General features: G+C 54.4%; 2 protein-coding genes, 1 long non-coding RNA gene and 1 pseudogene across 4 annotated transcripts; 2 read left to right on the top strand and 2 right to left on the bottom strand.

The window, feature by feature from the left end:
• Positions 1 to 10,967: 10,967 nt before the first annotated feature.
• LOC149852942 (DLA class II histocompatibility antigen, DR-1 beta chain-like) lies at positions 10,968 to 17,858 on the bottom strand. Its single transcript, XM_090028487.1, is given in 8 exon segments — positions 10,968 to 11,666; positions 12,045 to 12,068; positions 13,550 to 13,660; positions 13,834 to 14,115; positions 16,933 to 16,987; positions 17,019 to 17,075; positions 17,077 to 17,231; positions 17,612 to 17,858. Coding segments are annotated over 8 exon segments (804 nt in total). The 5' UTR covers positions 17,718 to 17,858; the 3' UTR covers positions 10,968 to 11,652.
• A 23,707-nt stretch (positions 17,859 to 41,565) lies between these two features.
• On the bottom strand, positions 41,566 to 44,813 carry LOC149852941 (HLA class II histocompatibility antigen, DR alpha chain-like). Of its 2 annotated transcripts, XM_090029456.1 has the most exons (5): positions 44,668 to 44,812; positions 43,742 to 43,996; positions 42,938 to 43,219; positions 42,539 to 42,689; positions 41,566 to 42,248 (listed from the first exon to the last, which is right to left on the bottom strand). In XM_090029456.1, exons 1-5 carry the CDS (start codon positions 44,747 to 44,749, stop codon positions 42,245 to 42,247), a joined length of 774 nt encoding a protein of 257 aa, XP_089885582.1. In that variant the 5' UTR covers positions 44,750 to 44,812; the 3' UTR covers positions 41,566 to 42,244. The 2 variants fall into 2 exon arrangements, with proteins under 2 accessions (XP_089885582.1, XP_089885583.1); XM_090029457.1 differs by having other exon boundaries at positions 41,566 to 42,689; positions 44,668 to 44,813.
• Positions 44,814 to 53,323: 8,510 nt separating this feature from the next.
• On the top strand, positions 53,324 to 56,248 carry LOC149852940 (DLA class II histocompatibility antigen, DR-1 beta chain-like; annotated as a pseudogene).
• A 6,316-nt stretch (positions 56,249 to 62,564) lies between these two features.
• On the top strand, positions 62,565 to 67,877 carry LOC149852939 (uncharacterized). The gene is made up of 3 exons (XR_016439335.1): positions 62,565 to 62,670; positions 63,956 to 64,922; positions 66,392 to 67,877. It is a non-coding gene; the product is annotated as an uncharacterized LOC149852939 (long non-coding RNA).
• The last annotated feature ends 2,302 nt before the right edge of the window (positions 67,878 to 70,179 follow it).

Genomic DNA, 70,179 nt, shown 5'->3' with positions numbered 1-70,179 from the left:
ACTATGGGCACAGAGGTGAGATCCTTCCCCCACATCCCCCGCCCCCCATCCTCACAGTCCTGGCTCCCCATTTCATCCATTGAACACTTCATTAAAACTAGCGCTCCTAGTGCTCCCAGGACCTTCCCTGAGTCATTCGAAGCAGCAAGAATTGCCACCCAGAAGGAGCCACCCATTGCTGTACCCCCTGCAACTCCAACATCACCAGCTCAGCCCTGTTTCAAGGTGGCCATAATTATACCAAGGGCATTCCTCACTCATGCATCAGTCTTGTGAAGCAGCTTCCCACTTGGTGGGTATGTAGCATAACAGACCCTGGAGCATCCCCTGAGCCAACAGACCAGAAGTTCAGCATTGTCAGATACTCAGGAACATCCCACACAATCCACGTGATGACTGACATGCCGAAGAGATACAGAATGAGATTGCAGGGCGCTGGATTATGGGACCACATCTGACATCAGGTGGGGAGTAGTCAAGGGAAGGACCTGTCTCCCAAAAAGATCCCTCCGCACCACAGTCAGCCCCTGGACTCAGCAGAAAAGCATTCTGGGTGTGGAGATGCCCCTGGAGATGAGGTGGGACTGCCTGCCACTGTCCCCACTCACAAGGTTTTATCAACTGAAAAGGTAATTTTGCAGTCACAGGGTGCATCTACATATGAGACTTTGCTGTGCACTAGACTAATCTAATGCAGGGGAGGCAATGGTTTTTGGCTGAGTGCCAACCCCCCCACAACATCTACCTTGGAAGTTGTCAGAGTGCCAGCACGCCAGAAAAACACAAGGGGGAGGGCACATGACAGGATGCACTGCATATTAGTAGAGTTAATAATTATAAATGTTGCCTTTGTCATTGTGTATTCCTTTTTTGTTGTGCATGCTGCAATTAGAGAGAGAAAAAAGACAAATGAGACAATAAGCAGAGACCGAAAGAAAAAGGAGAGCAGAGAGAGAACGAGACCCATGCACATAGAGAACCATGTGCACAAACACACAGACCCAGAACACACCCACAACAGACACATACACACACACATCCTGAACCAGACACGTGTGTGCACACAGACACACAGAACCAGATGCATGGGTGCATGGAGCTGCGCTCCTGGGCTGCTGGACAAAGTCCGACCTAACAATGCCCTAGTCCCGCCAGAGCCCATTAGCCCAACCACCCCGCACAGCTAAGCCCACAAAAGGTGCGGTGCTCCTGGCAACGGGCAGCACCAGCCTCATCCTGGCATGGGGCTGGGCCGGGGCTGGGCTCAGAGTGGGTGGGAGTCAGGTGGGCTCAGCTGCAAGCCCTGCTGCAAGCAGCCTGGGCTCCGTGGTTGGCAGCAGCTCCCAGAGCCTGGGCCGGCTGCAGTTGGGAGGCTGAAACAGCTGCTCCGGGCCCCGGCATCAGCTTCATACCGGCGGGTGCATGCGCACCTCGGAGCAGATGGTGGGGATAGGGCCTGAGGCAGCACAGCCCTCCTGCTGCCCGCTCTGAGGTGCACGTGCAGTCACTGCCCGCATGGAGCTGATGCCAGGGCTGTGGAGCCCGCTGCAGTTGCCCAGAGCCCAGGCTGGCTACTAACAGCTGCGCCGGGCTCCAGAGCCCAGTCATCAGATCTGTGCCGGCAGTGGGGCTGCTCCAAGTGTCCCCTGCCAGCCCGGGTCTGGCACCCAGGGGAGTCTGGAGCTCCCCCAGCTGCTTCTGGGGAGGGGAGGGGGGAGGCCAGGCAGGAGCAGCCCTGAACTGAACAGCTGTAGATGCACATTGGGACGTGTGCCTGGGCGCAATTTAAACACACCTCAATTTCCTGTGCAGAAAATTCAAGCACATGAATTGTACATGTTGATGTACCCACAGGGAAGTTTTCTCTGTATCCTAGGGGCATCAGCAGATGCAACAACTATATCCATGTCAAATACCAGGGAAACAAGTGGTTGTGATGTAACTGTTGTAACCTGGGCATGATCCCATGGAGCTAAGAGTGTAGTGAAGCAATGGCAGGGTTAACCCCCATTTCATGCAAGGTTCAAGTTCTCCACTTTGGCTACACTGCATTAGCCCAGGATTGTGTGTTACCTCATCACAGCCAATGCAATTACCAGAGCAGTCACTCCTGTTCCCTTTCTAGATATCCCTCTCCCTCATCGTCTAAGCTAGGGGTCAGATCCAGAACCAAGTCAGTCTTCTGTGCAGTGAAGGTACTTAGATACCAGCTGGGAAGTGTCAGGAGCAGGGAAGCAGGAGCTACATCTGCTGGGAAGTGAGGACCAGCTGTTTTCCTGGGATCTCTTGAGCAGATTTCTAACAATATTTGCAGCACGAGGGTGCTGGGCACTGTGGTTCCCCTGCTTGCCATGGGGAGGAGGAGGGCAGGGGCAGGTCTGACATCTTGTGTTGTGTCAAGGCTGACTGTCATTTTGTCTAAAGCTTGGACAATGGATTTGTCTGAGATGGTTTGGATAGGGTTGATCCTGTCTCAGGCAGGGGGCTGGACTAGATGGCCTCTGCAGGTCCCTTCCAGCCTGACTTCTCTCTGAGTCCATGACGAGAGAGTCTTTATGAGGACTCAAGAACCTGGCTTAGTTAAACATACCGATGAGGACTTGAGAGACCAATGCCAGTCACCCAGGCTTAAATCCAATACATTACCAACCCAGACAGAGCGGTCTATTGTGGGGGATGAAGCTGAACTGGACTGACTCTACATCTTAGTGGAAAGACCCTACATCTCAGTGGATACATATTTATAACCTCTTCCTTACAGCCTATGAATATATAATTACAGAGCTGCTGGCCTTCATCTCTGAAAACTCATGATAATTGCAAGAGGTCCCAGATAATTGGAAAAGGGCAAAGACAATGCCCATATTTAAGAAAAAGAAAAAAGGAGGATCCAGAGAAATACAGACCGGTCAGCCTCGCCTCAGCTCCTGGAAAAACCAGGGAGCAGATCCTCAAGGAAGGCACAAGGAGAAGAGTTGGAAGTCCTTCCACAGTCATGGCTCTAGGATGTGACTAGCAAATTGCCTGTCAAGAATGATGGGGGCTGGGGGAAGGGACAGAGGCCCATGTCCACACCCCCACCCCGCCACTTCAGGTCCGGGTCCACCTCCCCACCCTCCATGACTTCGGTCTGGGTCAGGCTCCACACCCCCACCCACTGCTTTGGGTCGGGTCCAGCTTGCTGCCCTGTCCCCACTCTCCCCACCCCACCACCACTTTGGGTCTAGGTCTGGCTTCCCCCCTCCCCCCAACCCCTACTTCCCCCTGCCTCTTTGGGTCCAGGCCCACTCCCCCTCCCCTGTTCCCCCTGCACTGGATCCAGGCCCACTCCTCCCCACTCTTCCACTACTTCAGGTCTGGTCTCCCTCCCCCCACCACTGCCACCTCTTTGGATCTGATGCCTCTCCCCTCCCACCCCGCCCTCCAGGTCTGCCTGGCCCCTGTCCACCTGCCTCCCCTCCCCACCCCCCTCCCTCCCTGTGCACCACCTCTCCCAAGGCTCGGTGCGACGTGGCACTCCTGCCAGGCCTGGCCCCAGCCTGCTCCCCCCAGCCCCACCCCTCCCTCCATCCCTGCCCACTGCCTCCCCCTCCCTGCCACCTATTCTGAGGGGTGGTAGGGCTGGGCAGCAGTGGGGGCTGCTACCATCATCCCCCCCTGCACCCTCAGGCAGGGAGACGGGAGGGGGAAGCCCAGATGCTTGGACGGCCACGGCTAGTTCGCCCACGCAGCCCGGGCTGCCCAGCCAGGCAGCACCCATCCTCTCGGCAGCGCATGTGCAGTTGGCCTGGAGCAATATCAACAGGCAGACAGACAGACAGACTGACTAAGCCTTTTATTATATTAGAATTGGAATAACAGAGGCTTGGTTGGAGCTCGCATGACTGGAGCACTGTCATGCATGGGTAGAAACGGTTCAGGGAGGGCGGGAGGGCGGGGGGGAGAAGAGGAGGAGGAGTTGCACTGTATGTAAAAGAGCCTGATCATTGCTGAGAGCTCCAGTACAAAGCTGAAGATATGTCTGCTGAGGGTCTCTGGGTTAGGGCGAGAGGGGCGAGCATGAAGACTGATGCTGTGGTGGGGGTCTGCAAGAAGTGGTGGTTGAAGCTTTCTTCAAAGAGCTAGCAGTAGTTTCCCAATCACAGGCCCGGGTTCTCATGGGGGACTTCAATCACCATGACATCTGCTGGGAGGGCAGCAAAGCAGTGCCCAGAAAACCTAGGAAGGTTTTGGAGAGCATTGGAGACAACTTCCTGGTGGAAGTGATAGAGCGGCCAACTAGGAGTGTTGCTCTTGACCTGCTGCTCACGACCAGGGAAGAATTGGTGGAGAATGCAGTAGTGGATGGCAACTTCAGCAGCAGTGACCAGGAGACGATTGAGTTCAGGATCTGGAGGAAAGGAAGGATGGAGAGCAGCAGAGTAAGGACCCTGGACTTCAGAAAAGCAGACTTCAACTCACTCAGGGAACTCATAGGCAGGATCTCCTGGGAAGCCAGACCGAGGAGGAGACGAGTCCAAGAAAGCTGGCTGTACTTGACAGAAACCTCACTGAGATTGCAGGAACAATCCAGCATGATGCACAGGAAGACTGACAAGTACAGCAGAAGAACAGCTTAACTAAATCACAAAAAGGAAGCTTATAAGAAGTGGAAACTTGAAGAAATAACTAGGGAAGAATATCAGAGCATTGTTCGGGCATGCAGGGTGAAGGCAGGAAGGCCAAAGCACAATGGGAGTTGCAGTTAGCAAGGGATGTGAAGGGCAACAAGAAGGGTTTCTACAGGTCTGTTGGTAGCAAGAGGAGGATCAGGGAAAGTGTGGCTCCCTTACTGAGTGGGGGAGGCAATGTTGGCTACCAAGGACCAACTCATAGGATCATCATCAATTCTAGTGTATTGTACAGGATGTGAAGTTACCAGAAAAATCATAAATGTAAACTTTGAGTTCTGAGGGGTACTGGCCACCTTAACACACACTGACACACACATACGCACACTCATACACACAATTGCTGCAATAGTAGTGTAGCACCAATGCTGGTTTATACCTATCCAAGGTGCTCGTGTCTGCTGTTGATGGTCAGCTTCCTCCAAGGTGATGTCTTCTTCAGAAGGGGGTCTCCTGCTTGTCCTTCTGTCTCGGTAGGTCGGGTGCTGGATGAGAGGGAGCCACTGAGGGTCACGCGTCACTGCCTTTTAACCCTTTCTGGCAGAGTCCTGTGATCCCCCAGCATCATCTTGGCTGCGCAGTCCGGAGGCTGCTGTCCCACGTGGGTCTTGCGTAGCACATGACAGCTGTCGGTCACAGTCACTGGGGGCTACACCCGATGGTGCAGTTTTGGGAGTCCACCCTTGACTTGATTGACTTGCAGGTTTCAAGTGGGTTGATTATCTTAAAATGGCTTGTAGAGTAGAGTTTTGTAACGGTAAGTTCCTCTGGCTAGGCTATTGTCAGTTAACAGCCAGAGGCTCTTGCTTTGTCATTCAATTATCTACCGACTCATTTATACTCCATTCACTTAGGGGACCACCCCAATACAGCAATCCAATCCCAGTAATTACAATTCCAATGTATTCTTATAATAATCATTTTAGTAATACATCGTATGACTTCCTCTAAGGAATACATTCATTAAAAATTAAAAGATATAAAACATAAAATATCAGGCCACAGATAAGACAGATGACAAATAAAAACGCACTGTGAGAAATATATAAAAATGCCATAAGAGGTAGTGAGGATCAAAGTCCACTGGGGACAGTGAGTGAATTAGGTCAGATGCAGTCAGGTAGACTGATCTAGCATCAACCTTTAGACAGACATGGGAAGTTTGCTTTGGGAAATGGGTCTTAATCAAAGAGTGAACACGTTCACCAGGGTATATTTACAGTAATGTGTTCAATGCACCTTGACTTTTCTTGTCCCTTATACACTTCCTGTTTCAGTGGATATTTCAGCTCTTTTGTTTTCCTTAGTGACACTGAGCTCAGTTGAGATGCAGATGTAGTTTGTAGGGTTCTCCTACTGAAAGCCACTTCAGTTTTTGGCTTGCTTCAAGCCTTACCACCCCCATGCATGAGTGTGCTAGGTCTCTGCCAATACTTAGAAAGAAAAAGAAATGCACAAGAGGTGCATGCAAGAAGGGGCTTCTATTCTATCAGTGCCCAGAAGGGGAGTGTACAAAGGGGGCTCCCTATTACAGGAAGTTTTCAGCAGAAGATGCAGAAAAGGCTGAAGTGCTCAATGCCATTTTTGCCTTAGTCTTCACAGGCAAGGTCAGCTCCCAGACTACTGCATTGGGCAGCACAGTTTGGAGAGGAGGTCAGCAGCCGTTGGTGGTGAAAGAAGAGGATAGGGACAGCAACAGACAGAGGGAGACTCTGCACTTGCAGGGGTTAAGACAAGGCAGCCTTACAAATGCATCAGGGGCTGGTGGTTTAGGGAGTGAGAAGTGGGTGGTGGTGGTCTCAGCAGGCCCAGGAGCAGGGCAGAGATGCAGCCAGAGAAGTGTCATGGCCAGAGGAAGGGCAGAGACAGGAGCCAGAGAAGGCTCAAGGCTTGCATCAGAGTATATTGAGTGGTAATGGCTGCGAGGGATGGGCACTAGTGGTGTACAAAACAGGCTGTATTCGTTTCAGATTTGGATTTGGCTCAAATTGGGGACAGTGATTTGATCTGGATCACTGCCTCAATTCAATTCGGCCAACTCCGAATCTGCCGATTTCATGCTGATTCAGAGAATCAGCGATTCAGCCATAGACACACCTTTAAATGTTTTTTCTATGTACGGGGAGGTACCAGGCATGGCTCGTGAATGCCGAGATGCCGGGGTGGAGGGAGTGTCCTATGAGAAGGTGGGGAGCCCCCAGTGAGCTCAGCAGCAGACCCGGAAGTCGCCCAGACGCGCTGCTGGTCCATTCCCGGGTCCGCTGGGGAGTGCGCTGGGCTGCGCCCCACACACTGGGTGCCCCCCAGAGCCAGGAGGCACCTCAGTGACAAGAGGTTATCCATTTCTACTAAGTTGGGGACATATCAAGAAATGGATTAACAACCAGGGAAAGCACATGGTTTTTGAGGAATCGTCCCCCAAAGATTAAGGGAAGCACTAAGGTAAAACAAGAGGAAATCAGGAGGAAACATCTATCACATATGGAGACTGACTCTTCCTGCACATAAACCTTAATTCTTTGCAAAAGAAATATTTACCATACTAATTAATCAAGGACAGACGTTTTATACAGCTACATACCAGACAACAGGAGCCTGCTTAAAATGATCCTGACTACAGTAAGATAAGCTGGAAGGGACACCTCATGATTTGCTGTCAGATGGCCTAGCCACAAACTCACATCTTCTTGCACTGTGCAATTGCCATCAGTAGTTTGTATTTTAACTTTGTGAGTAGGCCCAGCTTAGCTTGAGTGTCACAGTCAGCCGTCACTGGGGCCAGGCTGGAACTGGCTCTTAAAAGACAGGAAAGGACGAGTGTGCCCCTTCCCCACCCTGCATGTCCACACGGGGAGGGCACTAGCATGCAGTCTCAGGGGGTGCCAGGGGCAGGGCAGCTGGGGTGGGTGCCAGTGTACAGGGTCAGAGATGCATTGAAGGAGGAAGCTGATCGTCTCCTCTCTGGCAGCTGGACGAGGGTCTTTCCCAACTCAAGCTTCTGCCTTGCTCTTGCCTGGGAAGGCAGCAGGAGAGTGCACAGTGTAAGTCCTTAGCACCATCACCCTGTAACCAGTGACACAGGTGCCCCAGGCCCCATGATTAGTGAGGGGCTGGATGGGGACCCCTCCACATGGGACATTTTTGCAACTCTCTGTGTCCTGGGGTCCCCACCGCGGGCATGGGAGATCCACTAGCTCCAGCAGCGTGTGGTGGAGTGATGCCAGCACCTTGCAGCTGCAAGACAGGATGTGGCACATGGTCCAGTGACATGAGGGGCAGTGAGGGAGGGGCTATCCTCAGCTTGGGGGCTCATTGCCTGGCCCACAGGGAGGTGCTGCCCTGGGTCACAACTCCCAGGCCAAGCCTTGGGCTCTAGTTGATATCTTATGTGAAGGGCTCCCCTGGATCATAGCAGCCCCAGCACTACCCCTGTTGTCTCCTTAGGCTCGGAGATGCCCACGCTCCCATATTACCATCCTTTGTGACACTCTCTGGGGAGCCCTCACCCCTTCAGAGGAGTCCTTCAGCCCCAAGCCCCTCTCCGCTGTCTCCTGTCTGAGCGCTGAGAACAAGCTGGGCTCCGTCACAGGTGCCACATGCCTCAGTTCCCCTGGACTCATTCAGGCCTTGCCAGCTCGTAGCAGAGGAAACATTGCCAGGTCTGGGAGTCACTCCTTTCATTACGTTCATGCTATAGTTCCCCTTCTCCGCAGAAGAGGCAGCCGGGATTTCCCCAGTGCTTTGGTCTCACAGCAGGTCCAGACGGCCCCTCCTGAGCTGTGGGCTGAGCCTCATGGGGAAGACTCAGAAGTTGCTTGCATGAATGGTGCGTGCCCCCCACGGCTGGGGGGGTACAGCTGTGCTGGCGGCAGTGGGAGCGTGGTGGCGGTAAGCTGGGAGCTCCTGCAGACACCACGGGGGATGCACTGCCACGTTCAGGGGTGCATGTGCACCCGTCTGCATCCCCTATGCATCCCCTTGTGTGCATCATGGCAGAAATTGGTGGCCCTCCACTCCCAGGTCAGCCCCTGCCAGCACTTCAGTCACAGTGGATTTGTGATTGCCAGTGTTTCCCCCTCCACCACCTAGCACTGACAAAAGGGATATGGTTCCCAGCGGGGCCGGGGCGGGGCAGGGAACGGAGGCCCCCACACCTGTCCTGCAGGCGCCCGCCTTAGGGCCCTAGAGGTGCAGGTGAGGGAGCTCCAGGAGGAGGTTAGCAGGCTGAGGGGCATCAGAGAAGTGGAGGACAAAATTGATGGGTATTTCCTTTCCCTGCAGGGCCAAGCACCAAAGGGAGAAGCACCCCGGGAGATGCCCTCCACAGCAGAATGGCAGAAGTTTCCCTCCGGAGCCAGGGCTGCTCGCAACGGTGCACGACCAGCTCCCCCAGTCCAGCTGGAGAACAGGGATGAGGCCCGGGTGACACTGGAGAGGAGGAGGAAGGAGAGGAGGAAACCTCTGGAGAGGAGGCCACTCCACGCACTGAACAGACTGAAGGAGGCAAGTTGACCCGGAAGAAGAGACGCCGAGTGCTCGTCATAGGCGACTCCATCCTGAGAGGTACAGAGGGTCCCACCTGTCACCAGGATCCCTTGACACACGAGGTCTCCTGTCTGCCCGGAGCGAGGATTCAGGATGTGACGGAGATGATCCCAGCCATTATCCAGCCCACTGATTTACTACCCCATGGTACTAATTCATGTGGGCACTAATGATGCAGCCAGGAGAAGCCCAGATCATCTGATGGACTACCATGCGCTGGGGGGCAAGCTGAAGGGGACGGGGCACAGGTGGTCTTCTCATCTGTCCTTCCAGTGAGCAGACATGGACGACGCCATGAGACCTGCATCAGAGAGGTCAACTTGCACCTTTGGGAATGGTGTCTCGAGACGAGCTTCAGCTTCTTGGACTTCAAGATGAGAGACATGCTTGGGTGGGATGGGCTTCACCTCTCCCCCAAAGGTAAGCATGTGTCCTCTTTCAGGTTGGCTGATCTCCTCCAGTGGGCATTAAACCAGGCTCGTTGGGGGAACAGGAGGATGAGGTCGGAGGAAGCCTTGGACCACTAAACCAAGTGTCGCCCACAAGAACAGCCCAGCCAAGACTGACAGTGAGCAGAAGAAATACCCAGGGAAGAGACCCAGATAGTCCTGGATTAGGAGGGTGGTGCATACACCTTCAGAAGGCCTTAAATGCCTATACAGTAACGCTCGTAGTATGGGGAACAGGCCGGAGGAATTTGCCCTCCTGCTAGCTAACACCAACCCAGACATAGTGGGGCTCACTGAAACGTGGTGGGACACGCACATCAAGGGCTATAGGCTGTACAGGAGAGACAGGACAGGGAGGAAAGACGGGGGTGTGGTGCCCTACGTCAAAGAGCAATTCACGTCCTCAACAAGCAGCGCTGGGTCAGAGGAGGGGCGGACTGGAGCGCTCTGGGGCAGAACACAAGGGGGTCGGGGGGAAAGGGACTTGACGGTGGGGGTCTACTACAGACCACCCAACCAGGGAGACGAGCTAGACTGGGAATTGTCAGGTCAGCTCGCGGAGGTAGTCAGGTCAAAGGACGTGGTCATCACGGGTGACCTAAACTATCCGGACATTTGCTGGGAAGAGCAGTCAGCCAGGTCTGACCGCTCACGTAGGTTCCTAGCTGAGATACAGGACCTCCATCTAACCCAGGAGGTGCACACCCCACCAGGGGAGACACCTTGTTGGACCTGGTCCTGGCCACAGGCGACGACCTGGTGGGGGGTCTGTGGGTGCTCAGCCACCTGGGCGACAGCGACCATCGCCTGCTGGGATTCACCATCCAGCGCAAGGTGGCGAAGGCCTGCAGCAAGGCAGCAGCCCTGGACTTCAGGAGGGTGGATTTCACTGAGATAAGGAGACTAGTCGAGGAGGCACTGAGGTCCCAGAGGGGGGGGGAGTTGGGAGTCCAAGAGGAGTGGTCGTTCCTGAAGGAGACGATCCTCCAAGCCTGTCCAGACATGGGGGGTGAGCCCAGGGGGAAGGCACCAAAGGTGACTTGAAGTGAGGCCTGTGGATCACAGCAGGATTGGTGGCAGCCCCGAGGTCAGCCTCTGTCAGAGCTTCACTCCCATTTGAGTCCTGATTGCAACTCCCACCATCAAAAGGCATGTGGCAGCCACGGGCTGAGGAAACACCAGCTGCAGGTAGGAGCGCGTGGGGGAGCCTGACCTTGCTACACGGGGGTGTGAACCCGCACGGCTTCAGAAACAGCCCCAGGGACATGAAGCTCTGAAAAGAGAGGGCTCAACACATCGCAGGAACCTCTGAGACAATTTATTGGTCAGAAACACCATCGCCCCCCAGCAGGACAGAAAGCTGCTCCTTTCCAGTCCCCGGGAGTGATCCAGAGCAGTAGCAGGAGCAATTAAATAGCACAAGCTCCAGCACATGTTTCAAGGCACCTGATTCAACCCCAACCTGCTTCTGTCCAACAGCCCCATGGGACACCCAGGGACCCCAGGCCAGATCTCAATTGTAACAAGGTGGCTACCAGCTCAGAGACCCCCCCGGGACCACCCTGGCCCAAGGGTAGAGCACGTGTCCCCTGGGTATCACTGGGCTCCTCCATCCTCTCCTTTCCTAACATCATGTTTCCACCGCTCAGGCTGAGGGTGATACTGGTCCTTTCCAGGGCATATTAGTTTAAATTGGGGCCCCGCGGGAGTCTCAATCCAAAGGGCTGTGACAACTGCTGGAAACGGCCTTGTTACAGCTCCCCGTGTCTCAGATCAGAGTCCCCTGAAGGTGCCCCCAAAAGCAGTAGCATTTCTGAGTGCAGATGTGGTGCAGGCTTCGGCAGAGAAAGGGTTAATTCTGAGGAGTCAGCCCCAGGGTCCAGGTGAGGCTGGAGGGAAGGGAGAAGAGCTCCAGATACAGGGACGGGCGCCAGGAGAGCGGGGCTGGAGACTCACGCTGGGCAACGCCGGCCCCGACGCTGCAGGATCTAACTGAGGAGCCCTGCGGGGAGAGAGGGGAGACGTCAGCACGGGGCAGGGACTAGCGGCCCTGGGGAAGGGCCACGGGGGGGTCTGACAGGGGCCAGGGCCTCTCTAGAGGCTGGTCTGGAGCCCCCGGGTGGGGGGATGCTTTTGTAGGGCCCAGGATGCTCTGACCCTGGGAGTAGCTCTAGGTGTGGCCTGAATGGCAGTAATGAGGGCGATGCAGACTCCTCCTCTTCCTCACTGCAAATGCTCCATGCTCCAGCTCCCACCCATGCTGGGCTGGGCAAGTGCTGGGGTGAAAGGGCAGGGGCACCCGCTCCATGGGCCCCCTGTGCAGCCTGTGGTCCCTGAGGGGGCGGGGGGCTTCATAGGGGTGGACTGAGATGGAAATTACCTGTTGGCTGGGGAACGGGGCGGCCTGGAAAACAAGGAGAAACATGGTGAGAGTCTCACCAGAGGCAGCCCCTCGGAGAGACCAGAGATCCTGCCCTAGCCCGGAGGTGCGGGGCAGACCCCATTAGGGACCCCTCATCTCCCATTAAAAACCCAAATCACGGTCTCACCCAGACAGGGCTGGATAGAGGGGTTCCCTGTGTGCACGTGTAGGTATTTCCCTGATCTGGATTCACTACTCTGTGCTTCGGTCTCTATTTCCAGAGAGTATTCAGTGAGGATGAATTCAACCAGGGTCACGCTTGTGTGAGCCACAGTCTCAGCTGGGAAGCTGCGTTTGTATTTTCATCCTGACCGAGGACAGGCAGGGAGACACGGGCAGAATCGAGTGCCAGGAACAGCCCTAGACCAGACCATGGCTGTGCACATTTTGGAGGAGCCCGCGCTGTGTTTTTTTTATGCCAAAAGCAGCAATTGAAAATGTAGGGAAGAAGGAGGTGGCGAGGGGTGTCAGCAATAAGGAAACGGATTCTGATAAGCACGGGTGCAAGAGAAGATATACTATCCTTTCATACCACAGACACTCTTCCTCCAAAAAGAAAAAACCTCCACCTGGTGGAAATCACAGTGAGCATTATATGTGAGAAATACGGCAGTAGCAGCACCCGCTAGTTCCCAGGTAGGTGTGAAAGCTGCCTGGGCCTCGCAGGGAGCAGAGCCGGGGGCAGCGCTTTCTCCTTTCTGCTGCTGCTCCTCATCTCCTGCCTCCAGGAAAGGGCTGTTATTCTCCCCTCTGCCGTTCCCAGTGTGGGGGGACGTTTTCTCCCTGGGTCTGGTGTAGGCGAGACAATCCTGCTCCTGTCCCACACCCCTCCCCGACTGTCTGGGCTAAGGGGGAGACCGGGACCCCTGGCACCTGCAGCCTCTCACACCTGCAGGGCTGAGGATCTGCATTATATTGCACTGAACAAACCCAGTCGGACCCCCCAGCTGCCAAAGTTTCCTTTGCTGGAGCAACACGGTCAGAGCCCAGGGAAGCTGAAATGAAGGTCTGCTGGGACAATACGTTTTGCCAGGGGAAAACCTTGGTCTGCGCCAGCAGACGAGCAACAGGACAGAGGAGGGAGGTTTGGGGCAGAAAGCCCCCGATACCTCAGCCCCATGAAGTCCCACAGTGGGGTACACCCAGGGGCCCCCACCCCCTAGGGACTGGCACCTCCGAGCCCAGGGTCACTGCCTTGAAGCAGAGCAGAGGAAATGCCCAGAGTCAAGGCAGGGGCAGCTCTGCCCACCCATGGCCCCTGCTCGGCCCTGCCCCTCAGAGGCGGGAGGGACAGTGGGATCCAGCCCCAGCCCCAGGAGGGGAGACACTGGCAGGCCCCTAACCAAGTCCAGGGCAGCTCGTGCTGGGGTGTGACAGGGAGCGGAGCCAGCAGACAGACCTACAGGCCGAGCATTTTGCCCCACGATGCCTTGGCTCCAGCATCCCAGCCGGGCCCCACTCACCTTTCTTGTTCCTCAGGTAGACGAGGAGTCCCAGCGCCAGGAAGATCAGCCCCAGCACAAAGCCCCCGACCCCCGTCAGCATCTTGCTCCTGCCCGAGTCTGACTGCGCCTCTGTGGAGACAGGGGCCGGAGGTGAAGGGCTCAGTCCGGGCTCCCACCCCCTGCTCACACCCCTGCCCCTGTGGCAAAGGGGCCTGACCCTGGACAGCCCGTGTGGGGCTGCACAAAGGGAGACCCCTCCCCTCCAAGACCTCAGGGGCTGCCCCGGGCTCCCCGTTCCTCACCCCAGAGCACGGCGACGGGGCCCGGCAGGCTGCTGTGCTCCACCTGGCAGGTGTAGACGTCCCCGCTCCGGGGGGTCATTTCCAGCATCACCAGGATCTGGAAGGTCCAGTCTCCGTTCTGCATCAGCTCCGTGGACACCACTCCGGCCGTCTGCTCCTGCCCGTTCCTCAGCCATTTCACCTCGATCCCGCCGGGGTAAAACCCCGTCACGGAGCAAATCAGTGTGTCCGGGTGGGCCTGGGCCCCTGATTTTGTTGGGGAGACTTTCACCTTGGGCTTCACTGAGAGGGAAAGAGATGGAGAGAATGAGCTGCGAGAAAGAAGGAGTCCTCCATCAGGGAACGTTTTCTCCCCCAACCCCTGCCTGCCTCAGTTTCTCTCACCCCTCAGCCTTGAGTTTATTTAAATCTTTACTTTGGTGCCACTATAAAACTGCTGTGTTTTCTCACATGCAGCACACATGCTTTTCCCCAAGAACAGCTAACTGGGCTTTGCAATTGAATCTTAACTGAGGAATACGGTAAGAGCAGTTTCCGAGCAAATGTGTAAATCAAATGTGCAGGGACTTTCAAGAAGCAGAGCAAGTGGGAGCCTCCCTGCTGCTACTTGCTTACTTATGGTAACGAAATTTTTTTTCCCCCCGATGCATGTTGTTGCTGCTGCCTTCTCTGCTGCATGTTGCATTCAAGGCAGTATGATATTTTTATAATTAAAGCTAAACTTTCATTGCAGTTTCTTTTTTTTTAGTTGCACATGACCTGAATCCAGAAGGGTCTCTCAAAGGCTCTGGATTCCCTTTTTCATTCAAGATCTCAGGGGGAGACCTCTCCATTTTGGAGGCCCAGCTCTATGGCTGCAGCACCAAGTGTCCTGTCCTGGGTTAATGGCTTCCAGCTGTGGACAGCCAGGGGCTTTGCTTGGGAGTGGCAGTGAGTGGCAAAGATATCCCAGGTTTGGGACCTGTCCCTGTCCCCAGGAGACCGCTTCATGCGTTTCATAAGCAGGGGTTTGGGTTTTCCATTTGCTGCAGAAAAATGTGGATGTTGTCCATTAAAGAGAAAAGGCGGTCAGGTAGAGGTGCAGGCTCACATGCGAGTCCTCCGGTCTCCTACTCCTCACCCTGCTGGTGGCACGGCCTTACTCCATGGTGGCACGGCTGGCGGGGAGGTGTTGGTGGCAGCAGCAGCAGTGAGTCTTGCCACCCTGCTCCACCCTCCTGTGCCAGGTGCCACCAGCTGAGCCACAAAGGCAGCTCTTGCCTGGTGGTGGTCCAGCCAAGCTATAGCCTCATGCCCCACTGAGGGCACACAAATGTGGAGGGGCATGCCCCCTGCTTACATGCCACCCCAACTCATCACTCATGCTGTTGCCTATGGTTGGGCACCTACCCTGCCCCATACAACCGCCCTTCCCAATATACAGAGGGGCTGCGGCCTCGGGGAGGGGGAAGTGGATTGAAAGTGGGGCAACAGCAGGAGTGAGGTGCGTGGGGGGTTGCCTGGAATAAGAGGAACTGGCAGGGGTGTGGGGCTGTGGGTCAGGAGTGTGGGGCACCAGTGGGCATGAGGGACTGTGGTTCAAGAGTGAGGGGCACTGGTGAGGATGCAGGGGTGCAGGTCAGGAGTGAGGTATACCAGCATGGCTGGGGGGGCTGTGGCTTGGTAGTGATCGGCACCACCATTTCAGGGCTGCTCAGTAGCACAAAGCAGCACGGGCAGGTGGGGAGGGGGCAGCTGCGCCTGGCCCCACATCCTGGTGATTGAAGTGGGCAGGGGAAGCTCTGATTTTCCAGGATCAATGACCACAATCAAATACCAAAATACAGAGGTATTTGGATTGTATTTTATTGTAATGACTGAGGCACTGGCTGGTTTCCAAATAGGTTTAAAACTAAATATCTCAATAAACCTTGTGTGCAGCTGACAGCTCTATATACAGTGGAGTTCCGTTTTAGTCATGGAAAAATGTGTATTTGGGGCTTTTTAATCACAGAATTTGGGATTTTTAAACACAGGACACCAGGATCCCTGCTCATCAGGATGAGATTCCTGTTACCCCTGAATGCAGTGACTTGCCCCACACCAAGAGCAGGAAGCTTGTCTTCTAGGAGAGGAGCGAGACCCTTCTGGGTTTCTGCCCTGCTGGAAATGGGGCGTTCCCCGGGACCTGGGCAGGCAAAGCTGTCTGGGCCCCAGGAAACCCCCAGCTGTGGTGCCCCCTCCCACAGCAGGGACCTGCCCCCACCCCGGGGAAAGGCTCCACAGGGCTGAGCTCCCTGGGTCCTGCCTGTGGCCAAGTGCCCCTGCCTGGACCCCCCTGAAGGGCCTTGGGCAAAGCTCTCTGCAGTGACTGGTGTCTGATCTCAGTCCCTGGTGGGTGCCGCGCAGCCTGCCCCCGGGCCCCGGGCCCAGCGCCCCTCACCAGCCACAGCAGTGCTGGGGGTGGAGAAGGGCCGAGCCCCCCGAGCCCACAGCTCCCATTGCTGCACCGCAGGCAGTGCCTGGGCTCCTGTCCGTCCTGACCATGGGCGACCCCTGCGCCCCTCCCCTCCCCCAGCCCTGGGGGGCTGATGCTCCTGGGGCACTTCTGCAACCCCGGTGTGACCGAACTGCCCCAGCTGCCCCCTGCCCCAGGAGTGTCCCTGCAGCTGCCCCATGGTCGTGCCCCCGCAGGGTGACAGTGTGACCCCCAAGTACCACTGCACCCCACCTGCCCCCCCGGGATCTGCACTCCCACCTCCTCGTGTGCCCCACCATGTGATTTCTTTCCCCTCCCAGTCACACCTGCCCCTTGCTCTGCCCGCGGCCCTGGCGCAGCGCTGCCCCTGCCCTGTCGGCGTGGGAGGGGCTGTGGGGGGGCAGCTGCAGCTCCTGGCCTGCACCCGGGGAAGGCGCCCGACCCCCGTGACACCGCGCTGCGCCCAGCCCCACGGGCCTGCTCGGGCGGGGGTCAGACCCCGCCGGGCGCGCGGTGATGACGTCCCAGCGCCCGCAGGGGGCGGGGCTGTGGGCGAGCACCCCCGGGCCTGGCCCCGCCCCCCCACTGCCGGCCCCGCCCCCGCCTCTGCCCCCAGCGACGGCCCCAGACCCGGGACTCACCGCTGCGGCCGATCACGTGGCCTTGCTCAAACACCCCGTAGTTGTACCGGCAGAACTTTGTGCGTGTTGATGTCCACTAGTTGTGCGGCCCGTCTCGCCCCGTCCTCCAGCACCGCCTTCTGGCTGTTCCAGTACTTGGCGCTCAGGCTCCCCCAGCTCCGTGTCCGCCACGTACACGCCCACGTCGCTGTCGAAGTGAACGAACTGCTGCTGGTTCCAGATGTACCTGTACAGATACCTCACGCGCTGGGAGCCGTTGGTGTAGAGACAGTCATGCTTGCCCTGGTAGAGGAAGTGCTCTGGGGGGGGGGGACAGCGCGAGGCGGGTCAGGGCCCCCCACCGCAGACCCCGGGGGCAGAGTGCCCGGGCAGTCACTGCTCTGGGACCGCACCCCCCCCCCCCCCGCCATCTGCCCCCCTCCCGCCCGACCCCCCCCGGGCTGCCCGGCTGCCCCCCCACCCTGCCCCCCCCAGTGACCCCCACCTCAGACCACTGCCCGTGCAGCACCCGGTGTCCATCGGGGGTGTCACTGCCCCCAGCACTGCCCCGGCCGTGCACTGCGGGTCCCCCCGCACCCCCCCGACACCCCTGCCCCAGCCCCGGGGATCATTTCCCCGCGCAGAAAAGCCCCGAGCTGCGCGGCTCCAGGCCCTGCCGGCCCCCCCGCGCCCTGCTCACCGGGGGGCTCCGTGCAATGGGCCACGCGGGTCCCCAGCACCGCCAGTGTCGCCAGCACAGCCCCCGCCCAGCGGCCCCCGGCCCCCGGCGTCCCAGCGGTCCCCATCGCGGCGCAGGGCAGAGCTGCCACCCCTCGATGTCCGACAGTGAGACGTGCTCTGCCCCGCTCCGAGCAGCAGCCCCGCGACGCTGCCCCACCCCGGGGACAGCCCCTCGCCACCCCGGGGACCAGTCAGCATCGGGGCGGAGCGGCGTCATCTGTCGCCGGGTGCAGCCGGGCTCAGGGGCCCCGCGCCACACTTGTCCCTGCTGCAGCAGAGTGGGTGCCTGCCCCCGCACCGCCCTGCCCCGGGGCAGCTGGAGGGTGCTGGAGGGAGGGGAGCCCAGGGCCACGTCCACAGAGGGGCACGTTTTGCTCCCGGGGACCCACCCCAGGGGGAAGCCCCGTCTCCAGGGCTCAGCCACCCCCGGGCTCCCTCAGCTCATCTCCCAGACGGTTCCCAAACCCTGACTTCTCCCCTCCCCTCTGCATTTCCCCCCACACCCTGTGCCCCGGGCAGGGCCCTTCCCCCCACGGCACAGGGGGGAGCTGAGCCCCAGAGCCGGGCAGTGCTGCGCAGTGCGGTACACGGGGCATCTGGGGCAAGGTCAGGACCTGCACACCCGAGTCCAGGCAACCTTCAGGACTGTGCCCCCCTCTGCTCCCCCTGCCCCTCTGCCCAGCCTCCTGTGACCACCCAGCCCCGCAGACAGAGGTGCACCTGGGTGCTGAGGGCGGGCAGGATGGGTGCGCGCTGAGGAGTCCCAACCCCCCTGTGCACAGAGGGACTAGAGAGGGGTGCAGGGCTGCAGGGCTTTGGTCCCTGGGACCCGATCCATGGGACTGGTGAAAGGCAGGGCCCCGAGTCCCATCTCCCCCGAGCCCCATGCATGGCACCTGCTGTCTGGGGGAGTTTGTCCATCTCCTCTGGGCTGCTGCTCCCCCTGCCATCGCTTCATCAGCACAAGGATTTTCTCCCATGAGCGGATCCCCCCCAGCCCCCTCCTCTCTGCCCAGGGCAGCGTTGCATGTGCCCCCACCGCCCTGCTCTCGCTGTAGCTGCCTGAGCTTGTGTCCAGGGCAAGTGCCCCCAAGAGAGGAGCTGGCCAGAGAATGGGGCTTCCTCTGGGCCTGGCCCTGTGCACCCAGCCGGCCATGCAGAGCACCTGGGGGGTCAAAGCCACCTGCAGTACAGGGTCTTGGACACCTGGACCAATGGCTGGAGCAGGAGTGGGAGAGGGGAAGTGGAGCCCCTCACTCCACATGCTGAGCCTGTGCTCCCACCAGCAGCTGGTGAGGGGGCTGGCGAGGGGCCTCTTGGGGAGCATGGCACTGCGGGGGGAGGCCGGGGCCCCGACAGCCCAGGGCTTTGGGGAAGGAGATGAGGTTTTTGTACTTCCCAACCTCCGTGGGGTGGAGGCAGACACCCCGCTCCCCCAGCGGGACACTCACTTGCAGGAGACAGGAGGAGCAAGGGCGTCTGCAGGGACGTCCCGGGGCCACATCCAGCTGAGCAGGACCTGGCGTGACCCGGCCCCAGGATTTTCCAGTCCCTGCCCAGGACTCGGCCACCCCTGGGGGCTCAGCTGGGGATATTCCTCCTGGGAGTCACCACGGCACCCTGTGCACCCGCAGGCTTTGGTTTCTATCTCCACTCCTGGGGGGGCATTGGGGTTTTTGCATCCAAACAGGAAAGTAAGTGAACATGGGCTCGTGACTCGGTGCTGAGAAGGGAGGTGCTTCCCTGGGCTATAGCGGGGTGGTGGGGAGGGGGCAGCGTTGGCAGGTTCAGGTCTGGAGGAGGAGCAGGGCAAGGGGGTCCCTGTGCACCCACCACTGGGGGACTGCCCCCCCCGGCAGAGTCTGGCACTTGGGACGCCCTTGACCACAATGGAGGCTAGGGAGCACCTCTGGGGTGTTTGGAGCTGGAGGGACACTGGTGCCCCCGCAGAGCAGCGTCTCCCCCCAGTGCCGGCAGCCCCCGGGCAAGGACACAGCTGCAGAAATCAGACAGAGCCCAGCCTTGGGGTCTCCTGGCAGCAGGTCTGCCTGGTAACGGGTGACAACGCAGCGCTGGTGCATGTGATTGGTGCAGACCCAGAGCAGGCACCGCACCCACTGGAAAGTCCCTGCCCCAGTCTGAGCCCTGGTCCCCCATTTCCTCCCCTATTTCCCCCGTCCCAGGTTCCTGGGAGCACGGACCGGGAACCCAACCCTGGAGAGCCCCTGGCGCCAACCCAGCGGGGGCGGGGAGCAGCTCCCAGAGCCTCGAAGCCACGTATCGGGGAGCAGCCCTCAGCCTGGAGAGGGGCCGGGGTGGTGATAGGGTGGCCATTCGCCCTTTTTTATAGACCACAGTCCTGTTTTCTGCTGCTCTGTCCTCTGTTGATACAAAACTGGAAGCCTCGATGTCCTCTATTTTTCTCTTGAGGCACCCAACCTTTAGATTGGCAATTGAACTTTAGATTGTCTTCATTAATTAATATAGTTGACATTTAATTAATCCCGTGTGTGTATTGGTCCTGGGAATGCCAACACAGCTCCTATTTCCCATGCTTCCTAATGGCGTCCTTACGTCATGGCTGTTGCTTGCCGCTGTTAAACTTTTTTCTTCAAAGTAAGTTTGACATCGCCCTTAATTCAAAATGTCCAAGCGAAAGACGTGGTTCTTAGGAGCTAGCACTGAATTAGTTTAAAAAAAAATGACTATGCAATAAATGCAACTGTCCTCTATTCTTGAGGTACCTCGATGGCCACCACAGCAGTGAAGCCAAAACAGAGCTGCTCAGCAAGCCTTGTCTGGAGTGAGCTGCAGAGGAAGGCTTGGTAGCAGAGCGCTTTCCCTGCCTACATTTCCCTTGTGAGACAGTATCCGCACAGCCAAGAGCGTGCACACTGCCATGGGGGCTCTAAGGGGACCATTTTCTAATGCAGCTGTTGAAGTCACCAGCACGTGAAGAGCAGTTTCAAGTGGGAGGATGTGACTGAAAGCTGGGGTTTGGTCAAAGGCATCTTTCTGGGTACCTCAAAACCACAATGTAACAGAGGTGAGAAAGTGAGCCATAATCTGGCAGGGTTAAATGCAGTGATGAAATAAACCTCTAAGTCTAAGCGCAGAAGTTGCATTGGTCCCCGGATAGGTTGTGCCTGGGTTTGTCCTGGGATAAAAATATCCTGGATTGACGTGTACACACTTCACTCATGTAATCAGGGTTTAGTGAGTGGCTGAAAGCAGTGCTGCTTTTCAGTCATTGAATTATTGATGACACCCCAGGGTAACCGTACAGATGCACTTGGCAATATGCTGGGATAAAATGTTACTACCTCTTATCCAGGAAACTTTGTTAGGATTTATCCTGGGCAGCGGACATGGACATCTGCAGGCTTGTACTTTGTCCCAGGACAAAACGTTTTGTCCCAGTTAGATAATGTAATCTGTTTGCATCCTAAGAGGATGGCGGGGAAGGGAAGTGGCAACAAATCTAAAAGAAAGAGCGCCAAAATGCCAATCTGGGCAGCTGCAGGTATATGATGTCTCTGGGAGAGATGGCTGCTTAAAGCCAGAGCTCTAGGGGGAATCCAACACAATGCAAAGGCCTTGGTTCTTCCTTTTAGACTCAGAAACATTTTCCCCTAAATGATAGAGGGTAGCCGCACATAAAGACGACTGATCTATAAGAAGGTTTCTCCTGCAAAGGAGATCACAGGAAGTATGGTGAAGCAACAGTCTGACTCTGGGCACGTCTACGCGTGCAGTCAACGTACATGAATGAACTACACAACTTATTGCTCTGAAGTGTTCCAGCTGCCGTTTCACAAACACCGAGTAAAGTGGAAGAATCACTTCCATGGTTTGACATGAGCTGTATCGGTTGTCTGCTCTGCTGGCTACAGCATTGCACTGACTCCACAAGTTCGTGCTATGCCCTGTTATTCCCCCTATGTCCATTGGTGAAGTGTGGAGAGTGCATGCAGGTGCACGTGCACCCCCTGAGACTGATGGTGCACCCCCTGGGATTGGCCACCACCGATACTGCTGGTGATGTCTGCAGGCGGTCGCTGCTCACTGCTCGCCTTCCCCCGCCCCCCACCCCCCGCCAACACCGCTGCAGCTGCCTGAGGGCAGTCCCTGCATGGCCCACCCTTACCACCAACATCACTGAGGCTGCCTGTGGGTGCTTCCCACTCACCGCCAGCATGCCCCCGCTGCCACCGACTGCAAGTGGTCGCCATGTCCCCCCAACCTCAGGAGGCACAAAGCGTTCATGCCTAGGTCTCCCTCAATCATAGTGCTAGTCAAATTGGCATCGCTGAGCCTGTAAGCATGTTGGGGGTTGTTTGTCCCCCATGTGCAGCACTTTACACTTCTCAGTGTTGAACTTCATCTGGTTCCGATGCGCTCAGCTTGCCAGCCTGTCTAGGTCCACCTGAATCTGCAGCCTACCTTCAAGCATGACCACGCTCCCCCATAGCTTGGTGTCATCTGCGAACTTAGCCAATGAGCTCTCCACCCCGACTTTCCAATCATTGGTAAAGATGTTGAAAAGCACTGGGCAGAGCACCATCCTCTGCAGGACACCACTGGCCACTTCCCGCCAGGACAACACAGAGCCATTCAGAAGAACTATCCAGGTCCTTCCTCGAAGCCTGCTTCCCACTCACCTGACCAGCAATCAAGTCCACAATTCTCCAGTTTTCCCATGAGAACATGATGGGATACCAGATCAAAGGCCTTTTCAAAGTCTAGGTATATAATGTCAACGATTTCTCTCTTATCCAAGTGGCAAGATACCTGGTCATAGAAGGAGATGTGATTGGTAAAACAAGACCTGCCCATGATGAAGCCATGATGGCTGTCGTTCAGAATCCTACCTTCCACAAGCGTATCGCATGTAGAGTCCTTGATGAATTATTCCAGGATTTTCCCTGGGATTGAAGTTAGGCTAATTGGGCTATAGTTGCCCAGTTGAAGATGGCTACAATATTGGCCCTCTTCCAGCCTTCATGGACGTCCCCCAAGTGCCATGAGTTTTGAAAGAGTTTCGCCAGAGGTCCCGCAATGATCTCAGCCAGTTCTTTCAGCACTCTTGGGTGAAGTTCATCTGGTCCTGATTACTTATAAATGTTTAACTTTTCTAACTGATCACCTACCAGCTCAGCGTCAATAGTAGGAAGGTGGTCAGTCCCACCATAACCGATCTGAACCTTATCTTGCATGATTTTCCCCTTGGTCCAGTGAAATACAGAAGAGAAGTAGTCATTCAGGAGTTCATTTTTTCCTTGAGTGTCAGTAACCAGCTGTCTTCAACAAGGCCTAGCGTGTGGGGTATGGGGACCACTGGCGAATGGGATTGTGCACAGGGCCAAGAGAGGGCCGGAGGCCAGGAGAGCCTTGAGCAGTTGAGGTACCCCGGCTGAGGGAGGAGATGCCTCGGTCTGAGGAGTGAGAGCAGCCTCGACCGGCCTCGGAGAGTTGCGAGGTGCCAGGGAAGGGAATTCCCACGGGAGGGTTTCCCACCGTGTCTGTGGCTGGCTGCTGGAAGGGAAGCACCCCCGATGGGGAAGGGCTTCCAGGTTTGAGGTCAGCCTTTTGGGTGATTCAAGCAGAGTTACGGGGGGGGCACAGGGCCCTGCGGACAGGGAGGGGCACTGGCAGGGCTGGGCTCAGTGGGTTGGGAGTGAGGGGCAGCAGCAGGGCTGGCGGGGCTGTGGCTGTGGCTTGGTAGTCAGGGGCAGCAGAAGGGGCAGGGGCAAGGGCAGGGCCACCCCTCGGGACCGGCCATGTAAATGCTCCTTTGAAATCCCTCATTCATGGCGGGCAGTTGGCTAGTAGACTCAGAAAAGAATTCATCAGAATGTGAAACGACACGCTTAGATAAAATTGCACCAGGTAAAATGAACAGTGTGGCTGTAATTAATGTTCTTTTCCATTGGCACTGGGGACTACAGATCCCTAGCTTAAGAGCCATGCCGTGTAAGATGGAAGAGGTGGTTCAGGAGTATCAATATACTGAGGATTAAAGACCTTAACTAAACTCATTGAACTTGCCAAGTTTAAGCAAAATACAGCCTGTGAGCCAGGTCCCGCCCATGGAGGGACTCTGTCCAGCCTGTAGCAGGTAGCAGTCTTGCTTGGTGCAGGCATCGTCTGCCAAGTGGCACGTGCCACACTCCTGGACATGCACTCCTGAGGTTGAAGCAGCTCTGTGGGTGGACTTCATTTCCCAGCAGTGGCAGCAACTTCTGGCTGCCACCACCAGTGGCACCAGCCCCATGGAAACCAGACAGGACCCACGCGGGCATAGCCCAGCCTAGCCCACCCCATGTTGGGGGTCAGGGTCCCTCCAGCATGCTCTATGGACCCCTGCACGTGCTCTAGACCCATCCACCCCAGCTAGAATGAGCAGTGGTGGCAGCAGGAGGAACAAGAGGGACCTGGAGCCCACTCCAGGCTGCTCCTCCCTACCACCAATGATCCCACCACCAGCATCACCTCTGGACCATGCCAGGCCCCTGCATCCAGCGGGGCAGTGGGGAGGAGCCACTGGGCAGCCCTCACACCCATGCCAGCCCACCAATGCCCATGAAACCTCCCCAACCACCTGTAGCCCTATTCCACATAGGGAAGTTCGTTAAATGGTTGTGTCTGTGGGTGGGGTGCTGACCTGGCCCATGGCCAATTTACCCAAAAATGCCCATGTGTCTCCCAGGCCCAAATAAATGCCCACCCCTATACTAACTGACATGCTGGCCTTGTAAAGAAGCCAGTTGAGCTTTAGTGGCTGAAACTGCTAAGAATCATTATGGCAAGGTGGAAAGGAACAGAAACTTCCCTATGGCTTTGTGGCCATCCCTGACAGTGTTGTTGTAGGAGAACTGTTGTGGAAGACATGTCTATCACAACATGGGTCGGAAAATTGGGTCTATCACAACATGGGTTGGAAAATTGTGACTCCACCTGTCGTAAAGCAATGAGTCCAGGGCCCCTTAACATAGCCATGTACAAGTTTCTTCTGAGTCTGCACCTTCTCTCTGCTAGACCGAGTGGGGGAAGAGGAATCTTTGTTAGTCAAACTTTCATTTTTCCAGAATGTTTTATATTCATACTTAAGCAAAAGTTGAAAGAACTTGAACCATGGTCCTTTTGCCTTCAGGCACAGTTGTTACTTGCATTATATATCCCTCTTTGGTGCTGTCTATGGGAACATATCAGAAAAAATGGGACCTATCAATGCTCTTATAAATGCCCAGCACATGTGCATTCCTTATTGGGGTCTTGTGGGTAGAAGGACACTTTGAACATTCTTTCTTTAATACATTGGTCAACCTAAGATAACAAAAGAGCTTTCTGGCTTGAAGGACATATGGAACATGTTATGGGTCTAGTTGTTGGAAGCAAAGTGGGTAATATGGGTACACGTGCAGTGCAGACACCCTTGGAGTTTGTTCCAAACCAGTTGCTGCGGCCACTTGTGCAGGGCATCCTTTTTACCAAGTACTGGAGCATTTGAATTCTTGGTAATTGTTTCTGGTCTTTCTAGAATTCAAAAATCAATTTGGGAACTGAGTTGTGTCTGTTTGGATTTTTGAGCCCTTCTAAAAGATTGTGCGCCAGACGGGAAACAGTGAGCACAGGGAGATGCAACAACTATCGCAATCAAAAGAAACAGATGAGCTCTTCCAATGGATGTGTTACCTCTGTAGCCATACAAACATTGCAAAATTGCTACAACTTAGAGAGGAGAAGAGACGACTGGGGGGTGCAGGTGTGGGGGGGGAGGGGGCAGAACTGAATAGCAGCCTTGAACTCCCTAAGGGCTGGTTCCAAAGAGGATGGAGCTGGACAGTTCTCCATGGGCACATCTACACATGATGCCATTTGACCACAGCTATATGGTGACATAGCCCGTCACTATGGTGACACAGTGTCGTCAAGCACAGTGGTGCCGATACAACAGCACGGTAGAGACAAGCAACCTTGCTATTGCACATCACTACAGCGACATAGCTGTGTGGAAGAAATCAAACTTCGCGTTGTGGTTGAATCAGAACTGGCAGAGCCAGCTTTTCTTTATTTCGGGCTACCTCGTGATCACAGGGAGAATGCCACACAGCAAGGGGAAGCACCCACTTGTCTGCTTCAAAGGATTTCTCAAACTCTATAAGTTTAGAAGCATATTTATACTTAAGACAGAGAGAGAAAAAAATACGACCTTGGACAGTAAATCACAGACATACAGGCAGTTTACTTGAACAGGAGAGTGAAACATTGTGCTTATAGAAATAGTTATCAGTTTCTGGTTTCTCAGAGAGAAAAATAAACTTACCATCCGTGCACAGGGATCAAGACAAAAACGAGGCATGCAGGATGCCTTCTCTCAGAACGTGTACCTGAAATCAGCAGTATCAGCACATCTGGTCTCTGGCTGTTTTCCCAGTCAAGCAGGCCAGAAGCCCGACCAAATCCACCACCACAGCTGCCAAAAAGAACGATGCACCACTGGGATGTTGCAGTAACAGCTGTTATTGTGCCATCAATTAGTATTTCCTTAAGCGAGTACTGAATAAGGCACGAGTAACAACAGCACCATGGGGGGCACATGTAGATGCACCCAGTAGTGCCAGATGACAGAACAGGAGCAATGGTCTCAAGTTGCAGCAAGTGAAGTTTAGGTTAGATATGCGGAAAATCTCTCAAGAGGAGGACAGTAAGGCACTGTACAGGTCTCCTGGAGAGGTTGTGAACTCCATTTTTAGTGGTTTTTAAACCAACTAGACAAAACCTTGGGTGGGATGATTTAGTTGGGGCTGTTCCTGCTTTGAGCAAGGCTTAAATGACCGCTTGAAGTCCCTTCCAACCCGAATTTTCTATTATTCTAACTTTAGCCTGCTTCATTGAGGGTCAAAGCTGCGTGACTTGGCTGGCTTATATCCACATGCACAGTTGCAGCAAAACAGCTGATCCATGCACTCAACTTGAAGCTCTCCATCTCCGGTTGATGTAGCTAATAGGCACGTTGGTCCAAACCCATTCATTAGTCTCCCAGCAGATGTAGTTCTCCTCCCCCCTTTTCTCCCCACCCCACACTTCATGGTTGGTGTCAGATTAAGCTGGCTGAGTAGAGGACTCACTGAGATTTGCAACTGAGGCTGCAGCCTCAGGATGGATGAAATGCAACAGAAACAGAAAGCTTGGTATGACATCAAGACCATGCCTTGCCATTATAAGAACAGGCTGGCAGAGAAGTTCCCATCAGAGAAAGTGGGAAACCCCCTAGAAGTGACAGGAGCTGGTCTAGAGTCCCGGCACAACGGCATCCACAAAACCACACAGGGGTCTAGCAGGGGTCACAGGCCGGGTGGTCGAGGCAGCTGAGGCCTTCCAGGAGTCACAAGGCTGACGGGCCAGTCTTAGATGTAGGTGCCTGAAAGGCATTTTCTCAGAGCATCCTGCAGGGCAGGGAGGTGAGCTGCAGGGATCAAGGACTCTATATCCCCATCTTCTAAGCCTACAGGATACAGAGAATCAGTCCAATGTGAGAACTAGGCATCCACCCTGGCCCGACCCCTCTGGAAGGACCTGGGCTCTAGGGAAGCCCAGTTCACTATTGCATTTGGGAGGGCTCTTATATGGAAATAGCACACCGCCCCCCCCCGACAGGAAGCAATAATGGGGGATCTCGGGACCTGAATTGTAAGCTTTGTACCAAAGTCCCTAGGGTTACAGTACATGGAAATGGGGTCTGCACAGAATCCATGGGTCTGGGAGACACACACTTGTCTAGGACTGCTTAGACAGGGATGAACAGAGGGTTACGCTAGATTTGACTCTTTCCAGCCAAGTTTTTCCAAGACATGTTACAACTCTCTTGTGATGACACACGTTAATAGGGTGATAAATTATTAATTGCCACACATGCAAGCTATTTATTAGCAAATAATGATATGCAAACCTGGTGATCCAGCCTCAGAGATGTCACTTGTAAAATGTTGAACATTGTTTCATAGTTTCATAGTAGCTAGAGTCGGAAGGGACCTAGGTAGATCATCTAGTCCGACCCCCTGCCTTGGCAGGAAAGAGCACCGGGGTCAGATGACCCCGGCAAGGTGCTCATCTAACTTCCTTTTAAAAATCCCCACGCTAGGAGCCTGCACCACTTCCCCTGGAAGCCGGTTCCAGGCCCTAGCTGCCCTGACTGTGAAGTAGCGCCTCCTAATATCTAATCTAAACCTACCCTCCGCCAGCTTGTGACCGTTATTCCTGGTCACTCCTGGCAGCGCACGGGGGAACAGGGACTCCCCCAATACCTGCTGATCCCCCCTGACCAGTTTGTAGCAGGCCACAAGGTCCCCCCTTAACCTTCTCTTGTGGAGGCTAAACAGGTTCAGGTCCCGTAGCCTCTCCTCATAAGGCCTGCCCTGCTGACCCCTGATCATACGAGTGGCCCTCCTCTGAACTCTTTCCATATCGTCCACGTCCCTCTTGAAGTGTGGCGCCCAGAACTGGACGCAGTACTCCAGCTGCGGCCTGACCAGTGCCCCATAGAGGGGGAGGATCACCTCCCTGGACCTGCTCGAGATGCATCTGTGGATGCATGACAGGGTACGGTTGGCCTTCTTGACTGCCTCCCCACACTGCCGGCCCATGTTCATCGTGGAGTCAATGACGACTCCAAGATCCTTTTCCGTCTCCGTGCTGGCAAGAGGGGAGTTCCCCAACCTGTAAGTGTGGTGCCGGTTCTTCCTCCCCATGTGCAACACCTTGCACTTATCCGTGTTAAACCCCATCCTATTCTCATCCGCCCACCGTTGCAACCTGTCAAGGTCAGCTTGTAGCCTATTGCACCCTTCTAGTGCCCCCACATCCCCCCACATCTTAGTGTCATCAGCAAACTTGAACAGGGTGCTTTCTACCCCCTCATCCAAGTCACTGATGAAGATGTTGAACAGTGCGGGCCCGAGGACCGAGCCCTGCGGCACCCCACTGCCCACGTCCTTCCAGGTCGAGAAGAACCCATCCACTACCACCCTCTGGGTGCGGCCCTCCAACCAGCTGGCGACCCATTTGACTGTGTGGGCATCGACACCACAGTCTCCCAGCTTTTTGATGAGGACAGGGTGAGAGACAGTGTCGAAAGCCTTCCGGAAGTCCAGAAAGACTACATCCACAGCAACCCCTGTGTCTAATGATTTGGTGACCTGATCGTAAAAGGCCACCAGGTTGGTCTGACAAGACCTGCCACTGATGAACCCATGTTGGTTGCCCCTGAGCATGCATTCCCCCGCAAGGCCCTCCTGGATGTGTGCCAGGAGAATTTTTTCAAAGAGCTTACCCGGGATTGAGGTAAGACTAACTGGCCTGTAATTTCCCGGGTCCTCTTTTTTTCCCTTTTTGAAGATAGGGACCACATTGGCCCTCTTCCAGTCCTCCGGCACCTCGCCAGAGCACCACGAGTGCTCGTAGAGCCGCGCCAGGGGTCCCGCAATGACCTCGGCCAGTTCCTGTAGAACCCTAGGGTGAAGATCGTCCGGACCAGCGGAACACGTCCAGCCTCTCCAGAAGTACCCTAACTAACTCCTCGCTAACCCCTGGCCCAGGCGTGTCTCTCCCGGGGCCCGAGGGGGGCCCAGCAGGGAGGTGGCTGAACTGGTCCCTACTTAGGAAGACAGAGGCAAAGAAATCGTTAAATATGTTAGCTTTGTCATCTGGCGTGATGACTAAGTTGCCCATCGTGTCCTGCAGGGGCCCCACATTACCCGGGACCCTCTTTTTACCCCCTATGTATTTGAAGAAGGACTTCTTATTGTCCTTAATCCGGGAAGCTAGTCCTATCTCCATCTCTGCCTTGGCCCTCCTGACTGCCCCCCTACATCCTCGGGCGACTGTAACATAGTCCTTCTTGGTGATGACCCCATCCCTCCATTGGGTGTATGCCTCCCTTTTAGGAAGGAGGCATTCCCAGATGCTCTTAGTGAGCCATGGGGGTTTATGTGCCCTCCTGCTCCCTTTGTTGTAGCATGTCGGTATCCAGCTTGTGTGGAGTGTTATTGGTGTCTGCTGTAACCCTGCCCAGATGGAGTCTGCCAGAGACTGATGATGCTGCTGAGAGCTGCTGGCAGATTGGCCCAGACTGCAGTAACTTGCAGGCAAAGCATTGAAGAGGAAGCAATTATGAGAAAAGTTTCAAATTCCTGGAGCGGGGGGGGGGGGGGGAGTGACACTTGTGTCCAGTGGTGCAGAATTCCCCCCGAGCAGCAGGAGCAGCTCAGCCGCAACAGGGGCTAGGAGTGCAGAGCAGTGGGGGAAGGTCTGAACACCAGGGGAGACTGGAGCACGGGTTCCCTCTCACCCTGACATAGCAAAAAGTTGGGAGCTGGGGTGACAAAGCCAGGCACACATGGGAGTTAGGATTTAGGTTGGGTCCCCTGGCTAGTACTTTCAATGCACTGGTCAATTCAGAAACTTAGGCAGGGGCTCCAGGGGGTTGAAAGATGGGGTTGACACTGGGATCTGGCTTAAGGAGAGAAACAGGGGCTGGAGGCAAGGGTTAGTACCAAGGGTTATGCTTAGAAGCAGGACCCATGGAGCCAAGATTTGGGCTGCTTTCACCTTTATGAGACTCAGGTCTGCGTGCCCCCTCCAGTCAAGGCAGCCCCAGCCCTCACCCAGATGCCAGCTGGGATGGGTGGGGGAGGAATGCCTCTGGAGTCAGTGCTGAGCCCATATCAGGGAGCTTCCTGGACTTCCATGCCAGCTGGGACCAATGGATCATGGATCCATAGGAAAGCCAGGCTGGAAAAGGCATCCTGAGGTTACATCAAGTCCAGCCCCTTGCTCAAGGCAGGCTCATCCCTGAATAAACCATCCCAGCCAAATGTCTGGCCAACCTTCTCTTGAAGACTGGCAAGGATGGAGATCCCACGGTTTCTCTAGACTTCACCACCCTCAGTCAAAACGTTCCTCCTCATCTCCAACTTCAATTTCCCCTGCTGCAGCTTGAGGTCATTGCTCCTGGTTCTGTCCCCTACAGACGGAGAGCACTGGATGGGCTAGTCTATCTGCCAGGTGTCTCCGGTGAAGGACCTTCCCCAGACGACTCCTGCACTGAGCTGTAGTTAGACCAGAGCGTTCCAGTCCCCTGGACACCAGACTGGAGGTGCCCCAGGCAGAGATCTAGGAGATCCCAGGGCCCAATCCTCCTGCAAAGACTGAAACTGGAGGAATTCGTTAGGGAATATGTGATCAGAAGGCCCCAGCATGTGACCATGCCCCAAACTGCATAGGGGCAGACCAACCCCCCAAAACACACACAGTGCACTCCAGGGGCTGGCCAGTCTGAATTGGAGAGGATAATCCTTCCTGGCCCCAAAGCCAATGATCAGTGTCACTCTGAGCATGTGACCAAGACCCTCCTTCCTGTCATCACACAAGCGAATTCTCCGCACCAGCGCAGAGCACTGACCACCTTGTCCCATGTCCAGCCATGACCAGTCTACTGATGTCAAGGGGAAAAGGCTGCCCGTTAATTTGTACACCACCACAAATCTCAGTCCTGCTCCCTGCAGCTGGCTGGTGCCCTGCATCTCAGGAGTAGGTTGTAGTTCTCTCATAGCTGACCTGACAGTGGTACAAGCTGCTGTGATGAGGGTAGTCTGATGCTCCCCCAGGAGTAAAAGGAGGGGGTGAATGAGGAGAGGAGTTAGATGTCACAGATTCCCCAGGCCAAGGGAACTGTAACAACACCCAGCTCCCAAACAGCAGAGTTTCTCCTAGAAACTGGAGGAGAGCAGGCCCTTGAGGTGCACACACAATGTCATGATGATAAAGCTTCCACATCACAATAGAAAAATCAGGAGCACAAGGCAAGAAAGGACCTCCTGAAGTCCTCTCCCATTGACTTCAGGGCATAGGAAATGCATGGTATCTGCTGCGTAAACTCAGGATGAAATTGGAGATGCACAAGTCTAAAAAGACTGCAAGCCACAGTGAGTCCACCCCACCCTGGTAATGCTGTTCCAATTATTAATCACTTGCTGCTAGAAAAGTTGGCCTGATGTCAACACTTACCTTATATGACTGCAATTTCTAGCTGGTGGCTCTAATTCTGACTGTGAACAAGGGCAAAAGTCCTCCCCTTTGCTACTTGTGGGTGGCTGCACCCAGGGATAGAAACCCTTCCCCTCAAGCTAAGGAGACTGAGCTCCTGACACCCCCAGGTTGTGACATTGGTTTTCCATCCTCCTGGTTATTTCTGGGTCCCTCTGGGATGTGTGCATCTTTCTTGAAGCTTAGAATTGGATGCAGTGTCCTAAGCATGGTCCTACCAGTGCTGGGCACAGAGGCGAGATCACAGCCACGTCTCTAGCAGAGGCTCCCCATTTCACCCATCCAGCACTGCATTAAAACCAGCATTTCTGGATGACATCAGACCTTCTTTCAGTCATTTCAAGCAACAAGGAATTGCCACCCAAAAGGATCCACCCATTGCTGTAGCTCCCCCAACCCCAATGTCACAATCTCAGCCCTGTTTCAAGGTGTCCCTAGTTATACCAACTGCATACCCCAAACATGCATCACAATCTTGTGAACCAGTTTCCCAACTGGTGAGGATGATCAGGAACATCTCACAAAATCCATTTGATGACTGACATCCACAATAGCTGCAGAGGGAGATTTCAGGACACTGGATTATGGACCCATGTGGGGCATCAGGTGGGGAGTAGGCAAGGGAAGTAGCCTTCTCTCCCCAAAAAATCCTTTCACACCATGATCAGCCCAAAGGGTCAGAAGCACAGCATGCTGGGTGGGGGAGCTGGCCATGGACATGGGGTAGGACTTCCAGTCACTGTCCCCATTCACATTTGTTTTATGGGTAGGAAGAGTAACTTTACAGTTACAGGGTGCATCTACATGAGATGTTTTGCTGCACATTAACCTAATCTAATGTGCAGTACAGTAAAGCATCACCTTCTACATGTGTGCAGCAATTACTGCACAGTAGATTAATTCCTCATTTTCTAGTATTAGTAGATACAGGTACTAGAAAACAGGGCATTAAACTAATGTGCTGAACCACATGAGTTCATGGGGATGAGTAGGGAGCTGGGAAAATCAGCAGGCAGAGCAGCACAGGAGAAGCTCCGGACTGAATTGCTCCCATCAGGAGCAAATTTGCTTGCAACACAAGCACACATTCAGACACATGCCTTGGGACAGTTTAATGCCCTGACTTTTCTGTGCAGAAAATTCAGGTGCATAATTGCATGTGTAAATGCACCCACAGGGAAGCTTTCTCTGTATCCTAGGGGCATAAACACATGCAACAACTGTATCAGTGTCAAATGTTAGCGAAACAAGCAGTTATGATGTAACTGTTGTTACCTGTGCAGGATTCTGTGGAAGTAAGCATGTAGTAAAATAGTTGCAATGTTAACCCCCATTTTATGCAGGTTTCAAGTTCGGTTTGGCTGTGCTTGCTTCAGCACAGGATCATGTGTTACCTTGTCACAGCAGATACACACTCTAGAGCAGTCACTCCTGTTCTCTGATTAAATATCCCTCTCCCCTATCACCTAAGCTAGAGTCAGAACCAGATCAAAGTCAGCCTTCTGCACAATGAAGGTATTTAGATATCAACTGAGAAGTGTCAGGAAGCAGGGGACCAAAAACTACATCTGCTGGGAACTGATGGCTAGATGCTTCCCTGGGCTTTCTTGAGCATAATATAACAATCTTTGCTGCAGCAGGGTTGTGGCCACCATGGTTCCCCTGCTTTCTCTGGGGCAGGGGCAGATATGACATCTTGTGTCGTGTCAGGGCTGACTGTAGTTTTGCCAAGAGGTTGGACAATGGATTTCTCTGGGATGGCTTGGACAGGGATGATTTTGTCTCAGGCAGGGAGCTGGACTAGATGACCTCTGGAGGTCCTCTCCAGCTCTACTTCTCTATGATTGCACAATGAGGAAGTCTGTATGAAGGATTCAAGAACACAGCTTAGTTAAGCTGGAGCATTGCCAGCAAATCGAGGGAAGTAATTATTCCCCTCTCTTCTGCAGCGCTGAGGCCACATCTGGAGTCCTGTGTCCAGTTTTGGGCCCCCCACTGTGGAAAGGATTTGGGCAAGTTGAAGAGAATCCAGTGGAGGGCAAAAAAAATGGTTCAGGGGTGGAGCACATGACTTCTGAGGAGAGGCTGAGGGAACTGGGCTTATTTAGTCTACAGAAGAGAAGACTGAGAGGGAATTTAATAGCAGTGTTTAACTTCCTGAAGGTGGGGTCCAAAGAGGATGGAGCTGAACTGTTCACAGTGATGACAGAGGACAGAACAAGGGGTGATGGTCTCAAGTTGCAGTAACAGAGGCTTAGGTTGGATATTAGGAAGACAACTTCCTTAGAAGGAGGGTGGTGAAGCACTGGAACAGGTCACCTAGAGAGGTGCTGGACTCTCCATTCTTGGAGGTTTTCAAGGCCTGGCTTGACAAAGCCCTGGCTGGGATGATCTAGTTGTGGCTAGTCCTGTTTGGAGTACCAGGCTGGACTATATGTGACTTCCTGAGATCCCTTCCCACCTTCATTTTCTATGATTTTATACTGATTAGTGCTTGAGAGACCATTGCCAGTGACCCAGACTTAAAAATCAATGCATTACCAACCTAGAGTGGCCTGCTGGGGTAGCTGGATCAGCAACTGGAAAGACCCTACATCTCAGTGGATATACATTATAACCTCTTCCTTACAGCCTCTGAATATACGGAATGAGAATATAAGTGCCATACTGAGTCAGATCGGTTCATCTAGCCCAGTGTCCCATCTCCAACAGTGACAGAAGTGGATGCTACAGAGGGAGAGCATTGAACCAGATCTCTCTGGAGTGATTTATCCCCCTGTTCAATACCTTCCCTGAGATCCACCATTTACTGGGGTAGAGATGTGAAAGGATACATCTCCAACCCCTCTGTCCAATAGCCATGAATAGATTGAACATCCACAAATTTATCCAGTCCCTTGGTGGCCCTGACTCTGCTCTCTGCCTCTCCCACCTCCTGTAGCAATGACTTCCAAAGTTAACAGTGTCTTATGTAAAAGAGTATGCAAGGAAGGACTCTTCCTTCCAGAGGCTTGTACACCATTTTTCTAGCTTATCGAGATAAACATGCTAGAAACTCAGTCAGCATAAAGTCAATTGTTTACTCACCCATCCCTGGTACAGAGTACATGTTTTCTGAACACTGATGGCACCTGCCATATTGTCCTGTTTTTCTGGAACATTTCTACAATTAGCATAAAGGCATGTTCAAATTTTAACCCCAAGTGGGGTAAAGGTGCTGGGATAAGGAACCAATATTATACAGTTTTACCGATAGGTAGGGGATCACATGATGGATGGCAAATGCTTGATGTTATTGTTTATCAACTGTTGCACTGTAGTATGCCATGTGCCCTGTTCACTTCCAGTTTCCAGTTCCTGCTCAAAACTATAAAGCTATCAGCCCTGGTTTCTTAGACTCAAAGCCCCGCTGCAGAAAATGCCAGTTCTGAGCTTTCACTCATTTTTTGACTACAAAAAAAAAATAGAGCAATTCTTCTATTGCAAAGAGCTCAGCAAGACCACAACAGGGAAGGATGTTTATGACCCTCTGGATTCCTATTGGAAATCTCTGGGTTTATCTTGCAAACCATGTCTGCTCACCTAAGAGCACTAAAATTGTGTGGCCCCCTGCAGCACCCTGGTTAAGAATCACTGGGTTATGTGCTCTTTCCTGATGCCATCCTGCCCCCAACCACTGTGGAGGAAACAAGATATAACCAGATGTGCTTCTTGGACCCTTGAGCACATCTCTCCAGAATACACAAGAGTCTCGTCCTAAAGCATCAAGATGGGCCACTTAGTTGTGGGTTATAGGACACTGGAAGTGGGTCACTCCCCCAGGTTGCTTCTCTAGGTCAGTCAGCTCTGCATTCAGGGTTTCCAGCCAGTTTTTATTTGTACTTTATGTGGGACAACCTCATCCCCACAGCAAAGACTAAACAACCAACCTACCCCAAACCTACCATCTTCCAGGCTTTGAGGGGGGCAACCCACACTCTATGTTTCTCCCTTGGTGCTACAGCAGCAGTTCCCAAACTTGGAGTCATGATCATATTTGGGGTCACAATGATAAAAACAGGGCCACAAAGACACTCAACAGTGTTGTTCAATTATACAGGGATCCAGATTTTCCTTTCGTTGCAGAAAAAACATGGCTTTTCTCCTTTAAAGGAGAAAAGAGTGGGAAAGGGTGCAAGAAAGTGTCAGTGTTCCAGCCTGCAAGGGGCTGCTTGTGGCTGGGGGAAGCGGGAGGATGGTGATCGGGTAGGAGGCACCACGTGCACGTGTGCACACACACTTGCGCTTAGCAGCCAGGCAGCATAGACAGCAGCTCCCACAGCTCCCTCCAGGCAAGTCTATGGTGGGGACGGCAGATTGAGGCTCCCACATTGAGGGTGGGAGTGGAGCAGAGCTGGGCTGGGGATGCTGGCCAGCCAGGGCAGTGCATGGCGCCTGGAGCCGGGGTAGGAATGCAAGGCCCAGCTCGGGGAGCAGGACACAACCACAGGTGGTGGCAGGGGGCTGGCTCCTCACGTCTGTGCATACTCCTGAGAAGGGAGGTATGGAGGGCACATACCCCCAGATTTGTGTGCAGGGCAGGGGCAATTGCAGGCTGCCCATTGCCGGCTCAGGACTACCTGCCCTGTTGCCCTCCCCACAGGGTCTCCACAACAGGGTGGGGTGCCAAGGCTCAGTGCCACTGCTGAGAAACCCACGCCACCATGGCGAGGTGCCCCCTGCCCACCCAGCAGCAGCAGGGGGCACAACTCTTCACCATTGCTGCTAGATGGGCAGGGGCACCTCGCCATGGCAGCACAGTTGACTTGGGGCTCCCAGCTGTGGCACCAAGCCTCCCCGACCTTCCATGCCGGGTCCCACCCGCTGGGCTGTGGAGGCCCCCAGGGAGAGGGCAGCAGGGTGGGGAACCCCAAGCCTGCAGCAGGCAGCCTGCATCCTCCCCCCCAACAGGCTCTACTGCAGCCATGCTGCCTGCAGGGCAGGGGGCAGGAGGCCTGTGGCGGGGAGGGGGTGCAGGGGGAGAGCTGGGCTCCATGTTCTGCCCTGGCCAAGCAGCCACCACCCCCTGTGCTTCTGCGGGGCAGGGGGCTGCAGGCCCTGACCCTGGGGCACCTGGGAAGGGTTGGGGACTGTGGGTTGGGAGTGATGGGCTCCAGCAGAGCCAGGGGGCTGCGGGGCAGGAGTGAGGTGCACTGCAGGGCCAGGGGTTGTGGGTTGGGAGTGAGGAGCACCTGGGTGGGGGGGAGGGGGCTGTGGGTGAGAGTGAGGCATCATGCTGAGGAAAAGGTTGGAAACACTGTGCTGCAGCCTCACCTATCCCTTGCCCTTTGGCTCTTGGATCTTTGAACTCTCTTCGTAGCCCCACTCATCTACTAGTCATCAGTTGTAGCCGGCATCCAGCCTTCCAGCCCGGCTGATGGTTAACTGGTAACCACCTGCTGCTGGGTGGCTGAGCACCTCTCTGTGGCCACCCTCCATGCTCGGCGGCAACTCCAAGTTCAAAATTACACCCAGAGTCATGAGGTTTGGTGCAGGATGGATCAGACTGAGAAAACCACCCTTTCGACCGCACACTTCAGTGACTGTGCATGTCCCTGCAGGTCAGAAACAGCTAGCACCTGGGAGTCACTCTGCATAGACTGCAATGCCCTGATCGTGCAGGTCCATGACAGGCAAGAGCCCGAGCTCAGAAACTGAAAGCAGCTCAAAGAGGAACACGGCTCCGGTCCCAACTAGCAGCGTGGAGGGGTGGGGCCCACCAAGCTCCTGGCTGCACCCATAGCGCCTCCTCGGCGCCCGTGCTTCCCAGCCCTGCTCCACCCCAGCCTGCAGAATCTGGCTGCCCCTTGACCCGGGGCACCTCTGGCCCCAGGCCATCTCCCGCCAGGATCCCTGCCACATTGTGTGGCTCTGGACAAGAAGCGTCCTTGAGAAGTGTGATGGGGGAGGGCAGCAGGCACCACAGCTGCGGGGAAGTGGTGGTGGCTGCTTGTGAAAGAGGTGAGCTCAGGAAACCGAACTGACCTAGCTCAAGGAGGTGACTAATTAGGACTTAAGCAACCACAGCCAATGAACAAGACAATTGAGTATCACTCCCTGCTCCCTCCTCCCATAGCCCCTCACTGCCCAAAGGACTTGGCCTGGTGCGCCCCAGCTGTGGGATCAGCTTAAAAAGTCCTTACCAAAAAACCACATAGGTCTTCAAGCTCCAGGTCTCCTTCTCAGGCTGCCCTAAAGACGAAGCAGAGTCCCCCTACAAACCCTCTCTGGGCTGTGTGACCTTCCCAGAGCCTCAAGATACTTAGCCCTTGACCAACACAGTGCCCCTCCAGCCAACCTGAGCCTTTTCTGGCCCTCTATTTTATCTGCAACCCTAACAAGGCTTGCATCCTGATTAGCTGGTTGCTTAGTTAACCGTTTCCTCACCAGTCCCTAGCGAGATCACCGAGTCACAGAGAAGTAGGGCTGGACGAGACCTCCAGAGGTCATCTAGTCCAGCGTTTCTCAACCTGTGGGTCATGAGTCAAAAGTGGGTTGCAAGTATACATGAAGGGGTCATGAAAAAACTGTAAAGATAGATTCTCCTTTAAAGGATAAAAACATGGGAAACAGTGACATTTCCCTGCAGGCTGGCATAGTTCCAGCCTTGAGGGGCTGCTTAGGACCCCTCATGCCCCCCCCATGCACCCCGCCCCACATGCCCACCCTTACCACACACATGGGGCCTGAGGTCTGGGACCAGGGGGCAGCAGGTCAGGAGTGAGGGGCACTGGGTTGGGACTGGCCATTGATGTGTATAAATGAGTCCAGGTACAAAAAAGATTGAGAACCACTGATTTAGTCCAGCCTCCTGCCTGAGGCAGGATCATCCCTATCCAAATCATCCCGTGCAACCATAATCTAGACTCTATACTGACTACCCTCAACCCTGACACCACAGACCTTATTTCAGTTGCCAACCAAACAGGTGGCAGCAGCCATGGAAAGGGACCAGCTCAGTCACGTGTGTTTAATACACTCTGATTTACAATCCCTCCTCCCTTCTTCATGACACCCAGACCAACAAGAGGTTTAAAGATGAGCTTGCCCCAACGCACCCCCCCAAGGGATCCTTTGCTGCATGTAAACACTGCCTGTAGTTGAATGGGGGTCCCTTAGGCAGAGGGAAGGGCCAGGTACCCTGGTGCTAGGGGTTGTGCACTGTAGGGTATCATCTCCAGGGGAAGGATTAAAAACCCGGTGCTGGGAGAATCACCAAGCTGGGAACTTCCCCATTCTTGGTTTCTGGGTCCAAGCAGGATTTGCTGAGCTGGCCCAGCAGCAATGTTTGGCTTCATTTCCCTTGGCGTCTGTGGGATGGGGCCACTTCCCACTTTGCAAATGCAGTGCACTAGGGCTTGCTCCCAGCGCACAGGACTGAGCTGATGTGTGGGTTTCTCCAGGGCTTGGTTCCTCGCACGCACTCCCAGAAACCCGGGGGGTGAGGGGTAGGAGGGGGAAGGGAAACTGGAGCTGAATCGGTTCCAGGGACTTTCCCCAGGTCAGCACTGCACCAATCACAGAGACCAGAGCGGCTGTGTCAACGGTTACCAGGTAAAGCTGCTGCTGGGAAAGCTAAAGCTGGACTCTGTCTGAATTCTTCGTGCTGCATCCCCTGCTCTTGGTCACACACAGAGCTGGAGAACAACCCCCATCCTGCTGGAGAGATACTAGCTTCCCCACGTCCCACCGGAGTGAGCCATCGCTCTCTATCCCCTGGGCATTGCACTCAGGTACCCCCTCAGCCCCTGCCACCCTGACACACACCACGGGAACACTTACGGACTTGTATTATCCCGCAACCCACCTGGACGCCCTTTCAACCCCAGGTTTCACCCCTATCCCAGGAACTCTCTCAGTCCCACTTTCCAGGACCTCCTGAACCCCCAGACCCTGCTCCAGGCGCTTGCTGGATCCCACATCCCAGGTGGTCCTCCTGGATCCCACATCCCAGGTGTCCCCCTGGATCCCACACCTTACCCTGGGTCTCTCTGGACTTCCAGTCTTGTCCCCTTCCTGAGTCACACACTTTCCAGGGACTAGTCAAGGGACCCCTGAGCTCTGGCCATGCCGTGCACAGCAGTGACACCCCCAGTCCTGCTCCTTCTCCAGGACTCCCAGCTCAGACCCCGCAGCATGGCTCCCACACCCTCAGCACCATGCCACCCTGGGAATTCACGTTCATTTGGCTTCCATGCTGCCCTTGAAGCCATGCTTATAACACCTGGTGCTCATGAAGGGGTTCCCCATCCTGCATGACCCATGTTCTGCCTTCCTGCAGAGTGCTTCGGTTGGTGTGACGGATCCAATAACACATATCACCAGGTATAACTGGCTCTTCTCCATCATGAGCTGTTTGAGCTTAAGGCCCATGTTGACCCAAGCATGAAAATGGCCAGAAGCAGCTGCAAGGTGGTTGGTAGAAGCAAGTTTGGACCTATCTGAGCAGTCTCTGAGTTGGAGCAGCGGGGATCAGAGGGCATAAGGGGCCTGTATAACATGAGGTTTAAAAGAGCAGAGGATGGGGTTCACTAGCCCACAAGGCCTCTTCCCATTGCATGTTCTCCGCTGCACATGCAGATGTCACCAGCCAATGCCTCTGCCTTTTCCCAAATTATAGCACATAATAAACAACTCTGGACCCTATGGGACCCCACTATAGACACCCGCAACACAGCAGAGCTGTCACCCGCTCTAGCTATCATCTGGCTTCATAGCCTCATGGGTCCTCCAGTCTTCCCATGGGGCACTGGGACATCTTCCATAAAAACCAGCTGTAGGGAGTTGATTCAAGAATCACAGATGCCCCCAGGGACAGGGTTAGACACTGCAGTCACTGGGTGTGTGTACACACATACTAAGAAGACTTAAAATAAGGCAACTTAACTAAGGTGACTGAGGATAAGCTGGAGCATACACACATACAGCTCCTTGACATGGTGGTAGCCACCTTGTGAGCTAAGTTATCCTAACTAATGTGACTCAAGGTACAGCACCTTGGAGGTGTATTCTCTTACGCCGCGTTTAAGTTGACTCTGCTCAACATAAGCATGTATGCTCTGACACTTAAGTCAACTTTAAAAAGTTAAGACAACTTAACTGTTAGAAAGTTAGTATGTGTGTACACCCCCTGGGATTCCAGAGTGGGGCAGTCTGGGACTGGGCTTGAAGATACCTCACTGGCCTCTGTAATACATTGCGGGCCACAGCATGGGGCAGGGGACTGTTATCTAGGGAAGTGGTGTATGTTTCTTCCTTAAAGCTGCAGTAAACACACTCAAAAATGGAAGTGAAACTCCTGGGCTCAAGCCATTGGATGCCCCTCCCCTCCCAGAGCTGGGATGGAATCCAGGAGCTCCCACAACCTGCTCGACCCTACTTCCTTTGCAGAATTGGGATAGAAACCAAGAGTCCTGGCTTCCCACCTCCCTGCTGTGACCCATTAGACCCCATTCCCATCACACAGCTGGGAGAGAACCAAGGCATCCTTCTCCCCATTCCTTCTAGACCAGCCTGGACAAGACTGGATGGAAACTGGACAGGAACCTAACTGGGGTTATATGACCCCAACGCTCTCTCCTACCCAGGGCAAGAGTTTGGAGTCAATGATCTACTGAGGTCCCTTCCGACCCAAACATCTATGAATCTATGAATCTTTGAACCTGCACCCCAAAAATCCCAACCAAGCTCCTCATCACCAGGATGGAGGCTGTTCTGTTGCAAGAAAACAGCCTAAAGAGGTTTTAATAACACTCAGACACTCAGCAATGTCCCCCAAATCTATTTTATTGCTGTTCAGAAAAGCTGCAGATTGAGATTCCAGCACGCAGGATTCTGGACAAACCCAGGGCACAATTTTGAGGGGTTGCACAGGCAAGGAGACCCCTGTCACACACACACACAAATACATGCAGATGCCGTGACCCTGCCATCTGTACCTGGGCTCCAGAGCAGAGACGGGCAGCTGGGGCTGCTGCCCTGTTCCCTCCCCTTTAACCTTAAATGAGTGGATTTGCCCAAAAGCAACTTCAGTGGATTAATTTAGGCATGACTGACTCACAGAAGGGCTGAGGTGCCAGGCCCAATCCAGCACCCCCCAGGGTCAAGAGACTCTTACCCAGGACTGTATTAGACAGTGGATATAACGCCACAGCCCCACATAGACCAGCTGCCATTGGTCCCAATCAGCCCTTAATTGAGAACCTCCTTTTCCCATTCCCATGGGTCAGCAGCCACCCCCAGCCCCAGTGTGAGGGAGCAGTAGAAGACAGTCCATGATCAACGTGTCACAGTCACGGAGTGAGGGGGGACTCCCACCTGGGTCCAGTGGCTGAAAGTCAATGGTAGCAGAGTGGGGACACTGGGGTGGCAGGTTTGGGAGGACAGTGCAAGCAGTTCTTGCAAAGGCATGTGGGGAGGACTCAGGGGTGCTTAGTTCTTCTTCTTCTTACCTAAAAGGCAAAAGGTTGTCAGTCACCAGGAGCCATGGGCCCAGAATCTGGGCCTGTCAGGGATCATGGCCCTTCCCTGGCAGTAGAAAAGAGTCTCGGGGGCTGCTGGACCCCATTAGGAATACGCCAATGTCGCAGAGTTGCCACCCTTTATTAGCTGGGGGATAGGTCGTGTAGCTAGCGAGGATGGATAGGTTGTGTAGTTAGCAGTACAGGGAGTCTCCCCTGTGGGTGCTGCATCAGCCCAGGATGGCTTGGCACAGACTGGAAAACAAGCAACAGCTACTCACAATGGGCCCCGTGGGTTACGGGCCTCGTTCATCTTCATGCCCTTCATGATAAGGACCGTGCCTGCGATGATGCCGATGATGCCCACGGCCAAGCCCAGGGCACACACCACAGTCTCTGTGGTCTCAGGAATGGGGGTGGGCACTTGGGCTTCTGCAGAGGGAGAGATGAGGGACAAAGTGAGGCCACGAGGCAGGGAGAGACCCCAGGGGTCCGGGTTCCCAGCTCCCCTACTGTACAGCCCGCTTGGAGTCAAGCGAACCCAAGAGCCCTGGCTCCCAGGCCCACCTGCTGTATGTCACTAGGCCCAAGCCTTCTCCCGGTGCCAGGGAGGACCCAGGAGTCCCGGCTTCCCAGCCCTGTGCCCATCCAGGACCCATGGGTGTGCCCCCCAGCCTTACCCCAGTGCTTCAGGAAGGGCTTGGCCAGCCCCCAGTGCTCCACCCGGCAGTCGTAGTAGTCATCGGTGGTGGGAATGAAGGGCAGGTAGGTGAACTTGCGGAAAGCGTTGTCCTCGCGGGGGTAGAAGTCAGTCTCAAAGACGCCATCCGTCATCTCCTTCCCGTTCTTCAGCCAGGTGACGTTAAGCACAGGCGGCGAGAACTTGTCCACGAAGCAGATGAGGATGTTGGGCTCGCCCAGCTCCACAGGGTCCTCAGAAAACACCTTTACTTCTGGGGCCACTGGGAAGGGAGGCCAAGGACAGGCCGTTAGTGCTGTCCAGACTCTACCCGCATGGCTGCCTGCCCTCGGCATGCAAAGTGGCACTGGACCACGTTAGAGGGGCAAGGCCCCTAGTCCCTCCATGCTGGGGTCATCGTAGCCCAGTGTGGGCCAAACTTTCTGGCAGGCATGCCATAAATTAGTCAAACACCCTCCCTACATGCCTCTCATCCCTTTCCCCTGTCCAATCTGCTGCTCTGTTTTGTGCTCCATTCCCTATGTTCCCACCCCTATCTGCTGCTCTGCTTTATGCTTCCTGCCGTGTCTGCTGCTGTGATGCCTGTCACCTCCCAAGTCTTCCAGGTGCCACACACACAGGCTGCCCATGCCACGGGCTGGCCACCCCTGTTGTAGCCAATAACCCCTTGGGAGGAAAGACCCTGTGCCCTCTGCTGCCCAGCTCTGTAGCGTAACCCGGGTCAGAGCTCATCATGAGTAGGGGGCAGAGAACTCCCACCGTGTCCCCCCATCCTGGGGCTTACCGATCTGGGACCGTGTGCGGTTGGACCTCTCAATCATGATCTCCATGTTCTTCTTGAGCACGGCAATGTTGCCCAAGGCACCCTGTGCCTCAAAGCTGGTGAACTTGCCGAAGTCAGGCAGGCGCCAGATTGTTTCCTTTTTTTCCAGGTCCACATGGAAGATCTCATCGTTGTCAAACTCGAACATGAACTCACCGGACTCCGTGGATGGATGTGTCCGCTGGTAATAGGCCACCTGGGACAGCACGTGATCCACTGTGGAGATACAAGGGTGCACACCCACTCATCATATGACAGGATCACCCGCATTGCCCCTACCCAGTTATTCAGGGCTTGTGTCCTTCCCCAGTATCACCCACCCCACGTGCTCCTGTGGGTGTTACAACTGCATTAGGACACAGCGAGGGACCTCCATGAGGCACAGCACCGCCCCACCACCACATAGGTGCAATGGGGTCAGTAGGGCCTCACACAGGGGGGCCACAGGGAAAAGGAGTGGGGGTTGAGGCCAGGGGCTGTTTGTCCCTGCACCAAGGACACTTCCTCCTCAGCTGGGTGTAGCACCGGGGCGCCCTTTTAGGAAATGCTTCCTTTCCATAGCTTGTCTGTGCATGGGGCCCCCCACAAAGCTTCCAGCTCCCCAGTGCTGCCCAGGGAGGGGCTCTGCCTTCCTGCAGAGGAGCTGCTTCACAGCAGACCCACGGCTCCTTCCCCACCACCAGTGCCCCGCAGTCACAGCCCCTTCCCGATCACCCCCGGCTCACTCTGTGCCAGCCCCGGTGCCCCCTCACCTGGTCCCATCAGGGCTCCCTCCTGCCTCTCGAGGGGTGTGCCAGGGGCCATCTGGGGAATTAGGGTGCCTTCCCTTCCTTCCCTTCCCACCATCACCTCCTTCCTATGTGTCTTAGACCCCACTCTGCACCTACCTTTGACTGCCCCAGTGCCCTGCAGAGCCAGCACGGTGATCAGAGCCAGCTGGGCCTGAGGAAAGACCCGTCCTCCAGCCATCTCCTCTCTCGGGGGCACTCACACTGGGCTCGGGGTACAGGAGCAATAGAGAGAATGGGGTGGGGGGGCACATTTAAGAGTCCCAGGAGCAGACAGCAGAGGGCAGGGCAGGGCCCCAGCTAATGGGAGGAATCCCCGGTGCTGACGAGGCTGTTGCTAGGAAGGGCAGCAGCACAGGGCAACACTGAATGGAGATAGATAAATTCCCACCACATACAGGCTACCACAGACAGGGCTTGGGGGAGCCTTCAGGGGGGACGGGATATGGATCCTCTGGTCTGCAGGGGAGAGCAGCTCCCATGTAGCTCTGGGAGGAATAGCCCAGCTGCCTCAGGGAAGGAGAAGTGGGCTTGGGACCTTTCTCCAGGAGCCCCAGCCTCGTCCCAGTGACCAAACCCCTCCTGCACCCCTCTTGGGCCCCTCTGTGCACAGACTGGGGTGTTGCCTCCATTATACCCCGTTCTCCCCACACACAACACAGATGCACCCCCTCCATCTGCAGGGCTGGGGGATGCTCCCCAGGTGGGCTGACAGGTAGAGGGACAAAAGGACGATGGGCTGACTGCCCAGACACTGGCCTGGGACTCTGGTGCCAGGGATCAGGTCCCAGCTGTGCCCCGCAAGCCCTTGGGAGGCTCCTGAATGTCTCTGGGCTTCGACTCCCACCTGAAGCTGAAGAAAACAGGCCTGCCCCAGTGCAGGGGGCGAGAAGGGAAGTGCAGGGGGATAAGGAGGACACAAGGGCTCTGAGACCATCCAAGGCCTTTACCAAGAGCAGTGGGTGATCTTCCAGTGATGGCCCCATAGACGTGGCAATCCCCTCTCGAACACAGTCCCTGAAGAGCAGGGCTGGGGACCCTCCATGGGCCTTGGGGGAGCTCCAAGCTTCGGCCTGTGGGGCCAGCCACAAAGCCCACCCCCCCAGCCCCCAGCACTAGATTCATATGCACAAGAGATCCCCCAACACCTCCACATGACAACCCATCTGCCCCAGCAGGGAGGCATTGGGGTATCAGTCCCAAGGCACGTACCAGGGCATCACACACATCTTGCTGAGTGCCCTGCGCTAGGGGGTGGCTGGGCCCTGGACTGCCCCCCTGTTCAGCACCTTACAACCACCCCAAGAGCTGCAGCTGGGCCAGGGAAGGTGTTGGGGGTGTCCTGCAGCCCAGCCCCAGGCACTGAGTTTTTGGTGCAGGAGGAAGTGTGTGCTGGAGCCCTGCTGAGCCTGGCTCTCCCTGGTGACTGATGAGCTGCCCAGGCCTGATGCAGACTGGTCCCTGTGGCTGAGGCTGCCCAATCCTGGGGCTGGGGCAGCATCAGGGGCTGATAGTCAAAGCTGGGCAGAGAAGATCTCACTTTGGGAGGAAATTGATGGCTTTCATCTCTGTCTCCTGTGCAATGATGTGGACAGGTCAGATCCTGGGGGCCAGGAGCTTCTGGGCTGGGGCTCTGCTGGGGACACTGATGGTGCTGAGAGCCCACGAGGCTCATTGCACAGAGTCCAGAGATGTGCAGAGACCCCAGGTACCCCAGGGAGCCCTGTCCTAGGCAGGTGTTGGAGGTATTGAGGTGACTGATCCCAGCTTCCCCACAGGGGAAGCACCACGGTCACACCAAGGGAAAGTCTTGGGCTGGGTCAGGACACAGAGGGGTGGGAACAAGGTCACACCAGTGGTACGGGGCAGGAACCAGGCAAGTGGGGCAGGCAGCGGGGCTGGTGGAGAGCAGAGGTCACATTGAGAGGAGGCTGCAGGCAGCAGAGTCATCCTGCTTTTGAGGGGGGTGCATTTAGCAGGGTGGCAAGCAGCAAATCCCCCTTGCTATGTGCTGGAGGCAGGTGCAGACAGCAGGGTCACCCCATTGTAAGCCACCCAGAGGCCCTGCACTCCCTGCTCCTGCTGCACCCCTGGCAGGAGTTGTGCTGTGGGGGGGGGGGGGGTCAGGTCCCTGAGTGGTGCCATCTCTGCCCCCCAGACCATTTCATGATACAGCATAAACAAGAGTGCATTACACCAACAACAGGGCCACCCTGATGGGGAGGCAGAGCCAGGTAAGGGGGCTGCAGAGGGCAGGTTGGGAGCATAGCCCCTCAGTGGCAGCAGGGTCACACTGCTGGAAAGCTGCATGGTGGCACGTGGGCAGCAGAGTGAGGGGGCTAGAGGGGAGGAAGCGGCTTCAGGGTCACACTGTGGGGGCCACAAGGTCACCTCAGAGCAGGGCAGGCCCCAGGAGGGGCAGCCAGCACCACCAGGGATTGCAGAACTGGCCCAAAGGCACGCGGGAGTTTGACCAAGGCTCAGTGGACAGGCTCTGCAGACACAGCCGCCAGGCGATCACACCTTGCCCTGTAGCACGAGAGGTGAGTCCCTGGGGCTCGGGGCCCTTTGCTGCCCCACAGCAGTTGGGGGAAGCCAGGGTCAGTAACTGGGGGCTGAGACTCAAGCCGCAGCCCCCTACTCATTCCAGTCCCAGCCACAGCCCAGAGACACCTGCCTGGGCCACAGACTGCAGAGGGGGAGGGAGGGAGAAGGGGGTCAGGGGCAGCAGGGAAGGGACCAGAAAAACGCAGGGGTGTAGAGCCAGGAAGCAGGTGGGGGCAGGATCCATGGACAGGTCTGTAGGGTCACACTGGTGGTGGCAGAAATGGATCAGGGCACTGGGATGGGGAGGGGCAGGGGACACCCCCGCTCGGCGGGGAAGGAGAAGGGAGCTGGGTGAAGCCTGGGACGGGGCGCTGGGATCTATGAGGGGTTCGGACCTCCTCGTTTCCCCAGGGTTGCTCTGGCTGGTGGGTGGCACGTCCCTGCTCCCTGCTCTCCGGCCAGGGAGGGTGGTGTCAGTCCAGGAGATTTCAATCAGCCCCTGAAATCACAGCTCCTGCTCCCCCATGGAAAGCCTCCCTGGAAATCACTGTTTGTCTCCAGCTTTGCCCTTGGCCCTTCAGTAACTTGGTCCAGACGGGGGAATGTGCACGGGGCCCACAGCCATGGACCGGGGTCCTAGCAGCCCCCCAGACCCTCTCCCTGGGTCTAGGAGGGGGCACCCAGCTGAGGCCATTTCCTGGGCCCCTGAGACAGCCTCATATGCCCAGACCCCAGGGAATGTCCCATCTGGAGTTGGCTAGAAAATGGGGAATGGTCTCGTGCTCATCCCCCAGACAATGGGCTTGTTATCTGTGACATGGATCAGGCAGCCATCTTGGGATGGGACAGGAATGAGGCATAAGACAAAATCTCCTGGGGGAAAGGATGACTTTCTCCCAGCACCCAGGATGACTTTTTTTGCCAGTGTCCTGCACCCACTAGCACAGCCCCCAAGTCCCCACAACAACTACCTCCCCCCCACTCTGGTCAGCACGATTGGCCATGGGGGACCACGGAGGCTGCTTCTCCTGGTGCCCCCACTCCCCAGCCAGCACTCTCAGGGGGGCACCAGCGCTCTCACCTGCCCCCCCTGCCCATCACCTAAGTGGGGGATGCTGGCTGTCAGGGGGTGCGTGTGCATCCCCCCTGCACCTCCTACACATCGCCACTGCTGCACAGCATAGGGCCCCTGAAACCCCAGGAGCTCTTCTGCACGGTAGCTGCAGAGGATGGGCATCTCTGACCTCCCATGCTTTCCTGCCGTAAACCTAATAGATGTCTACCATAATAAAGTAGCACACACTGATACCACTCACATTGTGGCCACAAAGCGTGGGCCATTGTGGTACAAAAAGGGCTTTGGACACTTTCTAGCTGGGCCTTTCTACTGCAGTGCAAGATTTTGGGGTGGTCTCTTTCTTTGCCCAGAGCTTGTAATACAGCCCCCTGGCATCAGTGCCTTCAATTCTTTCCTGAAGTCCTTGAGGAGATATTTCTTTCTTTAGTTGCATATTTTGAAGGTACCAAAAGAAATCTGAGCTTGAGCCTTCGTGTGGGGAAACAAAATTGATATCAGTTAAACAATAGTATCAAAATATTGGATTTAAATTTTAAAATAATCACCCCAGGCATAGGTACTGACTTTCATATTTGCTGGGGGGGGGCTAAGATGATGCCTCCCCACGCCTCCCTGAGTGTGGCGCAGCCTGCGCTGAGCTGAGCTGAGCAGAGCTCATGGGGAAAGCAGGGGCAGATGCAGGCTGCCCGCTGAAGGCTCGGGGCTCCCTGCCCTGCTACCCTCTGCCCAGGAGCCCTGCACCAGCCACACTGCCATGGTGAGGCTCTGCCTGCCCACCCAGCAGCAGCAGGGGATATAAATCCAAGCCACTGCCCCTGCTGCTGCTGGGTGGGCAGGGGGCACTTTTCCACGGCGGCATGGCTGGTGCAGGGCTCTCAGGCAAAGGGAACAGAGCCCACAGCAGGCAGCCTGCATCCACCCCTGCCACACACGCAAATCTAGGGGGCACGTGCTCCCCTGTGCTCCCCTCCCCAGGAGCGGGCACAACAGCAGGGAGCTGCCCTCTCACTCCGCCCTCTGGATGAACCTCCCTCACCTCTGTCCCACGCCCCGCCCCGCCCCAGGCCCCATGCACTGCCCCGTCTAGACAGTGCCCCCAGCCCGCGCCCCCAGCCCACTCCCCGCCTTACCATGGGGGCCTCAATCTGCCCTGCCCCACTGCCCTCCCACCGACTTACCTGCAGGCAGTTGGGGAAGCTGCTCTCCACTGCCGCCTGGGGCCGTACTCCTAGTCGGGCTGTGCGAAATTGCACTAGCCGTGACATTATAATGCTGTCCCAGCTCGTTTGGAGCTCGAAACAGTGACATTGGAATTTCATAGATTTCATAGACATTAGGGCTGGAAGGGACCTTGGGAGATCATCGAGTCCAGCCCCTGCCCAAAGGGCAGGAAGTCAGCTGGGGTCATAGGATCCCAGCAAGATAAGCATCCAATTTACTCTTGAAGGTGTTCAATGTAGGTGCTTGAACCACCTCCGCTGGCAGGCTGCTCCAGACCTTGGGGGCTCGGACAGGAAAGAAATTCTTCCTTATGTCCAGCCTGAAACGGTCTTGCAGGAGTTTGTGACCGTTCGACCTCGTCATCCCTTGGGGCGCTCTGGTGAACAAACGTTCCCCCAGATCCTGGTGGTCACCCTTGATAAACTTACAGGTGGCCATCAGATCACCCCTGAGCCTGTGCTTTTCCAGGCTAAAGAGTCCCATGGCTCTCAGCCTGTCATCGTAAGATCTGTTTTCCTGACCTCTGATCATGCGCGTGGCTCTCCTCTGGACTCTCTCAAGCTTCTCCACATCCTTTTTGAATTGTGGAGCCCAAAACTGGACGCAGTACTCCAGCTGCGGCCTCACCAAGGCCGAGTACAAGGGGAGAATGACGTCCCGGGATTTGCTCGAGAAGCATCTATGGATGCACGCCAGCATTTTGGTCACTTTACTAGCCGCAGCATCGCATTGGAGGCTCATGTTCATCTTGTGGTCAATGATGACCCCCAAGTCTCTTTCTTCTGTAGTGCTAACCAACGTAGCACTGCCGAGCCTATAAGGGTGCTGCAGGTTTTTCCTCCCAAGGTGGAGAACCTTGCATTTTTTGGTGTTAAACACCATCAGGTTCTCGTCTGCCCATTTGCTGAGCTTGTCCAGGTCAGCCTGGATCACCCGCCTATCTTCTGGGGTGGATGCTTTGCCCCAAAGTTCGGTGTCATCGGCGAACTTGGCCAGTCCACTCTTGACTCCAATGTCCACATCGTTAATGAAGATGTTGAACAGTATGGGTCCCAGGACAGAGCCTTGAGGGACCCCACTGGTCACAGGGCACCACGATGAGTGACTGCCATCAATCACAACCCTCTGGGTCCGACCACAGAGCCAATTTCCCAGCCAGCAGATCGTGGTGAAGCCAAGGCCACAACCGGCAGTTTGGCGAAGAGATGATCATGGGATACCAGATCCAAAGCTTTTCTGAAGTCAAGATATATGACATCAATCTCTTCTCCCTTGTCCAGGTGATAGGTCACCTGGTCATAGAAGGAAATGAGATTGGTCAAGCAAGACCTACCCGCAACAAACCCGTGCTGGCTATCCCTTAGGATATTAGCCTGGGCCAGTCCATCAAGGATGGCCTCCTTAATAAACTTTTCTAAGATCTTCCCCAGGATAGAAGTCAGGCTAATGGGCCTGTAGTTAGCCGGATCCACTCTCCTCCCTTTCTTGAAGATCGGCACCACACTGGCCTTCTTCCAGTCTTCGGGCACTACACCAGAGCGCCAGGAGTTTTCAAAGACCCGTGCCAGGGGCTGGGCTGTGACGCTCGCCAGCTCCTTGAGTACCCTGGGGTGCAGATTGTCAGGGCCGGCTGACTTGAAGGTATCCAGCTTCTCAAGGTGTTCCTTCACGAGGTCAGCATTTATGGAGGGTAGGGGATCCCCATCCCCTAGATCTCCCTGTCCCACAGCAGGCATGGGCGTCCCATGGGACTGATGAAAGACTGACGCAAAGTACCTATTTAATAGGTTGGCTTTTTCCTGGGCGTCAGTTGTCAGTTGTCCCATCTGGTTTAGCAGGGGTCCAACGTTGCCCTTGCTTTTCCTCCGGCTCCCCACATATCTGAAAAAGGACTTTTTGTTGTCCTTGATGCTTGAAGCTGGTTGGAGTTCAGTTGCAGCCTTGGCTTTCCTGGTTTGCTCCCTGCAGGACCGGACCAGCGCAGAATAATCCTCCTTGGAGGTGAATCCCATCCTCCATCCTTTGTAGGCCTTTCTTTTTAGCCTCAGGAGGTCCGCTAGGTCTCTGGAGAGCCAGGGGGGCTGCTGTGCCTTCTTGCTGCCTTTCCTCCGTGTTGGAATAGATTTAGCTTGTGCACTGAGGATCGCTTCCTTGAGAAGCAACCACTCTTCTTGAACTCCCCTCTCCCTGGGGTCATGGTCCCTGAGGGCCTGACCGACAAGCCTCTTGAGCTTGTCAAAGTCGGCTTTTCTGAAGTCAAGGACTTCTGTGTTGCTGACTGACTTGCCAGCTTTACGGTGGATGGTGAAGGTGATCAGCTCATGGTCGCTGTCACCCAGCTTCCCATTGATCACTAGGTTGCCGATTAGGTCGTCCCCTGTAGCCAGTACCAGGTCGAGTAGCGCTTTGCCTCTCGTTGGCCCACAGACTTCTTGAGTCAGGTAAAGGTCATCCACGCACGAGAGAAAGCTTTGTGACCGCTCAGATTTTGCTGAGTGATCTTGCCACGAGATGTCCGGGTAATTGAAGTCACCCGTGACAACCAAGGTCCTGGAGCAAGCGGCCTCAGTCAGTTCCCGGGCGAACTCCTGGTCAAGCTCGGGACTTTGAGTGGGAGGTCTGTAATAGACTCACACCGTTGTGTCCCCTGTGCCGAATTCCCCACAAATTTTTACCCAGAGGGTCTCTAGCTGTCCATGCCGGTCGTCAACATCAGCTTGCAGGGACATGTAGCTTTCCTTCTCATAGAGAGCTACACCCCCGCCCCTTTTGTCAACACGATCCCTCCTGTACAGGGTATAGCCCTCTATCCCCATGGTCCAGTCATGGGTGGAGTCCCACCAGGTCTCCGTTATCCCAATGACATCATATTTCTTTGCACTGAGCAGGAGGACGAGCTCATCCTGCTTGTTGCCCAGGCTCCTGGCATTAGTGTACAGGCAGGCAAGTGTGCCCTTGGGGGCTCTTGCCTTGCCCACAGATTGTGCCGGGGCTGGGGCAGGGGTGGGCTCCCTTAAGTGCCCCCTTAAGTGCCTTGGTCCGCTGGCTTTGCAAGGGCCGTTCAGCGGGCCAGCAGGGGCAGTCGTCCCCCCATCCCCCAGCGGGCTTAGTTTAAAGCCTGGTGGAGCAGGTCAGCCAGCCTGGCTGAGAAGAGCCTCCTCCCCAGGGGAGAGAGGTGGAGGCCATCTCTTCCCAGCAGCTCGCTGCCTCTCTCGCCAAAGAGTGGGCTGTGGTCGTGGAAGCCAAAGCCTTCCCAATGACACTAGCTCCGCAGTCTTTGGTTCACCGCATGGATCCTCCTCAGCCCATAGCCTGAGACTGGGAGGATCGATGAAAACACCACCTGAGCTCCCAGACCCCTAAGCCCCGCTCCCAAATCCCTGTAGCGCCTCATGACCTGGCTGGGGGTGCGCCGAGCCGTGACATTGGTGCCCACATGAATAAGGAGCATGGGGTAGGGGTCTGTGGGCCGGAGGAGCTGCGGGATCCTCTCCGTAATGTCCCAGATGCGGGCCCCCGGGAAGCAGCAGACTTCCCGGGCTAAGGGGTCGGGGCGGCAGATTGAAACAAAGGGCTTTGAAACAGCCTTGAAATGAAGCCAGGGCAGTAGAAACATTTTGATAGTTTTGAAATATTTTGAATTCCAAAGGTGAAGCTGGGCTTCCCTGCAGAGAAACAGAAAGTAAGGAGAGGGAGAGGGAGAGGGAGAGGAAGGAGGGGAGGACACAGTGAGGAGAGGAAGCTCCTGCGGAGAGGAAAGGAAGGCTCTGTCACGGCTTGGCTGCCTGAGATGCTGCTGGTGGGACTGTGCTAGTGCTCGCTACATTATTATTTGACCCGTTCTTATTTAAAGTGGTGGACCGGGCTGAAGCATTAGGGGAGGAAGAGACCTCATTGGGGCACGCTACCATGTCATGTAGAGGCCCCAGCGCCAATGAGGGCACGCCTTAACACACGTACCAAGTCACATGTCATGAGTTTTGCTTGTCAGCAACTTGAGGGGCAGTTTCCCAGAAACCCCTGCACTTATCTCCTTGAAGCTTGGCAGGTTTCATGCCCTCAGAAAGGGCTACCAACCCTGCCATTTTCATCAAAATCTGCCAAAACATGAGAAAGTTACAGGCAGTTTCATGATTCCCCATTATAGCCTATGGGCCAAATGTCAAAACAGCAAAACGGTTTTGACGAAGCGAAATGGAACAGTGCTTTCAAAATGAAACAAAATTCGAAACAAAACACTGTCCCATTGAAATGGTGAAACAGAAGTCGAAACTCAATGGTGCTGTTTCACACAGCCCTAATTCCTAGCCACGTGCATATGTGTGCATGTACACATGCATGGAGTGTCCCCTGCGTCCTGCTTTCCGCAGCCCCTTGCAGGCTGCAACGCTGCCAGCCTGCAAGGGGAAACCTGCTGTTTCCTGTGTTTTTCTGTGGTAAATGGAAAATCTAGATCCCTGCATGTTACTTGAAATCTGGAACAAATGCTGTCCAAAAGTCACGCAGCTTAGGACAGGGACTTGATGTTCCCATTTTAGGACTGTCCGAACCAGTAGGAATAGGTGATCACCCTACCCGCTTCCCAAGGAGGGGCAGGGACTTCAGGCCCCCACATACTCAGTACCTATGACCCCAAGCCTAAAGCTGACCACACTTCCTGGCCTCTGAGAGCTTGACATTGCCTGTCTCTGGTCCTAGTCATTCCAACAGGGGAAATTTTGGGGGGCAGATCCTGTCCAGGGAAACCCCAAGGTTGGGGTGAAGAAAACAGAAAACAGGGGTTAGACAGTAAAACTGGAGACCAAAGTCTTTCCCCAATAGGAGGAACACACTTTTCCAGCTCATTCTCTCTCTCTCTCTCTCCTTCCTCCCATCCCCGGCACCAGTGAAACCCAAGCTGAAAGTCTCCCCAACAAAATCAGGGGCCCTGGGCCTCCCCGGCATACTGGTTTGCTCTGTGATGGGGTTTTAGCGGGATCAAGGTGAAATGGCTGAAGAACGGGCAGGAGGAGATGGCCGGAGTGGTGCCCACGGAGCTGATGCGGAACGGAGACTGGACCTTCCAGCTCCTGGTGATGCTGGAAATGCCCCCCCGGAGCGGGGACGTCTACACCTGCCAGGTGGAGCACAGCAGCCTGCCGGGCCCCGTCGCCGTGCTCTGGGGTAAGAGCCTGGGAGTCATGGAGCAGCCCCTGAAAGCTTGGTGGTGGGGCTCTCGCTCTGTGTAGCCCCTCAAATGCTGTCTGGGGTCAGAGCCCCTGCCCCACCCCAGGAGCAGGGGGCAGGGGTGTCAGCAGGATGCAGGAGCCCAGACTGAACTCTCCCCCTCCGGCTCCTGTCCCCACTGAGGCGCAGTCAGACTCAGCCAGGAGCAGATGCTGATGGGGGTCGGGGGCTTTGTGCTGGGGCTGATCTCCCTGCTGCTTGGACTACTTGTCTACCTGAAGAACAAGAACAGTGAGGGGGCAGGGTTGAGGTAGGGATGCTTCTTTCAGCAACAACAGAGCTGGGGGATGCCAGGGATGAAGAGCATCTGGGCCTGGCTGCAGATTCCCTCCAATTCGTCCCCAACAGGATCTGCTCCAGATTCTGGCTGGGGCATCTTAACTTCTCCTCTTCCAGGGCCAGGAATGGGTCAGACCCTCCCTCCATCCTCTGAGCACACAGCAGGGTCCACGGCGAGGCCTCGCTGCTGGGAGTCTGGGTTCTGGCAGGATGCTCAAAAAAGCCTGATTTAGTTTAACAGATTGGAAGAAGAGACATCCGTTTCGCTCTAATGACCTCAGGGTGAACAATACACGATCTTCTGATCCTTTGGACCATTTTCTTGTCCAATCCCTTGTGTTCTTTAAACTGAACGTATAATCCAGCAGTTGTGCACATCCAATGAAGTTATATTTGGTTTTGCTTTCAGCTGAAATGCAACAACATAGAGCTAGACCTCAAGCATATTAATAATGCTCCTGGTTTCTTTTTACAACAGAAAAAATATGTATCTTGCTCTACGTAGTGGTGCACTGCACCAACTGCACCCCGTTGCTCAAAGTCTCAGCTCCATCCATGGCTCTTTCCACACCCCAAGTCTCGTTAGATACCGCTGACTCCCTGCAGCCACTCGTCCTCAACAAGCGCAATTACTACTTAAAGTGCAAGCTTAGTGCTCGGCCAAGAGCTACTGCCAACGTGGCTGAGAGGATTCATGCAGGACTCCACCGCTGTCCCAGGCAGCAGCTATCTTGGAAGCCATTAGAGCCCAGCATCTGCGTGCTTCTATTCCTGCCTGTTTCTAGTCCAGCAGAGAAAAATCAGCCTCCCTTAAGACACACACTTAAATTTTTCAGGACCGACTTGAAGGTGCAGGGGAAAAGGGACATGAGGTGTACAATACGTACGGGAATACAGTGGGAACCAGAAGAGCAGGAGGATTTAGGGCAGGGAGTGGGGCGCTGAGCCCACAGCACCCAGCTCCCCCTGCCCAGGCTCTGACCCTGTTTCTCTTTGCTTTCTAGGGCGCCCTGTTCCCCAGACTACAGGTAATTTCCATCTCCCCTAAGGGCCCTGTTAAACCTGCCTGCCCCCACACTGACCACGGGCTGCACGGGGTGTCCAGAGCGGGACTGCTCCTGCCCCTTGGCCCACCACACCTGCATGGAGTGTGGGGCCTTCTCGACTCTGAGCTGCTCCCAAGGGAAGAGTGTCCTGGGTCCAGGCAAAGTGTTTCCCCTCCTGGAGGCTCCACATATTTTCCTGCACATGGCCCTGGAGTCTACCAGAGAAACCCACAGCCTGGTGTTGCTTTCTCTCCCCTCTACCCCTGCAGGGCTCCTGAGCTAGAACCTGAGGTTTTGGGACCTGCATTGTCCACCATGACTCTCCAGCCACCGTCTCCTGGGATCTCCCCTGCTCCTGGGGGTGGTGTTGCACTCCGCATCCTGGCCCAGCCACCAGCACTCCTTGGTCTCTGCTCCCCACGCTCTCACCAGCCCCATCTTGACCTAGACCCCCTCCGGGGAACTCTCACTCCCCATCTCCACCTGCAGAAGCCCCAGGGGCTCATTTCCTTTATAATCTTTTCCCTTCTCTACCCATGTCCCCAGACTTGGTGTCACCAATGCCCTTGGCATGTGGGGTGGACCTTGACCTGAGACTCAGGGGAACCTGGAATAATTCCCCTTGGCTGTTGACCTGATACCTGATGACCTTTCAAACAGCCTTCTCCCCTTCACCCTTGTTCTTTGCTAATTTCCACCAAAATGATAACCTCCCTTGGTGCCATCAGGAACAGCATATCAGAAAAACACGACAGGAATGGAAGGTTTGATGTTCCAGTGTGCGCCCTTTCTCCTAGGGCTCCTTCAGATCTGCAGAAGGACCTTGCTGGGACTTGCCTACAAGTTATGTCTGGACGTCCAGGATATCCTGATGGTCCAGTTGTGGTAAAGGAGGGGGGTACACCCAGGGATGCATTATGAGTTGTGGCTGAGCTCCCACCATTACAATGGCTAGAGTCAGCGCTACCAAGTCCTCATGTGGGGGTGAGGATATATTGCTTTATGTCTTGCAGTTATCACTTTGTATTCAATAAACTCACTGAGTGGGTCAGTGTGTGCAATGATTCCTCCTTCTGATGGATGCCCTTTCTCTAGAGAAAACACACAACAATTTCCCTGTGGATGGAGATCTCTCCCTGCTCCTGGGGGTGGTGTTGCACTCTGTATCCTGGCCCAGCCATCAGTGCTCCTTGGTCTCTGCTCCCCACACTCTCACCAGCCCCATCTTGACCTAAACCCCCTCCGGGGAACTCTCATTCCCCGTCTCCACCTGCAGAAGCCCCAGGGGCTCATTTCCTTCATAATCTTTTCCCTTCTCCACCCATGTCCCTGGATTTGGTGTCACCAATGCCCTTGGCATGTGGGGTGGAGATCTTAGTACCCAGCCTAAAACTTCTCTTTTGGCATCAGGGTACATGGCCAGTGAAGATGGACCACTGAGATCAGGGACAGAGATCACAAAGTATCACCCATCTTGTGTCATATTCCACACATCCCAAAGAAGACACAGAGAGGAAACAGCGGGAGAAGCAGAGCGGAAAAGAAAAAGATTTCTGCAGAGTTGGAGACTGGAAGACTGTGGGCTTAACTGCTCAGCAGTTCAGTGGGTGGGAAACTGGATACAGGGCAGGACCCAGCAAGTTCTCATGAACAGATCTGTGTTGTCCTGGCAAGACGTGGCCAGCGGTGTCCCTCAGGGGTCTGTGCTTGAACCAGTGCTTTTCAACATCTTTATCAATGATTTTGATGTAGAAGTGAAAAGCTCGCTGGCCAAGTTTGTGGATGACACCAAGTTATGGGGAAGCATGGCCATGCCAGAAGATAGGTTGCAGATACAGGCAGACCTGGACAGGCTGGAGAGCTGGGCAAACCAGACCCAGATGAAGTTCAGCACTCAGAAGTGTAAGGTGCTCCACAATCCCCAGCATACCAACAGGCACGGTGGCAAGAATTTGACTTGCACCATGGCAGAAAGGGACTCAGGGGTGGTGATCAACCATGGCATGAACATGAGCCATCAGTGCAATGCTGTGGCCAGAAGGGCAAACAACATGCTGGCATGCATCAGCCAATGCATCTCATGCAAAACTAAGGAAGTGATGCTCCCAAAGTGCTTCGCACTGATGAGCTCACAGCTGGAGCACTGCGTCCAGTTCTGGGCGCTGCACTTCAACAAGGATGTGGAAAAACTTGAGAGGGTCCAAAGAAGAGCCACCTGTATGATCAGGGACTTGCAAGACAAGCCATATGAGGAGAGGCTGAGGGAGTTGGGCCTCTTCAGCCTACAGAAGAGAAGGCTGAGAGGGGACTTGGTAGCAGCTTACTGCTACATCGCGCAGTACTTCAAGGGCTCAGTGAACAGCTGTTCACTAGGGCACCCCTGGGGAAGACCAGGAGCAATGGATACAAACGCCTGGAAGACCGCTTCAGGCTCAATTCCAGGAAAAACTGCCAGGGTGTCCAGACTATGGCATAAGCTCCCTCCAGAGGTGATGCAGTCACCTACCTTGGAAATCTTCAAGAGGAGACTGGACGGTCACCTCGCTAGGGTCACTTGACCTCAGTTGTCTTTTCCTGCCTAGTGCAGGGGGGCTGTGCCCGATGATCTACAAGGTCCTTTCCAGCCCCTCACAATCTATGAACCTGTCTACAGCCCAGCTCTCCAAAGAGACCTGCAAGGATTTCCACAGTTCAGCCTTCCTGCTGCTGTTCCAGCCCTGACTGTTGGACACCGAGAACCGCCAGAGCTTGAGATCCAAAGGCCACGAACCTATCTTAGCTGGATACTGAAAAGCCTCCCTCTCTCCAGCTCTGTCACTCCTGGCATTCATCTCACTGATGGGCTATTTCTCTCAGGTGCCTTTACTATTGCGGGATGTGTGACAGGGAGCTCCAGACAGAGGAGCAGTGACCAAGAATGGCTTCCCACTTCTTTACCAAGGGAAATGGATGCCTCAGTGGTACCTGTAGAAAGTTGCTCTCAGCTGACTTTAGGGAGGGAGATGGGGTGGAAGGGCAAAGGTGATCCCCTGGCATGGAGGGTGTAGCAGGGCACTGGGGTGTGCCTGCTTGCTTAAGGGAGCAAGCAGGCTGAGAGCCCGCTAAAGGGGGCTAATGAGAGACTCGCCTGACCGGACGTGGGCTCATGCTGGAGCTCTGTAAGCCCAGAGCCTGCACCAGTCAGGCAGTCTCTCCCCAACAATCATGAAGTAAGGGGCTCCTGGTAGCAGAGCAGGGGTCCTCCTGAAGCAACCCCGATTTATCTAAACCAGGGTTTCTCAAACTTGGGAGGTGCACCAACATGTCAAGGGAGGCGCCAGCTGTGAGTCTTTTTTTTTGACGGGAGGTTGGATGAGTTGAAAAATAAAGTTATATATGTCAGACGTATTATATTTTAAAATAAGGCAAAACAACATGTTGCTTATCCACTGTGATATGTCAGGAGAGGGATGGGAAAAAATATAGCTCATGGGCTGAATCTGGCCCACCAGACTATTTCATTCAAGTCATGGGTGGGGGCCCACCAAGACCCACCCACTCCCACCAGCACGATGTCTTCCAGTCCTCATGTGCGGGAGGGCCCCAGCCCTGGCCAGCGCGCACAGCTTCCGACCAGGGCTGCCGCTGCCACCACACAGAAAACTGCTGAGCTTCCCCAGCCTCCAGCAGCTCCTTCTCCTCTCACTGCTGCAGCGCTCCAGGCAGCAGGCAGGGAAGTGACAGTGGGCGGGGGAAACTGAAGCTGGGCGGGAACACAGTGTGGGTCTGGAGCTCGAAGCCTGGGGCCCAGGACCAGCGGGGCGGTGGGAGTGCAGAGCCCAGATAGGCCCAGTTCCATTGTGCAGGGCTCCCTGCAGCTCACATGCAGCTCTTGGGACTTGTGCGCTCCTGGGAGGAAGCCCCACACGATGGAGCCAGCAGCCTTCCCCACGCCCTGCTGCTGCATGCAGCTTGCAGGACTCCAGCAGAAGTGTCAGGGAGCCACGCGCAATGGAGCCAGGACAACTGAGCCCCACTCCCTGCTTCCCGGTGCGGACCCAGGAGCTGCACGGGGCGGGGAGAGGGGCTGGCCACTGGTTCCATTGCACAGGGCTTCCCCCCCGTGACGTGAGAGCTCTGAGATCTGCACGGGAGCTGCCGGGAGCCCCACACGATGCAACAGGACTGACCTGGCCCTGCTCTCTGCCACCACGTGCAGCTCCCAGAACTGGCCGGAGCCACATGCCACTGGGGAGCTCCACCTTCGCAGGCCATGAGTGCCCCAAGGGCTGCTGCTGCTGCTGTTGCTGCTGCCATGGCAGGGACTGTGCACCCCATACCCATATGCACGCCCCCACCACAAACACACACACTCCACAAACCCCATACCCACAACCTGCCCCACATACATGCACACCGTTCCCTACCCCACACACATCCACAAACTGCACACCCTCACCCAACGGCGCGCACACACACACACACACACACACACACATCCCTAACCCCACAACCCCCTACACACACAATAAACACGAGTAAGACTTTATTTTGAGCTATGACAGTCACCTCTATATACACTGTGCAAACACCCATAAATCAAGACAAAATGTTGTTTTGATTAAATTAAAAATATATAGTATATGATTTTTTTTCCAGTTCTAAGGATGGTAAACCTCCCCTCCTCCCAAAAGGAGTACTTCTGAGGGCAAAAGTCTGGGATTAGGTGGTGGGACTTCCAGTCCCAAGATGAGAGCTCACCAAAACTCATTAAGTGGCCCTCTAGCTGAAATAATTGCCCACCCCTGCATCAGATGCACATTGCATTGTTTTTCATAAGTCAACTTACAAAGCTCAGCAGTGCACTTTAGCGAGAGACAGCTTAAATGAGAAGTGGAACGTTTTATGACAAAGGGAGAAAAGCATACCCCCCATGCCAAAGAGGGCACAGCAGCAGAGGTTCCAGCAAAATGCAAAGGTTGAAAATATGATGAAGCTTATTTAAAGTTCGGTTTTACCTGAAGCAGGTCCAGCGATGCAGTGAGACCTCAAGGTGCTGTATGTGCCCAAGTACTGGCAAATGACAGTACGTGGCCCTCCAAGCTACACTGTCATCTTGAAACAAGACACCCTACCTTAGTATCTAAACTCAGAGCTTTTTCAGAAGAAGCACAATGAGTTAATGGGACCCCCCAAAAAAGTTGTTGAAGTGTACAACACTTAACATGAAGGCTACTGGGCTTTGACCATGTGGCTTTGCACATTGCCAAGCAGGCAAGGCTCACGACATGGGTGAGCAACCATTACTGCCTGCTGCAAAGGGTATGTGCTGCATGAGGACAGGGCAGAATGCAGCATCACAACTAGAGGTGATCCTGCTTTCGAATGACAGTTTTAATCCATATCGTGAAAATGGCCACCGACGTAAAAGAGCAGTTCTCAGCCAGTGTTCATCAGAGCCCATATTATTCCATGCAGATAACTGAGTCTCCAGATATACCAAATGCTAGGCAGCTACTGGCATGTGCTCATTTTGCTACAGCAACAGAATTAAGGGAGGAATTTCTGTTTTGCCATCCTCTCCCCAAACGAGCACTTGGTTTAGAGCTTTTTAAACTGTTAAATGCTTTTGTCCAAGACACAGAACTGGACCGGGGAAGTTGTTTTGAAACTTTCAGCAATGGAACAAGGTCTGCGACAGGATGGCATCACGGGCCTGTGACAAGTGGCCCCCACAGCAGCCTGCAATCATTGTGTGATCCACAGACAGGCAGCGGCTGCTAAGAAGATGCCGGAGGGGCTCAGCAATGTTCCCTCAGTTGCAGTGCAAACTGTAAACTATAGAGTTGTACCCAGCTAATTCAAGAATTTCGGACAATTTATGTGAAGAGATGGAGGCAAACTTCACACAGCTCTTGCTACGCAAGGAAGCTCGTTGGCAGTCCAGGGCAAGGTACCAACAAGACTATGTGAACTACACAATGACATCCATATTTTTCTTACTAATAGCACCCCCCCATTTCTACAGTATTTCAGTGACTTTCATAGGATATCTTTATTGTCATATCTGGCTGACATATCGGAGTGACCGAATTCTCTGAATGTGTCAGTTCAGGGATGAGATGTAAATGTGTCCATTGCTATTGTTGGGGTACCAGGAGTCATTAACAAACACTGAACGGTGGTCTCTACACGCGCGGCAGGGATCTGTTGGCATGTTTTCAACACTGGAGGATGTTGTGCAACAATGCGGTGATCTGTCAGTTGACTGTATCCAGGACGTAATGGTTCAGCGCTTAGGAGGTCTGCAGCAGCAGGTTTGTGGATACTTTGCTCAAGTGGGAAAAGCCACATGTAATCAGTGGATCAGGAACCCATTCATCTTTAAGCTGATCCCCACAGACATGCTGTTCTCAAAAGAAGAGGAAAACCCTTATCAACCTGCCAAGCAAGCAGGAACCACAGCACACATTTTCACAAAACCCAGCTGCAGATTTTGGGTTAGAGGTGGGACCTGCGTTTCCTGAGTTAGCACACCAGACTTAAAGCGCTCATTTCTTTTGTTTCCACCTCCCCATGTGAGTCAGGCTTCTTGGCGCTAACTGCAATCAAAACAAAGTATACGTCTCAGCTTTCTGGTAAAAATAACTTATGTCTCTTCCTCTCTATGCTTCAACCTGCTACTTTGTGCAGCAAGGCAACACCGCCCCTCCCCTCCCAGATAAGGTAGGACTGATCGATTTTATACTGAACTAGCCTATAGGTGTTTAGTGTCATGTTTCCTGAAGTGTTTAAGTGACATTTTAATTTAACTGCTTCCATTTAGACTGCCCGTGAACTGAAAACAAATACTTCTGAAACTCAAACTAATCTTTATTGATCAAATCCCATCAACATTTTATTCATTTTGTGCCACATACTGGCCTACTATTTTAAATTTGTTATGTCGTTTTAGTTAACTATGGGGAGGCATGGTCATTTTGTTCATAGCTAAGTGAGGCTTACTATGGCAACATTTGAGAACCCCTGGTTGAAACAGGTCTGCAGGCCTGGGAATACACGCAAGTTCCCTGGGCAGAGAAAGACTGGGCTTTACAGGCAAGTGGCCTTTGTTTTATGTTAAATCTCTAGAGGGCTTGAGGTGTCTGCCAGAGCACTACAATGCTGCTGGTTTATTTAAGTCTCACTGGTAGTTTAGCCTTAAGCCCTGCAGTGAGAGGCTCCAGGCCTACTTAGAGAACCAGTAACCCAGAAGCCCACTAACTGGGAGTGGTCCAGTAAGTGGTCAAGGAGTCTAGGAAAAGGCTGAGACCTGGACCAGAAGTCCTACATGCCTAGGGAAGGGCTGAGCAGGGCCAGAGGGTCCACAAGCTCAGAGTGGGCTAAGTCAGATGAGAGCGTCTGAGAGCCCAGATGAGGGGCTGCATGTGGGACCAGGGGTCTAACAGTTTCAGAGGGAGACCACGCAAGGGACCAGGAGGTCCAAGGACCCAAGGAGCCCAAGTGTGCAAATAGGTAACATCACAGAGAGAGAACACCCGTGAGGCATGGGGCATGGTGTAGGGAAGGAAAGGAGCTATGCATTGACCCATTAAGGCTACAGGTGCCCAGGAGGGGCACAGATACATATTGAAGCTTCATACTGGGGTTAACCTGGGGGCTTCATACTGGGGCTAAACTTCCTGGCTCTGGGACTGCTCATCTACCTGAGAAACAAGAAAGGTGAGTGGGACTGGGGTGGGACATGGCACCAGGGCTTCTTCTTGCAGCAACACAAGGCTGGGCAATCCCAGGGCTGAGGGGCATCTGGCTGGAGATTTCCCACACTCAGCCCCAGCAGCAGTTGCTCTGGAGTCTGGCTGGGACATCTTAGCTTTTCTCTCCTGGGACCAAGGAGGGGTCAGGCCCTCCCTGCTTCCTGTGAGGGCACAGAAGGGGATAAGGGGAGGCCTTACTGCTGGGGGCCTGGGCACTGTCGGGATGCTCAGAAAGGCCTGATTTTGTTTTACAGATCAAAAGAGGAGATGCCCATCTAACTCTAATGACCTCAGGACAAACAGCACATGATTTTTAGACTGTGTGGACCATTCCTCTGCCCACTTTCTGTGTTTTCTAAACTGAAGATATCATCCAGCAGTCGTGCACATTCCAGTAAAGTTAGATATGGTTTTGCTTTGATCTGAAATAGAACAATATCGTGCTAGGTCTTGGGTGTATTAATAATGCTTCTGGTTTCTCCTTACTGGAAAAAAAAAGTGTTATACATGGTGATGCAATGTAGAAGCTGCCCTGTCCTTCTCAAAGTCCTGGCTCCACCCCTGGTTATTTCCATAGCTAAATTTGCATCAGAGTTCCCTAGAGCCGTCCACTCACCCTCGACCAGCTCAATTGCTCCTTCAAGTGCAAGCTCAGTGCTCAGCCAAGAGCTACTGCCAATGTGGTTGTGAGATGGTTAATACAGGACTCTGCCCCTTCTGCAGCCATTAGAGCCCAGCATCTGCATGTTTCTATTCCTTCCTGTTCCTATTCCAACAGACAAAAATCACCCTCCCTTAAGACACACACACAAGTTTTTGCAGGGCTGACTTGGAGGGGTAGGTGTAAGGTACATGAGACATGCAATACATATGGGAATACAGTGAGAACCAGAAGAGCAGAGGGATTTAGGGAAGGGGATGGGGCTCTGACCCCACAGGCACCCGCTTTCCCTGCCCAGGCTCTAAGCATATTTTTATTTTGCTTTCTACGGCGCCCTATTTCCCATACTGCAGGTAATCTCCATCTTTCTTAAGATGCTGGTTCAACCGGCCTCCCCACCATTGGCAGATTAACGCACGAAACTGCGGCTTTTGCTTCCCTGACAAGGAGCAAGCTCCAAGTGCAGTCACTTCACCGATCAGGGTAGGGGGAACCTGTAAAATTAAAGGTGCTGCCACACACCTTGCCAGGAATACAGCTCAGCAGCCAGCACCCCACAGGTAAGTCTGTGGGGGGCAAGCGTTGGGGGAAGGGAAGGGGTGTAGGAGTACAACGGGAGGGTGTGGGGTAGGGGCAGGGATTGGGACAAGGACTGGGACAGGGGGAGGCACTGCCCAGCCAGGGTCGTTAATGCAACACCAGGGCTGAGAATGGGATGAAGCAGTGGGCAGCTCATCCAGGAGGCACAGTGGGGCATCTCCCTGCCAATGTGCACACTCCTGGGAGAGGCATGGGGGGCATGTGCCCCCTTGGATTTGTGTGCAGGGCGAGGGCGGGCTGACTGCGATGAGGCCAGAGGCTGTGCCGGCCTCTACCCAGCAGGGGAGCTGGGCCAGGCCTGGGCTCGGGGTGGACAGCGGCGGTGGCTGCACTGAAACGGGTGGCTACAAGGACACTATGGGGAATTTTGAAGTGGCTATAGCTCCCTAAGCCCCCCCTCCTCCCCCTGCCCCACAGCACTGCCCCTGCTCAGGGCACTCCATTTTGGTTTCCCAAGGGAAAGACAGCAAAGCAGAGTACCTTAAGCAGGGGCAGTGCTAGGGAGGTTGGGGGGCCTATAGCCACCCCAAAATTCCCCATAGCCCCCTCTAGCCACCCCTCCCAGTGCCACTGCTGCCTGTCCCACTGAACCCAACCCACTCGGAGCCCCTGCCCAGCCTCCCCACCAGGAAGAGGCCAGCACGGCTCTGGCCCTGAGCCCCCAGTGGACAGCCTGCCCTCACCCTGACACAAATCTTGGTGGGCACATGCCTCCCCTGGGGGTGCACGCAGAGGCAGGGAAATGTCCCCCCACCCCCTCCTCTCATGCCATGCCACCAGGATGACCTGCCTGTGGCTCTATCCCACTTCCAGCCCCAGGGTCACATTCATTGCCCTGGCTGGGCAGCACCTTCCCATGCCCTTGCCCCACTCCTTCCCTCACCATGGGGGCCTCAATTTGCACCCCCTACATGCCCCTTCCACCCCACAGACATATTGGCCAGACACTGTTCTCCAATCTGCCCAGCTGCATTCCTGGCCCCATGCATGCGGCATTTATCAGTGACATTAATCAGATACACTGGCCAAAAAAAGCTGAGAGCTGATAATGCTAATTTTATCAGTGCCGATCCGATATGCGACCGATATTGGTGCCCCCCAATTTTGTGTTTGCCCAGGGCCCCAATAAACCTTAATCAACCTCTCCTCCCTCCATGCTGGCTACAGGTCACATCGGGCATCCAGAGAGTGGCTGCTCCTGCCCCTTGGCCTACTGCACTTGTATGGAAAGTGGGGCCTTCTCAAGTCACCTCAATCCTTGGCTCAGGCCAGTCCCTGAGCTGCTCCCAAAGGCAGTGTCCTGGGTCTGGCCAGAGCATTTCCCCTCCTAGAGGATTCACATAGAGTCCTTGTGGAGGCCCTGGAGCCTAACAGAGAAACTCCTTTATCCACCAGCTGGTGCTGATTTCTCTCCCCTATCTCCCTGCAGGGCTCCTAAATTAGGTCCTGAAGCTTTGGGACCTGCATTATTCAACATGATTCTACAACCAGTGAATCCTGAGATCTCTCTCTACTCCTGGGGCATGACCTTGCACCCCCTACCTTGGCCCAGCCACCAGCATTTCATGGCAGTAGGTCCTTCCCTATCCCTGTGTCCAGTCCCTACACTCTTACCTTCCCCATCCTGCATGAGACCTTCCCTGGAGCAAACCCTAACATCCCACCTCTACTTGCAGAAACCCCAGGCACTCATTTCTCTCATAGTACTTTTCCCTTCCCTACCCATGGCCCAGATTTGTTGTCACTATTACCACTGCCTTTGGGATTGGGGGAACCCTAACCTGAGACTCAGGGGAAGCTGGAATGATGCCATGAGCTGTGATACCTGCTGCACGTTCAAACATCATCTCATCCGGCACCCTTGTTCTTTCCTGATTTCCCACCAAAATTATAATCCCCCTTGGTGCCAGTAGTAGAAACCTATCATAAATGTGACAGGAATGGAGGACCCAGTTGAGGCCCAGACTTTCCAGCTTGCTCCCTTCCTGATATGCTACCTTCAAAGAGAAAGGAGGAAGCAAGGACTGGCCTATAAGCTGTGCCTTGATGTCTGTCTTGGTGGTCTGGGTGTGGGAAAGGATGGAGATACCACTAGGGGTGCATTAGAGGGTGTGACTGGGCTCCCACCATTGCAATTGTTACAGCAAGCTCTACCAAGCCCTCATCTTGGGTGGGGATGTATCTCTTCATGTCTTGCTGAGCAGACATGAACTTTATATTTAGTAAACCAATTGAATTAGGTCAATATGTCCCATGAGTCCTCCTTCTGATTGATGTGCTTTCTCTGGGGACAACAGAGAGCCCACATTTTCCCCGCAGGTGGAGGTCTTAGTGCCCACTCTCCATGTGGCAGACAGAGTATAGAAAAATATATTTCTCTAGAGTCCAAGCTGACCATGTGCCATAGAGCAAGGCCTCTTGGAAACACAGTGCCTAGGTAATGTGGCATCCAGGAAGACAGTCCAACTGAGGCAGCAGGCACATCCTGATGCCTCAGGACAGCAATAAGACTACGGCCAAGACTCTCTCAAGTTTAGTAGCAAGGTTGTTACTGCTTTACTGTAAATAGGACTTCAGATAAGGTCCCATTGGTCACCAGCCTCTTTGATGGTGCACTTTCAAACCTTCCTCCTAGTTGTTTGCTAATTTCCCACCAAAATTATAACCCCACCTTGTGCCAGCAATAGAAGCACATCAAAGAAACACAAGAGGTCCCACTGATGGCAGCTTGTTCCATCTAACTCCTGTTCTGCCATGCGGCCTTCAAAGCCGTAGAAGGACCTGGCTGGGACTGGCTTATACGCTTCACTTTGATGTCTGGGTTGTTCTGATGGTCCAGCGGTAATAAAAGAGTGGGATATATCTAGAAGTGTCTTAAATGGTGTGACTGAGCTCCCACCATTGACATATGATCATCCCTATGCAAACCATTCCATACAAATCCATAACCTAACCTCTTACTAAAACTATCATCAACCCCGACCCAACTCACGATGACAAACATGCTAACCTGCCACTGATGCTGCTTGACCAACTTGTCACAGGAGAAGCATTGGAGGGGACCGGGTCCCTGCATGAAGGTACTTATGGATGGGAGATGGGGTAGGAGAAGGAAGCTCTCTGACCATCCTGAGGAAGGCAGAAGAATCAACAGTGGGGAATTGAAATCAGGTGAATCCAGGGCTGAAATTACACCCACCTTCTGAGCAGCAAACAAGTAAACACTGGAATGTCTTTATCGGGGAGAGAAGGAGGTACTTGCTGGAGTCTTCACAATGTAACTAGAGAGGCTTGAGCTGAAGCACGTGGAAGGGACACCATGTCACTCATGCCACTGGCTGCAAAGAATGGACTTGACTGTCCGGAAGGCCCCATCCACCATTGTACAGTTTGGAGCCTTTCCCATGGAATAGGGTCCTGTAATAAAAGATATATTTATATCCAGTCCCAGGGAGAGTCTGCAGCCCATGGGGCTTGAACTAGGTGGCTGGGATGAGCTTCACCAACCTTGGCATCAGTCAATCCCTGCCTCTTAGTGGCCAGAGGTGTCCCAGTTCTGCCTCCATCACCCCAACTCACTTGTCCCACTGGCAGGTGGATGCCTGCAGGCATTAGGTGAGAATGTTTTTCCACATCTAGGTGATGTATATTTTTCCCCTCCTCGTTCCTCTTGGAAGCTCAGAAATCAGCCACAGCTGGTGATGGGACCCAGGCAGGTGGGACCAGTGCTGTGAGCAGGCATAGAGATGATAGGATGGAGGGTCTACATCACATACTTAGGGGACTAGAAGGATTTCCCCAAGCCATCAAGCCCAGTCTCCCACAAACAGAGCAGCCATTTACACAAGAATCCCTCACAAATCACCCCTTGAGACCTCACAAACAACTACAGGGCATGCAACCAGACATCAAAGATACCCTCCCAAATAACACAGGACAGAGCCAGGAAGATGAGGGCTCTGCCAGTGCCCAGACCCTGCAATGCATGGGGAATAAGTAGTTAAGTAGTAGTATGACTGACAACCATCACCAGGCTTGGGGCAGGAAGTCATCCTGGCAGGCCATTGTGGGAGCTTTTGGCATCCCCTGTAACACAGGGCACTGCCTCTTGCTGGGTATGTGACCCCTAATCAATACCCCCCATAGATAGTGCAAGCAGATATGGGGAATCCTTTGGTGTCTCCTGGTCTCTGCCTTGGCCAGCCACAGCCTGGTCTCCTGGGCCTGAAATGCTCTTCTCTAGTACAACTCATTGCAGAAGTAACACAAAGATCCCTGGCTGGTGTTACCTGGAAGCAGTATGGGCTAAGCAAGAGCCTCAGGGCAAATTCATTATGGTCTCCAAAACTAATGGTTACATGTTGCTTAACTCACACTAAGGACACTTAAAATGTGAACATCCTCACGTTAAATGTTACTAACTCATGTGAAGTGAACCCTGAGCTTATCAAAGTGACACCACTTCAGGCAAAACTTAACGCTGGGCTGTGCTACCCAGCTCACATTATGGTCACTTCAACTCATGTCAGGGTAACTGCATTGAGCTAAAAAGAGCAATTTGCAGTATTCCAGGATCCCAGGAGTCAGCACTTCCAGCCCTCTCTCCCCACAAAACAGGGATAAAACCTAGATGTCTTGACTCCTAACCACATGCCTGCTCTCCAGCCCTCTAATGGCAAGTCAGAGCTGTACAGGCAAGAAACCATATTAACCCTGAACAGGTGACTGCTCACAGCAGTCTATCATTAAGGTTGCTTAATGTACCACAGATTTAGTATGGTCTAGGTATAAGCTGTAACTTCACCATAAGGCTTGTTTGTTGGTTAGATCCACTCAGAAATGTAACAGGAATGTAGAAGACAAGCTAGGAAGCCTAGGGGTTGCCTCCAAGACTGAACTAACTAAGAACTGTATGATATATGTACTCTCTATACGTACACAGATATTGGGGGGTGGACTGGATGACCTCCCAAGGTCCCTTCCAACCCTAATTATCTATGATTCTATAGATCTTGTCAATCAGGGTGAACCTTCCTGGGAGACCTGGAAGCTGACAAAACTGTCAAGACATACAGAAAATGGAGTAAACCAGCAATGCACCAATATGCAAGAGCAAGGGAGAATACTTAGCTGTGTGTACATGCATTAGCCTGAGACTGGATGCTTCAACAAACCATGTATGTCTAAAGATATGTTTTCAGGAAAACTTTGGATTTG

The sequence above is a fragment of the Crocodylus siamensis genome, chromosome 15 (assembly GCF_052110815.1).
Source record: "Crocodylus siamensis isolate JL-2025a chromosome 15, ASM5211081v1, whole genome shotgun sequence".
Classification (NCBI taxonomy): Eukaryota; Metazoa; Chordata; order Crocodylia; family Crocodylidae; genus Crocodylus; species Crocodylus siamensis.
Note: the sequence above shows the minus strand (reverse complement) of the source record. Positions and strands in the feature narration are given on the sequence as shown.

Bases quoted from the DNA above. Each gene is read 5' to 3' on its own strand.
- LOC149852941 (XM_090029457.1), bottom strand. From the start codon at position 44,749: ATGGCTGGAGGACGGGTCTTTCCTCAGGCCCAGCTGGCTCTGATCACC. The intron at 43,997-44,667 runs GTAGGTGCAGAG...GTATCTCCACAG, and splicing joins GGGCACTGGGGCAGTCAAAG to TGGATCACGTGCTGTCCCAG. The intron at 42,690-42,937 runs GTAAGGCTGGGG...CTCCCTCTGCAG, and splicing joins GCCCTTCCTGAAGCACTGGG to AAGCCCAAGTGCCCACCCCC.